Raw genomic sequence first — 72,089 nt, forward strand, 5'->3', positions numbered from 1 at the left:
ATATTGATATTGCAAAAACATGTTAGTAAGAATTGAAAAAAAAAATGATTGACATTTGACAAGTACCTTATGATTCGACTTTGCAATCTCCAAGAATTATCAATGAAGTGTGCAGTGATAGCCATGTATCCCTTCTTTTGATTGGAAGATGTCCACATGTCTGTAGTGATGACAATTCTACTCTTAGTTTTTTTCAACAATTTTATTGTCTTGTCTTGTTCCACATTATAAATTTTGAGAATATATTTCTTTACAGTGTTTCGAGTAATCATTTTGAACAAGGGTTGAAGAGTATTAGAATATTTTCTAAACCCATAATGATCAACCATACTAAGAGGATATTCATGTAGAATAATCATCATAGCAAGATCCCTTCTTCCAGCATCTTGAACAAATTGCCAATTCTCTATTGTTTTTTCGGCATTCACTGTAGCATTGTTTGTAGCCAAAATATATTGCTTCATATTATTATGCTTAAGCCTAGGACAAATCTTAATATGATCATGCAAATGAGTAGTTCCAGCCTTGGCACCATCAGCAAGACATTTATGACAATGATTGCACTCTGACTTATCCTTTCCACCAATCTTTTTCCTAGTGAAATGTTTCCATACAATTGATTTATGCCTACTTGTCTGTTCAAGTGCAAATCTACCTGAATCAGTTGATTGATTTCCATTATCTTCCATTGAAACATGGTTGCTATCAACTGGTGTAACCAGAGCTTGAGACATACTATGTGAACTGGAAGGTTGAGAACTTAATTTATTGGTTAATGGTTCTTCCTCTTCCATATCAAATTACTGGCCACCAACTTATAGATCTATAAAACATTCACAAAAAAGTGACTATCAACAAATTTTCAGACTGCTTATCAGATATGAACTTTAATTGATTTCTCCACAATTAAATTTTATACAAAAACAGAAACAACTTGAACCAACCGAAACCAACCAAAATTGAAATGCAAGAAACAAACAGAAACAGTAACAACTTGAACAAATATGACCAATATGGAAAAGAAAATACTCATTTGATAAACCAATATGGCACTGTTAGACATCAATATGGCATTGAATTATATGCATGTCTACTTGCAAAATTAATCCGGTTATACCAACCTGCAGCACACACCCCACCCCCATCCAATTGAAAGAATAGCCTGAACTAAGATTTTGAACAAAGCAATATCATTGATGAAATTGTCATTCAAAAAAAAAGAACAAGAACCATTCTATTCCAGTACGCTCTTTTTTTTTAACTGTCCAAATAGCCAGCACGGCATGCACGCTGGTTTCACCTACAAGATTGCAAGTGCAAAGATTTCCATAGCTACCCAACAACCAACGGATGAAATCACACACAAAAAAAGTACTACTGCAAAATTCTTTGTCTGCAAGGGTAATAAATCTCCTGCTCAAAGCAACCCATTCAAATCGCTTTGAGTCACACCATCGTGACATATGCCATAAATATTATGCACGAAGACAACCAAATACACAACGACAATTATAAACAACGCCATTCTTATCTTTCAAAAGATCACCAACAATCATAAAACAATGGAAATCAGTCGAATTTTCAATCTTAACATAGAATTCCAAGATTGATTCATCCATCCATCAGACAAAAAAATGATAAAATTGACGTGATATTAATCCTTTCCGTGTATCCTTAGTTTCCTTCCCTTGAAATTAACATCAACCAAATACTAACACCCTACAAATGAGCGTAGCAATCAGATCTACGCATGAACCTGAAATTCTGGATCCAGCGACCAGAATATCGTAACATCAACAGGAATCACACCGATACCAGCAGAAAATCCACAGCAAACGACTTCAGAAATAAAAAAAATGCATGGAGAATCGAGTTGCAACCAAATCACGTAGTCAACACAAATCTACTGTACACAACAGATACAAAACTCAACCACAGACCCGTAACAAGACGATACAAAACCGATAAACGATATTTTAAAAACCCTAATTCTGCTATAAGAGTTCCAGCACAGATCGGCTTAGAAAGAACGAAACGATATCACAAGCCTAAGAGAAGTGAAGCAAAGAAACATGAAGACGGTGAGGAGAGGGGTCGGCGACGACGCTGCTTCGACGATGCAAGGCCACAGACGGGGAAAGGAAAAAGAAAAGAGGGAGGAGATGGCACCACAGAGGAGGCTCACGACAGTGGCACAAGGCAGCGGCAGAGATAGAAGAAGGGAGAGATCGTGTCGGCCAACGGTGGTCGGTGTCGGCAAACGGTGGTCGGTGTCGGCCAACAGTGGTCGACGACAGCCAACGGTGGTCGGCGACGGCCCGACTCCAATGATAATGCGGATGAGGAAGGGGAAGAGGCGACGGCCCGACTCGGCGGCTCCAGGGTTAGGAAATTAGGGAAGGGAGTTAGGGTTAGTAAACAGTAAGAAAAATATAAAGGGATGGGGCGGGGATGGGCCGGGGATGGGGGCGGGGATGGGGCGGGGCCGGGACGGGGATGGGCCGGGGGCGGGGCGGGGGAATGTGCCAGTCCATCCCCGCCTCCACCCCCGGACGGGGATGGATTTTAACCTTCGTCCCCGCCTCCATCCTCGTTTCATACCCTCCACCCCCGGACGGGGATGGATTTTAACCTTCGTCCCCGCCTCCATCCCCATTTCATACCCTCCATCCCCAGTCCAAACGGGGCGAGGCGGGGCGGGGCCCCGCTTTCCCCCGGTCCATCATTCGTCTGTGTGATGGGTTCATGTGTGGTCGGTTTCTCAATTCATGTTTTATATGCAGCAGCCTTTGGAGATCATTACCCTAGTTTGAATGTGGAAAGATCAAGAGGAGTTTGGGTTTTGATGTTAATGATGATACTCGTTTGAATTCAATTAATTTTTACCTGGCACCCGTATATACCTGTGTGATTTATTCTTTATATCATTTTTTCCCTCTTTAATGTGGTGTTGGTTTTATTATGTTCACCAATATTTGGACGGTACAAGGGTTGATTGTTTAAGATGAACATATTTGAGTTATGAACTAAATTAACCCCAAATAGGGTTAGCGTTGATGAGGGAAGTTTTCTCTCTAGTCTGCTTTGCTTCAACTACGAAACAAAGATTCGATATGTAAGTGGTACATATCCAAAAGGGGTTTGGCGTAGTGGGATGGGGCCTAATCTGCTAGGCAACCCGGTCTAGGTTCAAATCTTATGTGTGTCATTCCTTGTGCAAACGACTCTTTGAGAGCAAGCAAGGACTACCCCCAGTAGTTTTATTATGCCAGGATAGTGATTGTAAGTATGATAGACAGAGCCAGCACTGCTGGGTCTATGATCCTGGAGGCGGTTTCTCTGTGCAAATATCAAAAAAAAAAAAGTGATACGGATTCATCTGTCATAAAAGCTCCCTCCCTAACTTATAGCAGGCTGGCTCACCAGAAATGAATCTAGGTCGAGTCACGGGTTTGTCTGTCCGGTAACAACTCCCTAGCAGATGGGTAATAAGCCTTATCACCATCCGCTGGTGACAAGGTACGATCAACGCCTTCCATTACAATCACCTCTACCGTATCAGCCTCCCAAAGCAGTGGGGTCCGGTAACAACTCCCTAGCTGATTGCTTCGAAATCGTGATACTTCAAAAAATGGGAGATCCGTAAGGCTTGCGAATCTAAATCACGTGCTAATGCAAGGTGACTTGGGATCGACTTATAATCATGATCCCGTCGTGGAACCAAATCCAACAGGTGACCAAACCATTGACTCGATCCAAGAATACTTAATAATAAGTGATTCTCTGAGGTCTCCTTCATCTATATTTCCCAAGGGTCCATCTCCGTTTGTTTTCGTATGGGCAAAGCCGAATCCGTAGCTAGAATCAAAAACTTTGCTTTCGACTCTACATATCCAAGCTGATTATTTTATTTTATTTTATTTTATTTTATTTTTTGACAGAGAAAGCTGGGTTAGGCAGACCCCTACCAGTTATATAACCATACCATTTGGGGTTCGAACTTGAAACATTCCAACACAAGGTAACGTGCAATAACTGCTCTTGCCAGACAAGCTGGAAATTCTTAACAAATACATAAAGTTTTCTCTCTCTTTCTCCCTCTCAATATTCTTTAAGAGTTAAGAGTGTTGTAATTGTAAAAGGTTTTAGGATTCTTTTTTATGACAAAAAAACCTCACCGGGAAAATCCCAAGTGGGGCCTCACGACCACCCTGCCTTACGTGGCTCACCTCTGAAAGCTAATTCCGGGTCTTCAACTCAATACCTTCACAACCCTTTTTTATTGTATTTGTTTTATTTTATTTGTTCAAGTTTTCTATTCATATAAGTCTCAAAATCTTAACAAATGGTATAAGAGCTGCGAGTTTGAAGGAGGATCGGAGGTGGCCTCAAAGAGTATTTCAGTTTGAGGTAGAGCAATTTGATAGCAAAGGGATTATTGACTCATGTCAAAAAAAGAATAAAGAATTTATTGATTCATCATGGCTTTGCATAAGGCGTTAGTCATTATATCGAATAAATCGACTATGGGTAAAAAAAAAAAAACAAGATAAAAGGCATGAAGTTTAGAGTTTGTTTGAACTTGGTGAGCTAGACTATTCGGACGCAAAGGAGGTGTTGATTGAGAGCTAGTCCAAGAGCATCAAAGTCAAAGTGAAGAATGTTGGTTTTTGTAGCTTAAACAGATCATTAAGTGAGACCTGATTGTGATATATTAAGACTTGGTTCACCTTTTGGTAATGATATGGTTTGTAAACGAAAAAATATGAAAATTCCTTCAGTGTTAAAGGAAAAGGAAAAAAGAAGAAGAAGAAGAGTGAGTTGCTCTCTTTTGGAACATTAAATGAAGAGAGAGGAAGGTTCTAATTCTTGGAAGAGAAGGTAGCACTTATGCTTCTGTTGGGGCTTTAAGGGATGAGAGAGAGAGAGGGGGTGTAGCTCTCTTGGGTATGGATACCCAATGGTAACTGGTATGACAGATTGATAGGCGCATTGGTGTGACTTTGGGAGATCAAGGACGAAGGTTCAGGGTGTAGTTGGTTTGATACTCTCTTGTTTATTTTAGCTTTCTCTTGTATGTGTGTGCCACTTGACATTGGTAATAAAAACTCTTAGTACTCTTCTCATAGATATATGCAGTGCCGAACCACGTTAAAAATGCGTTTGATGTTCATGGTTTACTTCTTTGCTGTATTTATTATATTTGTTCGAGTTCTTGATTCATATTGGTTTGGGTTCTAACCTAGTATGATCTTGCTTACAAGCCCTGAATTCTCAACACATTTAACTTGGGCTGTCATTAACCAAGTTGAGTTAATAAGTCAAATTTTACCAATTTACACTCAAAAAACATATTTTTCCTTTCCATGTCCATTCTTTGTTGCCCATCATTCTTTCATTACTACCCAACCTCTGTTATCAAAACTTACAGTAGCTTGCTATGTGAAGGCTAAAAGAAACAACAGATGACTCATGCAAATGTGAGAATGAGTGATGAGAAATGGACTCTCATTTGCCTTTCCAAATGAGAGTTGCTTTCTCATTTATGTGAGAATCAAAATCACATGAGGCCTCCTGTGATTCTGATTCATATGGCTCTAAATCAAATGTGATTTAGGATCATATGTAGCCCAACAAACAGAACTTATACTCATGTTTTTGTACCAAAGAAATGGCAGAAAAGAAAAAACATCTGCCATCAAAGCCAATATTATTGATGACGAGAAAAAAATACTGAAAAGAGGAGATACCTTGTTTTGTTCATAGCTTATGTTGCTATGACCACCAACGATCTCATGATCATGATGCAGAGACTCACAAGAGGGTAAAAAGCTATGGTTATTAGTGAATAATACAATCCTCAAAAAAGTTTGTTTTTGTTTTTTGTTGGTGCTGCTCCAATGGAAAGGCTTTCAACTTTCTTATTTAGTGATGATGCATGAATGCGGCATATTTGAGTCATTAATCACATGCATCCAAGTGCAATTTCATGATTTAAATCCATGATTAGGTCGTTGTAAGGTTCAAAGAGCTACGTTTCAAATTTGAGAGAAAACAAAGTTAAAATAATTAAAGAAGTTAGAGACATTTTAATGTTTTGGAGCGAAATCAACACTGGATCGGATCCAAATCCGACCCAAATTTAGCATTGTGGGTTTTGGATCAAACAAGATTCTAATATCCATTCCTAAACTCAAATCCATCTAACTTCATATTTTACAAATTTCAAAATAAAGGAGCGTTTTTAGGCCAAATGCATTTTACAGGGGTTTTTTAGTGAAAACGAAATTCTTTGAAAAAGGAGATGAAATTTCCAAAAATTAGTTTTCTAAGCCTCCTCATATGGGATGTGTTCTCCATGGAGAGGTTTTTGTCCATGGCTGAAAGAAAAATCCTACTTTGTTCTTGCACTTACTCTAAATCTTTTTCGTCGGAATCCAGCTAGATTCTTCTTTCTATCACTCTATCCTTTTTTGGCCTCTCATTTTTATTTGCTCTATATTTCTTGTTTCATTTTTCTTCATAGGTTGCTGCTGTGTTTTTGCAAAGATTTAGCAGAAGAACGGCGTGATTCGTGCTTGAGTAATCAAGCACTAACGAAGATTCAGTCGACCTTCTTACATCTAACAGTCGGATCTTTTTCTTACGAGTGTTTCGCTTTTCTTTCCTCTACCCAGCCACCGGGAACCTTGCTGGATTTTTGCAGACATTGAAACATCCATTGAAGGACGTCCTTGGAGTGTTCCAGAGGCCATGGTCCGCTCTTCTTGCACCTACACTCGTCGGGCTTCCGAAAGGTAAGCCTTCTTGCATCTCTTTCATAGTTAAAAAAAAAGTATGTAGTGTTTGCTTTTATTTATTTATTTTCTCTGTCAAAGTTCTGCAAATTCATTGCAAATCTGATGAGAATACACCATGGGAGATACGTCGATAGTTGAAATTTGATTTACCTTAAGTGGCTGCAAAATATTGCATTGGATTGAAGTTTTGCATGATTTTTTTAAAGAAATCGGTAAAACTAGTTTTTAAATTCCTGGCGTGCACTATAGAATTTTCAGCACAATAGCCATAAATTCCAGCCAGTTCAATTTGTATTCAGTGGTAGTCACATGTGTAAAGATGTTTTCAGTCATTGACCCTTTGACCATGGGCATTTTTGGTAGTTGCATTTAGTGAGTCATTTTTAACAATTGTTGACTAGGTTTTGATTTTCAAAATTTATTTTTTTTTAGTCTTCAAGGAGGTCGACCTCCTTGAAGTGTGCTGATTAGGGTTAGCCTCAGATTGTTTTAGTCAAAGTTTGAAAAAAAAAGAAAAAAAAATTATTGTGTTTCTTATCTAGTAGGGGCGTGAGTTAGTTGCCAAAATTGTAGGGGATTTGAAATTCAATTATGTGAGTCTTTTGTTTTTAAGTAAAGATTAGTGTTGGCATTAACGGTTAGGTAGGTAATTAAATTAGAATTACCTTAGTAAATCAGATTGACCTAGCACTAATTAAGAAAATAAAAACCGTGAGTTGATTAGTTGTTATTTTTAGATGATTTTGAATTTCAAAAGCCTTAATTGTAGGGGCACATTTTATGGACTTTTCATTGTAACTACCATCTAAGCAACTAATCTAGATTTACCTTAGGCAAAATATGGTAACTTTGGACTGAATTAAAAAGGTTGAAATTCGTGAGTCAAGGGTTACCTAATTCGTAGGGTGTCAAGGTTGTTATTTCAAAAAGTATCTTTTAATTAGTTGTTACTTTTTCTAATGTGTAGCTAGGATTTTATTTAAAGTAGTTTCTTTTGTTTACATGAATTAGATTACCTTAGATTAGGTAAACTTAATTGTGAAAATGTGTGGGCCCTTGCTTAGGTGTCACCCACTCTCTTTTCTCTCTTTCACATGCCAATTTCTCTCTCTCTCTCTCTCTCTCTCTCTCTCTCTCTCTCTCTCTCTCTTCCAAATCCTCTCTCTTAGGTGTCACTTGGTAGGCCCCACATTAGCTTAATTAGGTAATGTGTCATTAACTTTTAAGATTTCTTTCTGATTGGTAGACTTAATTAGGATTAGTTAGCAAGATTTGATTTTATTCTTTCTTTTTGTTGTCTTTATTTTCCTAATTTTTATGATAGTTAATAGGTAATCTTTGAGGACCCACATCAGCCATGTGTCATTCATCCTTGATTGACCCTTATCTTGAGTGGACCCTATTAGAGACGGGTTATCATCTAGGAGGTCTGACCCTATACGTTCTACTTTCACTTAATAGCATCTAGAATTAATTCAAATTAGACTTAGGTATTAATTTGCATTTAACAATTTTCATTAATTATTTTATTTTCTTTGAGTTTTGGTTATGCATGTGATTAGAGTAGGTCTGATATAACTAAGAGCAGCATCCATTTAGTTAGATAGCATGTTTAAATATTAGGAGTTGCATTGAGAAACATAGTGTAGTCATTGGTATGTCAAGTTCCATTTCTTTATTTACAATATGTTTTTGTTCTTAGTTTTGATTCATATTTAGTTAATATACTAACATTTGTTTCTTGAGTGGCTGCAGGGTATGCACAATCTTCAAGTCAAGATCAGCATCTTAGATGTGAAGGCAAATCTCTTAAATAGAAGGCAAAACTGATTTGAAATTGCCAAGTGCTCCTGCCGACCATCTAGAATTTTTATTTCTTTTCTTATACTTTTATTTTGTAATATGAATGCTTGTATGCAGTGTAATTTTCTGTAACATTGTATTTGCATATTAATAAAGTGTGAGTGTATTAAAGAAATTGAAATGTTCTCGTTCCCTATGGATCGACCCGACACACTACAACAGTGAAAGTTCGTTTTTATATTTTTGATGGACGATTTTCGCTTTCTTTGAAAATCTTTTTCTAAAGTTTCCAAACGATAAAAAGTACCATCATTTACCTTTCTCTTTTTAAATAAGTATACTCAAAGAGCAAAAATCCCATGCATCAGTTAACTACTATGACAAGCAACACAACGTCGAGTATACATATATAGTAGTGCATAAGTGCATGATCACTTTTGAAGAAGACCAAAATGAACTTTCGTTGAGCATCTATCGCGCCTGATGGACGTTCAGCGATGACCTTTAGCGTTTTTTCACTGCTAAAAGTGTTATTTGGTGGAACCTTGCACAGAGTGTTCATCGCACACCGTGCAAGTTCGTTCTGGTCATGTTCGAAAGTGATCATACACCTACACATTTTTAGAATATATATATATATATATATATATATATATATATATATATATATATATATATATATATATATATATATATATATATATATATATGAGAACCAAAAATATAAAAACCAATATGTGAACCACAATTTTCATGAATTTTTTGTTCTTTTCTCTTGAATCTAACCATACAGATGTGATCTGCATGCTTGGTTATCTAAGAACCTATTGGGAACCGACCTTGTACGGAGCTGAATTTGCAGCGGGATGAAGGCTTCGCACTTACGCTCGAAATCGTCAGGGAGTCCGAACTCTCAACCATCTCCTTCTTTTATGCTAGGATTTTTTATGAATGTATGTATAAGCATGTTCATGATGAATGAATGGTTATAAAAGTTGGTTAATATTGAATGCAAAAAATAAATGTATGTATGAGCATGTTCATTTTGAATGAATATATGAACTGGTTCATTTTTAAATGAATGAATGAATGTACATATGAACATGCTTATTTTTGAATGAATGATCAAATGTATATATGAGCATGTTTATTTTAGAATAAATGAATGAATATACGTATGAGCAGGTTTATTAATGAATGTCTATATAAGCATGTTCATTTAGTAATGAATGAATGGGTGATTGTAAGAGTTGATTCATATTGAATGTAGAAAATGAATGTATGTATGAGCAAGTTCATTTAGTAATGAATGAATGGGTGATTGTAAGAGTTTATTCATATTGAATGTAGAAAATGAATGTATGTATGAGCAAGTTCATTTTAGAATGAATAAAATGCATGAGCAAGTTTATTTCGGATAAATAAAATGAATGAGAATGTCATTTCAAATAAATGAAATGAATGAATGAATGTATGAACTAATTCATTTTTAAATGAATGAATATAAAAGTTGGTTCATATTGAATGCAAAAAATGAATGTATACATAAGCAAATTCATTTTTGAATGAATGAAATAAATAAGTAGATTCATTTTAAATGAATAAAATGATGGGAGAGCGTCGTCTGAAGCAGCTGAGGACTGGATCCAAGAAATAGAGCGTATTTTCCGCGTACTGCAAGTCGGTGATGATCGTAAAGTGGACTTTGGGACATACCGTCTTAGAAAGGACGCAGAAAGGTGGTGGACGACCACCTGGGAGATAAAGTTTGACAACCAGCCGATTATGATGTTGTTCTTCACCACCTCGCAAAAGTGTTGAACCCGTTTTATGGGGATGCAGGTCACGAATAGATATAGCGGCAATTTGCAGGCACACAGTGGAGGCTTGGGGACCCACACTTATTTGCTGATTCTGCTCCTGTTCGGTTTTGGGTTTTGAGGGGATAATCCCCTTGTTTTGAGAGACTGATAGATTATCGTACTCTTGTCTCATTTTGTAATTAAATGTTGGGTTGTATATTTCAAAACTTGTTGGATATGCTTACTTACCTGTGTCTGCTCAGACTTACGGCCTTGTTACTTAGTTACCCCTTTTTTCTTGCTTTCCGTTGTTTATCATAAAACCATTTCAAAAAAAAAATCCTCAAAAATTCAAAGGATTTTTCCAAGGTCGGGGTTTGGGGCGCCACAACTTGCCTACTGCTGATGCCATCTCCAACCCATAATCATCCAAGTGCTCTGAGAAAGACTGCTCCCCAGTCGGAGTGCGAACCTCCAACGGGAAATTCAAAGACTCGACTGCCAACGGTAAAGTACGAGCAAATATAGCAGCTATGAAAGAATGAGTAGCACCACAATCAAACAAAGTAAAAGCTTCATGTCCGGCTACTGAGATAGTACCTTGGACCAACTCTGCCTTGGTCACTTGCTCAACCGTTGTCGTGTATGCTCGATCGACAATAACTTTCTGGTTGGTTGGCTGGCTTTAGTGGATACAATTGTTGCTGCTACTGCTGATGCTGATATTGATGCTGATGCGTCTGGGGCTGTCTCTATTGCGCCTGCTGGGAAGTGCTCGACATGTTCCTCCGTTGATCATCTGCATGTTTCTTTCTATAATCCTTAATATAATGTCTCATCTTCCCACAATATAGGCAATCGCCTGTGTCTCGCGGGCAGGGTCGCCCTGGATGGTCGGTGGTGCACTTCAAACAACTGGCCACAATAATCTACTTCTGCGGCTGCTGGTGCTGCTGATGTTGAGGCCTTCTGTTCTGGTACTGTAATTGGTTGTTGTTGTTGTTGTTGTTGCAATTCTTCTTCGATGAAGGATGAAACTTCCTTCCACCCTGGTTTTTCTGGAATTGTCTCTTCCTCGTCCAACTCTTTTGGTCGAGATGCTGCTGCTGTCGAGATGCCGGAGTCTTCTGAGATTCGATCCAATCATGCTCTAGTAAGGAGGTCGTCTCCAAAGCCTCATCAACCATCGTCGGTGCACGGGTGTACACCTTCGTTCGTAGTGCCGGCTTCAGACCTCGAGCAAATTTAAGTGTTCGCTCCTTCTCCGTCGTGTACAGGTTCGGACAAAATCTCTCCAAGCTGCGGAAATGAGTGACGTACTCCGCAAGAGAAGAACTACCCTGCTGCAGGTCAAGGAACTCCTACATCTTTCGGCTCCTCTCGTGAGCTGGAAAGTAAGCAGCGTAACACTTTTTGAGTTTTTCTTTTTTTTTTTACTCATTTATCACTTAGACATATTTGAGTCCCATCTGACTTACATGTCTAGTGAAAACATCCTCAGTGACTGTCTTGGTTAGCGGGTCTGCTACCATGTCACTTGAAGGAACATAGTCCACTGCTATTTCATTTTTCATAAGCATATCATGAATATATTGATATTTAACTTCAATATGCTTACTTTTAGAGCTATCAACTCATGTTTGTATTAGTTTTATAGCAACTTTCTTGTCACAATATAGTTGAACTGGATCTTTTAGAATGTTCAATCTCAATTCATTTAAGAAACAATTTATCCACACACCAAATGTGGCTGCCATGTTACAGGCTATATACTCAGTTTCCTGGGTATGTTGTGCCATACACCCTTGTTTCCTGCATGACCATGCAATTGCCCCACCTCCTAACATAAATCTATAACCAGAGGTGGATTTTGCTTCATCTCTATCACCAGCAAAGTCAGCATCTGAGTATCCTACAAACTTTAAACTATCTGACTGATAGCATTGCTTAAGTTCCTTAGTTCCCTTTAGATATCGAAAAATTCTCTTTACTGCTTTCCAGTGAGAGAGCCCAGGGTTACTTTGATATCTACTTACTAGACTTATAGCAAAGCTTAAGTCAGGTCTAATATAAAACATTGCATATATCAGGCTTCTAATTGCCTGAGCATAGGGAATATTCAACTTTTCTTGTCCATCCTTTGGAAATTCATTCTTACTTAGCTTTTGTCCATTTACTATAGGAGTACATTTTGCCTTGATACTTTTCATTCTAAATTTTTTAGAATGTAGTCAAAATATTTTTCTTGACTCAGACATAGCAATTTCGATTTTCTATCTCTGTGAATTTTAATTCTAAGGATATATGAAGCATCACCCATATCCTTCATTTCAAATCAAGAACTTAACCATGATTTAGTCATATTTATTATGTGTATGTCATTCTCTGCAATTAATATATCATCAACATAGAGGGATAACACAGTAAACATACTCTCACTTTTCTTGGCATATACACAGTGATCCAGACTATTTGCAATTTGGTTATAGCATTATGAAAAGTCAAATACCAGTGTCTTGGTGACTGCTTAAGTCCATACAAGGATTTATTTAACTTGTATACTTTATCTTCTTGACCTTTAATTTCAAAAACTTCTGGTTGTTGTATGAAAATAATTTCATTTAATTCACCATTTAAGAAGGTTGTTTTCACATCTATTTGATATAGGTCAAGATCAAAATAAGCTACCAATACCAAAATAATACGAATAGATGCCAGTTTAGCTATAGAAGAGTAAGTTTCTTCATAATCAATCCCTTCTCGTTGAGTATAGCCTTTTGCTACTAATCTAGCCTTGAATCTATCAATAGATTCATTTGCCTTGAGTTTTTTCTTGAGAACCCATTTGCTACCAATTGCCCTATATCCATTAGGCAAGGTAGCTAGTTCCCAAACTCCATTATTTTTTAAGGATTTCAACTCATCTTTCATTGCTTCCTTCTAGAGTTCAGACTCATTAGAAACAATTGCATCTTCAAAACTTAAGTTATCAAGAGTTTCATCCAAATTCATGGAGTAACATAATTCTTCACCCAAGAATGTATAATAATCATTCAAATACGATAGAGGAGTTCTTGTTTCTGTCTAGTTACTGGTTATGAAGTTTGTTCATTATTCACAACTAGATCGTTATGCTCTAAATCTTGAATGGGTATCCCAGGATCATTTATGATATCCAGAAAGACATCATCATCTTCAAGATCGAAAACGCTTTCTTGAGTTTTTAAGAATTCTACCTCTCTACTCTCTATAAATCTTTTTTCATGATTATATGGTCGATATCCCTTTAGGTATCTCATGAAAATGTATTTGATAGTTTTACTATCTAACTTGTCTCTCATTTGACTAGGAATCAACACATGAGCAGGTGACCCCCACTTTCGTAAATGACTCAAGTCTGGCTTCCTACTAGTCCATAATTCATGGAAAGTAAGCTCTACAACATTAGAAGAAACCTTATTCAGGATATATATGATAGTGCAAATTGCTTCTCCCTAGAATTTCTTGGGAAGATTTGCATGTGCCAACATGGATCTTGCCATATCTATTAAGGTTTTATTCCTTCGTTCTGCTACACCATTCTGTTGTGACGTAGAAAGCATCGTTGTATGATGAGTTATATTATTATTAGTGCAGAAGGTCTTAAACTCCTCGGAGTTATATTCACCTCCTATATCAGATATGATAATCTGGATTTTTCTTCCTAGTAATCCTTCAACTTCATGTTTGTATGCCTTAAACTTTTTTAGAGATTTTAATTTCTTAGAAATTAGGTATATGTATCCATACCTAGAGTAATCATCTATAAATGTGATGAAATATGATTTTCTTTCATGTGTTTTTATAGTTAAAGGTCCACAAATATCTGTGTGTACCAGAACTAACAAATCACATGACCTACTTCTCTTAAGGAAAGGTTTTCTTGTCATTTTCTTTGATATGCATGGTTCATATTTTTCATATTCTATATTTGTAAGAGAAGGTAATAATCTCATGCAAATTATTCTTTTTATTTTATTAACATTTACATGCCCTAACCTTAAATGCCATAAATATGTATCTACATTAAATACACAATCAACATAATCAGAAATATTCATTGCATTACTTGTAAAAGGAGTTACATTAAGACAAAAAAGACCATTGTCAGCATCATAGCGACCCCTGAGCTTCATGTTTCCATCTTTCCCAACAGTGACCTTGTCACTCTGAAAGCGAATTTTGAAGCCTTTTTTAGCAAAATTTCTCACTGCTAAAAGATTTCTTCGTATGGAAGGTACATAAAGTACATTTGTTAGTAGGAGACTGGTCCCTTCTACCTGAAGCCTATAGGTCCTTATCCCGATTACATCAGTATAGGTGTTATTTTTCATATACACCTTATGACCTTCAGGCTTCAACTCTTTTATTTCTATAAGTCATTTCTTTGTCTTGGACACATATCGCGTCACCCCTGAATCTATCCACCACCCTGGGAGATCACTATCTGAAATCAATGATTCAGATATAGTGCACACTAATTCTCGTTCTCAATTTACTTGCTTTCCTGGAGTCTCTTTGTTGGTTCTATTTGGGCAATTATTCTTGAAATGCTTAACTTTTCTACAATAGAAACATGCTCCCCTGATTGCAGTCTTGGAGTTCTTGGTTTGCACTAGACGTTTCTTGTTGAATTTATTCTTCTTAAATTTTTTGAAGAACGTGCTTTTAGGCTTGAACTTATGAGAATTTGCTGATAAGGATTCTTGAGTATTCATAACTTCTCCCTTTTTGTCTTTTGACATGTGCTCTTGCTCAAGAGCTAATTGTAGAGGGAGCTCTGTTAGAGTAAGGCTTTTCTGGTTTAACCTCATGGCAATCGACACCATCTTCCATATTAGAGGAAGACTATTTAATATGGTGGAGATTTTCATGCGCTCAGGAATATCATTTTCTGCTATGGCTAAGTCCTTAGCCATTACCATTATTCGATTCACATGATCAACTACGTTATCTGACTCTTTCATCCAGCAAGAGTTGTACTGCTCTAGAAAAAGTTGAATGTGGGTTTCTGAAGTCATATCATATTTTTTCTTAACTTCTTCCATCATTCTCTTTGCAGTGTCAAAATCTTCAAATACTCGGATGAGGTCATCTTGTATAAATGTTAGAAGATCAGTTGCTCAAGCAAGTTGATCGTCTTCAATAAACTTATTATAAGTTTTCTTCTCTTTTTCAGTTGATTTATCAGTTAATGAAGATTTTGCATTATTCAATACGTATAGGGTCTTGTCATGTTTCAATAGATATTCTATTTTTCTTCTCCACGTTCTAAAATTTGTCACATTGAGTTTTTTGATTTTGGACAACTCAGCCATGACTATTCGATTTGCCATTTTTCTAATTATAAACAAATATAAGAATTAATAAAATATATTCCAACTAATATTTATAAATATAACTAGTTTTAATCCTTCTAAACTAGTTTATCATGCAATACGATCTTTAAGTATGCAAGAAACTCACAAAAATTGCTAAATTTAAGCACTTTTTGACAAAGATAAGTAACAGGTGGTTTTCTGAAACTCATAACCACTTTTCTGCACTTTTAGAAAGTATTTAAGAGATGTTTTATATAAACAAAATCAAAGAAACCTATTTCTGCAACTTTCTGAGTTTATCAAAAAGATAAACCTCTTTTCTGCAATTTTCAGAAAAGCATAAGCCTTTTTAAGCAAAAACGAAAACATAAACATCAAAAAGAAAAATTTTGAGTTAAACAGAAAGGTTTAACCCTCTTTTGTAATTTTAGAAAAGTTCATATATGGGTTTTTCTATTTTTTAAGAAAAGTAACCCCTTTTTTGAATTTGCAATAATTTAAGGTTTAATCTAAAATTTCATTTTTTTATGTAAAAGGGTTATACGGTATAACAAAAAGGGAAAAAACATATTAGGGTTTCCCCTTTTCATTTTCTCTTAACTTGCTTTGAGAAAACTGTCATTGGGTAGCGTCGAGCGACGTCGATTTTCCGACGACTCCATCTGACCTATCCAGAGATGCCCCGGTAAGCTGACCCTCTTCTTCCTCTTTTTTCTGATTTTTTGTTTTATTTGTCACTGTCGACGGACTAAGACGTTGGTCAGGCGGCATCTCACGGCATCCACCTCCAGCGACTGCACAAGGCACCCGACTTCCTGTCGGTGCCGGAGTGGACGTCACTTGCATAGTGATGACCCAACGAAGTAGCATGTACCAGCGTTGAACCGACATTCTTCTGCCAGCCATGAAGTTTTGGGTTTTTCGGCAGTGACCCTATAGAATGGAGGAAACCATTAAAACCCGATTTGGGCGTGCGCGGTTTCAACGCAGGCCAGAGTCGGTCCGACGCTAAATTTTTTTTTCACTAATCAAACACTGTGGGCTTGTGTTGCCGAATACGGCTCCACTGATTTCTGGTGATGGGTCTTAACAATCGCCATTTACCAGAATATATTATATATATTATTTGGAAAAAAACTTACCCTGATAAACCGGGTTTTCTCAAACAAAAAAATCTCACTGACCTTAATCACTTATTTTTCCTGTTTGAATTGTTTGTTTTTCTTTTCTCGATGATGCAAAAGATACCGGCATGCACACTTTCATCGATAGGGATCTGTCAAACCCGCACAACCTAGCTCTGATACCAATATTGGGAACCGACCTTGTATGGGGATGAAGGCTTCGTAGTTACGCTTGAAATCGCCAGGGAGTCCAAACTCTCAACCCTCTTCTTCTTTTATGTTATGATTTCTTGTGTATTTACTATACACCGTTTTACTTGCATTTTATAGACTATGAAGAGGGTTCAAGCTTTGGAACACAACCCCTAAGAGAAATCCCTTCATCCCTCAAGAGATACTTCTCTTGAAATGTGACTGTTGAAATGACCTCCAACCTCAAGAGACACTTCTCTTGGAATGTGATTGTTGGAATAGCTACTCGAACGACCACTTATGGTCATATGTCCTTACAGAACCCACTTTAGAATTGTTCGATTTTGATGCATAAACGAGATTTTTTTAAGGCTTTAAAATCAATGGCTTATAATCTTCATAAATATTCAAGCATTCAAAATCATATTTTTCATCAAAAATACATGATCCAATGGTTGATTCCTAGCAAATTCACCATGCCAAGAACATCCACTTGGTTGGATTTACAAGAAAAGTGTTGAAAATGCCCGTATTTTTAGTTCTTATATTCTAGTTACTCATATATATATATATATATATATATATATATATATATATATATATATATATATATATGAGAACTGAACATATTAGGCCCAATTTTCCATTCTGCCCCATAGATTTTAAGTGTTTTATTATAGATTTGAACTATTAGATGTGTTTAGCATGCTCAATTTAGTGAAAATCGACTATATATGAGAACTGAACCCTTTTTTTTTTGTAAATCCAACCATATGGATGTGCTTGGCATGGTGAATTTGCTACGAATCAGCCATTGGATCATGTATTTTTTTCCATGAAGAAATGTAATTTTTGAATATCGGATCATTCTAGAGCTCACATCCGTACAATCAGATTCAAGATTAAAATGAAACTCCGATCCTTATGAGTTGACCGTAAAAAAAAGGTTAAAGAGAGCGTCATTTTTGTTCCCATGGTGAGCCCGGTGAAAAAAGGAGAGCAGATCAAGATTTTGCATCCTGACCGATTCACAGAGACCATAAGGTCTGGTCTTTGTGGGTGGGATGAACCAATGAACGATGAAGATGTCAAATCACTTTCTTAAAGTGATTAGACAGATCACCTGATCAGCTCTCGTTAAAACGGTTTGTGAGGACCGTTACTGTGAGCAACAATTTCAACGGTGATGCCTATAGTGTTTTTTTTTTCCTCCTATTTGATAGCTAAGCTAGGCGTACTTCCCATGGAATTTGTTGCAACCTAACCATCCAACTATCTAAATGATACCCATAGTTATCGAATGCTTCTTACAACCTTGGAAACTCAATTTTAAAAAATCTTGTTTCCAATCATGAAAATAGACTTCCATGCGATGCTTTGAGAGAAGCATGCATGCTTGTGGAGCATAAAAACTGTTTACTTCTTCAATATGAAAATTGATTTTTGGTGTGGAAATTGCACTTTTTTTCCTTTTTTTTTTTTGCTAGAGGAAAAGTGTACTCCTTAAGAAAACACAGATTTTGGTTCGAACTTCGAAGACCCAAATCCGAGAAAAAAAAAGTTATCGGATTCAGTTCGAAGATCCTATCGAACCCGACCCGTTATCACCCTTGAGTCCGGTCCGCAAACAAGAGCCAGCCGAACTGGACGATATCCGATCGCTTCGCCAAACGAGACCACCACCACCGGCTATGGCGTTCCGGTTGGATTCCGTCACCGTCTCCTCACACCCTCGCCCCCAAACTCTTCCTCTCCTTATTCCCTTCTCCACGGCTGCAACGGCTCGCCGTCGGGCCGTTCTTCCGCCACCCCTTTCGAGAAAACTCCGTTGCCGGAGTCTCCCCGGAATTCCTTCCCGGAAAAACAGGCTCCGACTCTCGCGATGCTTGGAGACGGTAGTGCTCTCCCTCGCGTTCGCCGCAGCCGTTTCTGGCCACGCCTCGGCTTCCGGATTGCCCGTCCTCCTGGATCCGTCCGTAATCTCTCAGGAGCCCTCCAACGCGCTCTCCCTTACCACCTGAGCCATCCACGTCTCGAGCGTCGCAGAGTGGTGAATCTTCTTTCCCCATTATCACTTGGAGAACCTCTGTTCCTGATTTTATTACATATACCACTTTTCCGGAAAAACTGGATAAGTCGGGACGCTGATATCCCAACTTATTCTGTTTTCTTTTTTCTTTTTTTTTTTTTTGGGGGGGGGGGATAAATGGGGTGTGCCCAAATACCTACCAAGTCTTTGCGTTTAAACAAGTATTGTATTGATGCTGCTAGGGTTGCTGCCATGGCTTTGGTTTGGGAATATGGAGAGAAATCGGGGTTTGAATTGTGGAAGGGGCTTTCTTGGGCCATGGTGAGAGGGAATCTTCATCTTCTATTGCTTTCTCTTTGTCCACTTTTTTTTGGTTTAATTACCTATGCAAATTAATCCATAATGGAAAGAGGTGGTACTGAACGAAATTGAGCAAGTTGATTCAAGGAATTGGTCAGTAGAAATTAATAGAACTGAATAATGTAAAAATACTTCTACTGATTGGAAACTACCAGGAGTGCAATTGGGATTCTCTTTTATTTTTGCTTGTTTGTGTTGTCCATGATCAGTATGATGGTATGATATTATGATAATTTGGAAGCAATGCCTATTTCCAGGATTGAAACTCTGCCATTTCTTCTATCACTTTCTCCGACTTGCTATGGGACTGTTTCCTTTACCCTGGTTCAAGTTTCAGCCATTCAATTGGCTTGTTTTATATAAACAAGTTTTACTTCAATCTTTGTCTTTATCAGCTTTGCCTGTAGCAATAAACGTGGGATTTCAAGCTTCAAAAGCCAGATTATGCACATGTATTTCTTTTAAGTTTTCATTCTGAGCAGCCACCTTATCAATTAACCTTTACCAGGTGAGTTGTTGAATTTCAAGCTTTGAATACCACCCCTTATGTCATCAAACTACTCTTGCTTTCCTGCATTGACCGTGTTTATATTTGGTTCTTCCAACAATATCTGCGCCTCTCTCTCTCTCTCTCTCTCTCTCTCTCTCTCTCTCTCTCTCTCAACATCCCATTCTTTCTCAAATGTTCATCTCCAAGTCTACATGTGCAACTCCTGTCCTGCTTTGTTGGAGGTGCATAGGTCAGTTGATGTTAGTTTGTGAAGCATGCATCTGTGATTGCATTGAGATGTACAAATGAATGCTGTTGCAGAACTGCCTTGCAGGGTGATGCTTTCTTGGTTAGAATTTAATTGGTAATTCTCTAACCTTCGATCTGATAAAACGCAGGTTCCTCTTCTTGGTGGAGCGATGTGTGCATGCACCTGGCATTTCTTTTATAATTCCGAGTCGCTTGATGTAAGTCATATTTACATTCTTTGTTGTATTGAGACTTTAGTAATTTAGATCCTGATATTTATTGGAAAACTTCCATCGTCAAGCGTTTTCAGATGAACAAATATGGCATAACAGTCTCCAGGTTTGGCCCTATGTTGGTACGCATAATGCTCATGAAGATCATTTGCAAATCAAATGTGTTCCACTGTACCAAGTTACTTGTGAAAAGGGCTCAATATAAATTCCATCTTCAAGTGCACACACACACACAAGTACCGATTTGACTGCAATAACATCTCAGTGCAAATTATTTCATTGCATCAAGAAGGCAAATAGGAGGTGTGAACTGTACCTACTGTATAAAATGCAGTGATCACAATCTTTTATTAAAATGACCTGCATGAAAGTTAAAATTGAGGTTTCACATAGAAGCATAATGGCTTACTACATGGCCATATCAGCTGTTTTCATTGAACTGGAAATGTGGTGTGTAGGTACTTGTGGCACTGCAAGCGGCATTGACAGTTATTGGTAACTTGACAATGTGCATAGCTGCATTTCGTATTTATAGGTCTACTCAAGGAGGGCCAGGGGCACCATGAGTTTTCCTCAAAAGGATAGAGACAATTTTAGTCATCCTGGTCTATAATGTATGGATGCAAATGATAAACAGATTGTCGTAATTGAGGATAGGTGAACTTTCAATGATCTCTAACAGCACCTGGACAGGCCAGTGCAACACCTGCTATATGTTGGAAATGATTTAGCATGAAGCACAGTTCGCACCACCTTTCTGATGTGCATCTGTATTGTCTGTCTTGGTCCTGATTATTCCTTTTAGAGAGTAGTACCTTTTCGTTTTTAGTCCTAGAGTGCTCTCTATTTGCATGTAAAACATGAAACATATTGGCACTGTAAAATCCTTTTTCAGAGATAAACCAACTTGGTCAGACTGGTTAAGATATTTTTCTTGTTTCTTTTTCCTATTACACCACATTTTCGTAAATGAGAGAGAGAGAGAGAGAGAGATTTTCACATTACAGAGAAAAGTAAAGATTTGCTTTTTTCTTTTGTACACAATGCCACCATGCTGACGAATTCTGCAAGGTAGTCTTCAACTGCAAATTGAATATGATGGTTACTTGCACCTTGTACATTAGCCAGTTTAGCAGTCAACCACTTTCACCAGAGCCTTCGCCATCTGTTCCAACTTCATCATCACCGCTGCTCTGGCTGTAATCCTGTGTATCCTCATCTGATAATTGGGTTTCATTTATCTGTTCAGTATCTTGAAACTTCCTAAAACCAGGATCCACAATGTCAATCATCGCACTTAGAGCTAGATGCTCTTGACTGTTTCTAATGGCACTGTCCTGAACAGGGGCATTCTGACTACCTGCAGCAGGCAACAGAATCTCTGTGTCCTCCTCCCTCAGTGCAGTTGATGGTTTTACATCCTGCTTTAGTTGCAAGCAGTCACTGGTTGCCACCTGACTTGCACACCGATTCTTCTGAAGAGTTTCATTTTCACCAGCCAGAGCAGCGACTTCAGCACCAGCTTGCCCCTCGCTACATGGAGACTCGTTCTCTCCATGGAAAGAAGGAGCAGTGCTTCCTGCCCAGCTGCCAACAGGTTCTGATGCCAGTAAATCAGCTGTTGCAATGGTAGGGACATCCTCTTTGCTACCTGCTTCAGTATCTTCCTGAATGGTTTCTGCAACCTCAAGACAGCCATGTTTTTCAGAGCCTTGACCTTCTCTTTGCTCATGGTTAGCCTCACCATCTAATACCTGTCCAGTGGATGATTGGATATTCAAACAACCTACTTGAATTCTCTCTTCCTGTTCTTCATCTATCTCCATCGTTTCCCCTGCTACACATTCACTTTTATGAGAAGCAATTTGTGGAATGATTAGGCCAGCGGCAGTAGCTTGTGTCTCTGTTCCCACAACCTGCTCTGTGTCAACTGGATTTTCTACAGCTGGGTTTTCTATATTTGGTATAGTGTCAGCAAGATCGATGTCAGAACCAAATCCTTGCTTCTCATGTGCTCTGCTGGTGTATTCCTCACCTTGGCTGTTCTCTTCTTCACCACATTCATGGTTTTTGTGTCCACAGTAGTATTTCTCAGTGCTGCTCGCATCACTGGCAGTATCCTTCAAACTCCTGGCATTTTTTGGAGTCGAGGCAGTAGAAGCTTCACCTGTAAAATTTTTGGGACCACTTGTTTCTCTGCCACTCTTTAAGATTTCATGTGTGTTCCCTCTACTTGTATGATTATCATTGTCACCTGCAGTAACCTGACAGTGATCTTCATCCTCCAGGGTTCTTTGCATTGCCTTAATCTGTGCTTGCTGCTTTGCAAGAAGAGAAGAAATCTCTTCCGTTGTGGAATAAAATGCACGTAGCTGTGTCTCCCTGGCCAGCACCAACACATGAAGGAAGCATTAGGCAGAATTAATAGCCAGGTTGTTGGAAAATCATCACCAGGTTCACACAGGCTGCAGACGCACATATAGGATATAAATTTGCTACAGACGTTTGTACATGCAATAGAAAACACTATTTTTTCCACTTCTTTTGTAGATCTAACCTTATAGACATTATCTACATGGTTTCTTTAGTGGAAAACATGTTTTGGACCATGTTTTTGCAACATGTAAATTGGTTTTTCAAGGACTTCAAAGATCAATGGCCTACAATGTACCAAACTTATGACTCAAAAGGTCATATTTTTATGAACCATGATGAACACATCTATGAGGTCAGATTGAGTGGATACAACTTGCACTTACTACAGTATATATATATATATATATATATATATAGAGAGAGAGAGAGAGAGAGAGAGAGAGAGAGAATCCAGGGTTCTCTTTTTCCCTTCTTGGTGTTTGACAAAAATTAAAACAGTTTGATCCATGACTCAAATCACATTATCTTGTTGCTTTTACTTATTGATGGCTCATTTCATATGATGTCATGTTTTCAATTTTATTTTGGATGTTCATTACTTTGTGTAGTCTTTAATACTTTTTAATAAGTAAACACATTTGTACAACTGTATTAGTAGTTAGATACATAAAATGATAACCTTCAAATAGTCAAATATAAATATTATTTTCATGTATATATAATAAATCAGAAGTCCATAGTTGTCGTTCTTTTTAATTGCTTTAATTTTCCACATAATTCTTTTATTTGTTACTCTTTTTGTTTTAAAATTCTTGGCAATGCAAGGGTGAGCCAAACAATCAGGTGAAACCTGGCACTTTTGGGGGCAGTGTGCAAATATGAACCAAGAAATCAAACAAGCATAAGAAAGATCAATGTAGGAACCCATGGAATTAGACTAATGACATGGGGAGCCTCCATGAATACCGACCGAAGAATGATTCTTTCTCTAGCACCCTGAAACCTTTGTTTTTCAATTGAAAGATCCCGAATGGCAGCAGCCATTTCAAGCTCAAGGGCAGACACTTTAGCCCATGCATCCTCTCGAGCTACCTGCTAACAACAGCATCAAAGGCTCTCAGCAAAAACATAAAGGCACCCCAAAAGTCTTTTTCTTAAGGTTTTCAGTAGTTTGTCCTTAAAAGACAGTATCAGCATGATCTATCAAAAAAAAGGACCAGCAGATGTGCAAATGAAGAAAACTTGAACCAACAAAATTTATTGAAAACAAACATAAATACATAATGTATAAACCAACGAGCAATTTGTCGAGCTCCTAAATCGTGATAAACATTTGGATGTATCATTAGCATAGCAACTACATGCGTTCATAAAATCTTAAAGATAAAAAGATGCAGCGATGGAAAACCCTTTGAAATGAATATCCATGCACACAAAGTTACAAGAGTATGTGTATACCACTGAGTTATTGAGACAAAGTGCAGACACAAAAATAAACATGCAACTTCACTAAAGAGATGAACATTTTGAAGAACTCCATCTCTACCTTTTCCATTTCAAGCTCCTTCCTTAATTTTGTTATTTCTGCCTCCATAGTTTCAGCTTTCTGTACAAATAAACATCAACACCAAAAAATAACATCAGCATACAAGCTTCAGAGAGCATTTAAGAACATAAAAATGCCTTTTGTGTATTCTTATGCGCATGATAGGCAGAAAATACACAAGCACAGGCATCATAATTAAATTCATTTGTGGAGATATTTTTGGTGAAGGAACATATGAAAGATATTTGAGAGAAACTGGCTTTCTCCAGAAGTTTTGGCAATTTTAAGAAAGAAAGGGGGGGGGGGGGGGGGGGGGCTGCAGGGATTGTGACCAATCACCTACTCAACAGTATATTGCTAAAAAAATCATGAAAACTTGTATCTGGATTTCTCATTTATTAAATTGAAAGGAACTCAATCTACATCCATGACAGAAAAATATGAGGCAGTGTTATGGGTCATCAACAACTTCTCAAGAACTGACAAAACAAGGGTTTGTGGCTACCTTTTTCAAAACCACATTTTTCAGCTAGCCATGGCAGGAAACATGCCATTGTTGTGGGGTCACCATATATCCATATGGATGTGTCTTATGGCATAGTGTCATGGAGAACTAGGATTCATTTTGCTTTTTTCTCTTCTCTAAGAAGAAATTACTAACGTTTTTTTTCAAGGAAATGACTGGATAGACCAATCAATCAAAAAGCAAACATGTCATGTAGAAAGGAAGTTTTCCTGAGGAAAGTGATCAGCAATGACAGACAAGAGTTAGATGATGCAAACTTGTACATGTGGGTCATACTTTTTTGGCGCCTGCAGAGGCAACTTGTTCAACATGAAGAAGAGCTTCTAATTGCCGAACCTTCTTCTCAGATTTAACAAAACTTTCACGGGCATCCTCCTACAACAGTATAAGACCATAAAAATAATATAATAGTAACAACCATAAATTGCCTTAGATGTAGCAATATATCAAAATATCCCATAAGAAATTTCACATGGACTTCAGAAGAAGGGAACAGTAAAGCAGACCAGTTTTCTTCTTAATGATTCCACAAGCACACGGCTTTCTTTGTCTGATTCCTGAAAATGTGGACACTTTCATTAACCCTCGAACCAAATAGATTAAACAAGCAATTTATCACAAATATAGAGCTCTCAAAATAAATACAACGACGTAACTTAAATACCTGAAGCTTATTAATAACTTCCCGTAGTTCTTTTTGTTGTCTTAAGGCAGAATCACTTTGCCTCTTTATTTCTTCCTGAGCCTCTAACCGAGCTCTCTCCAAAGAAACCTTCAGATCTCCTGCAGCCTTTTCTCTTTCCACCCTTCGTTGATTACGTTCTTCCTCTAATTGAGATTCCAGTTCTGATATAGTTGCCTTCTGACTACAGATAAGAACCAAGGTGTTCAGACATGGCATAATTGTGTTTTCAAACATTTCTCAACAATGGAATAACACAAATTTCAAAAAGAAAAGCAAGATTCTCAAGATGGAGTCACTGGAAAGGAAGAAAAAACTAGGAATGGAATTTCAAATCTTCCATCTTTATCCAAGTTTGATCAGAATGCTGGCAAAATACTGCAATAATACCATGAATACAGTGCAACAGATTCAGGTTGGAAGCATGTTGAACATGAGATTCACAAATTTAGGATATATCCATTTGAAAAATCTAACAAAGACATTGTGATGTTTCAAAATGGCAGAAACTCTCTCCGGTTTGTTGATTTTTTACTGTGATTTTAACCTGTAGATCTTAGAAAAGAAAATAAAAGTGTAATAATAATCATGTAAATTCATGCAAATATTTTGAATGCAAGCATTCAACCAATATTATGCAGCTAGGAGAAGGTAACATTTCCAAATGACCTGTGCTTTATCAAAATAACTTTACCAACTAATGATTCCATCTGCATCAGTCCTTGACTGTATAGAAGCTGCAAGCCGTTCATTGAGATCATCAATCGAGTTCTTCCTTTCTGTTGATGTTGCACTAACCTCGTCTAGTTCCGTTTGTTTAGCCTCCAACATACAGCGAATGCCTTTAATTTGATCAAGATATGAAAGAGCAACTGATTCTTTCATCTCTTTCAATTCCTACACAAGATTACATACAAACAAGAGGATTGCCTAAATTCATGTCCATCGCAGGCAAAACAAGGTGAATCTTTGACATTCATCTGTTAATGCAAGAAGACACTTGACTGAGAGAAACTCCAGGGCAAAAATGTTCAGATGTCAGAAGGCACAAAAGCTCAAATAAATTCCTTTAGTACTTATTCGTCATCAAAAGCTAAAAACTAGATATAAACTACAACCGTTGACAAAACAATAAAACTGGTATTATACTATGTCACACGGACTCGGCTAAGGAGGTGCCGCACCCGAGTCGACACGCCCCGACACGGGTGCGGACTCGGGTGCGGCTTCGGACTCGGCCCGGACTCGGTCAACGCCGAGTCGGACTCGGTCAACGAGTCCAGGCCGAGTCCGTCCACATTTTGGACTCGGTCAACTTTGACCGAGTCCAAAAATGTCCCTAAAAAACCATTTTTTTATTTTTTTTTGCTTAAAAATATATATAAAAAAAGGCACAGTGCAGACTGTGACTGTGCTGCCTGACTGTGACTGTGCACAGTCTGTGCAGTGTGCACAGTCACAGCCTGTGCACAGTCTGTGCCTGTGCACAGTGCACAGTCTATGCCTGTGCCTGTGCACAGTGCTGTGCAGTGTGCACAGTCACAGCCTGTGCACAGTGCTGTGCCTGTGCCTGTGCACAGTGCTGTGCCTGTGCACAGTGCTGTGCCTGTGCACAGACACACAGACTATGCTGTCAGCTGTGGCATTTTAAAAATAAAATAAAATTATATATATATATATATATGTTTTTTTTTTTTTTTTTTTTTTTGCCGAGTCCCCGTGTCCAAAAATTTTAAAATTGTGCCGCACCCGTGTCGCACCCGCACCCGCACCCGCACCCGCACCCATGTGACATAGGTATTATATTAGGCATTTTTTTCAGAAGCCTGCCATGCTGGAGGGATCGGGACCAGTAGCTGTATCACATTTCATTTTCATTGTTAACCAGGTTTTCATCATCATCACCATCATCACTTTGAAATATCTCTTTAATTTTTTACAGTTTTTAGTCACATACTTGTTTTGGTTCAATCATGAGGTTACAACAAATTAAAATATCATTTATGGAAAATCTGCCAAAGTTCCCAATAGACACTGAAAAAAACAAACAGAAATTCATGCATCTATGAAGTCAGCATACACAGCATCTTCCACATTAAGCAGTTGCATTTGTAAGTTCCATAACTTCTTAATTGCATCCAAAACAAATAAATCAGTGAGGCCTCTTCAGATATCCAAAAAGCATACATTTTCGTGACAAGCAGCAGCAGCCCGAGCTTCACTACGCAAGGTCTCGATGGTAAGCACATGAGATTGCAGCTGCTTCCTCAAGTCCTTTGTCCAATGAAAACAGCTTAGATAATTACCCAATTTGGGGAAAAAAAGAACAAGAGTGAACAGGAGGCCAGGGGGGTCAATAACTTCAATATTTGAATGCAAAAAAGTTCATAATATACCTCATTTGATCGTTGCAATATTCTAACATCATCAAGTGATATAGGACCATCAGGTGCACCAATACCAATACCTTTTGGTTTCTTGCTGTCAGGACCACCATTAGGTGCGCCAATGCCGAGACCTTTTGGTTTCTTGCTGTCAGGCCCAAAGTCCATCGAATCTTCATGAGAGTTAGAAAAAAGTGAGGAAGAAAATCCATTGAAGGTTAAGGCCACTACATGAATCAGCAATAAAACTTAACCATTCTGCAGGCAGGCTATGAACCTTCATTTTCTAGGTAGTAGTTGTCCTGATTTGTATTTTCTTAATAGAAACTTCTATTAAATTGCTGTTTTCCTCATAAAAAGTTTCTAAACCTTAAATAAGCTAACTGCTTTGTAAATACCTTATAGCATGTTATTCTTGTAAGGAAATAGGCGGAAGTGTAACCCAAGAATGCACAAGCATCCACAAAGTCCAATAATGAACAAGCACTATCGCATTCAAACAAGAAGTCCACAAAGAGACGATATGAAAACCTAAAAAGGCTATACAAGCATAAAAATAATGAAATATTTATTGGATTGAGCCTTGAAAGGCATAACATTTACAAGGGATGAAGTCTCCTACTAATACATAAAAGAGAATATGAGAGGCCATTGGGGGCTCCCACATGGAGTTGTTGGGAGCCCCCAACGACTCTATGTTGGGGGCCCCAACGACTCTATGTTGGGACCCCCAATGCATAATACAAAAAAAAGGGAAAAAAGAAAAAAATACAAAAATAAAACAAAAATAATCTACCTAATTTAAAATAGTTGTTTCTAGAAACAACTATATAAAGACTAAAATACCCCTCTCAAGTATATTGACGAAACTACCTCTATCGGGTATATATATATTAACACCCTTCCTCAAACTTTACGGGAAAAATTATCCCAAAAGTTTGGAAATACAAAAAGAATCTTGGAAAGAAGTCCAAGTCTTCAAGGGAAATCTTCATCCTTATGACATCTCCGAAAATTCTTGCAAATATAAGTCTTCAAAATGCCTTTATTGGTGATCATCCCCAAGCATCTTCATTGGTTATCACCACGATGTATCGAAGGTATCACATCTTAAAGATCCTGCATAGAAATAACAAACCAAAAGAAGACTTCAAGTACACAAAAAATATTTTAGCCCAAGAATTGCAGAAGTTTCAACAACAATATATTGTAAAGCAAGAATAAAATGGTTTAAACAAAATAGTAATAACTTTTTGAATCATTAAATATTAAGAAAGACAAGAATAACATCCCTCAAAGATGAAAATAAATCACAATCAACTTAATTTTTCAAGAAACTATAACACTGATCATAAGAAAATTTGATTATTTAAAGGACATATGATTCATTAAGAAGAGATAAACAATTATGCATAAAAATTATCTTAAATGAAATGGTGTTCTTCCAAAAAGCATACGAATCTCTCAAAAGAATGTCTATGAAATGGTGGTCTTTCACAAAAGCACTTGAATCCACCAAAAGAGTGTCTATAAAGACACTTCAAGCAAAACCCATAAAAGGGTATAAGAGGAAGAACACAACAATGAAATAATAAATCTTTATTAATAACAAAAATGCTTAAGAAGCATTGGATTTACACCATGTAACTTCAAGACTAAAAAAATCAAGTTTGAAAAATGACTTTAATGTGAAAATATCTTCGATAAGATCAAGTCCAAAGATGACTTGATTAACTCACAAGAATCACAAAGAAGCTAAGTGCACAAAGGCACAATGAAATACTCACAAATGAGTACAAATGTACAAAGGCATGAAAAGAAATCTTTATTTAGAGAACTCAAAATCTTTAGAAAGAGCTAATTAACTTTATTCATGCGATTATGTGATCCATACAAATATAAACATATATGCATCATGTTGTTAAAGCATATTTAGGGTACATGAAACAACCATGAAAAGATAACGAAAAAATGAATTAATTAAATTTATGCATGCCACGGTGTGGACACGATAATCAAAAAACATAATTCACTCACCCATCCTAGAGTGATTTTAAGTATAGAGGACCAAATATACATATATATATATATATATGTGTGTGTGTGTGTGTTATCAATGAAATGCATGAATTTTTTATCGATAAATATTTTTTTTCATACAAGGAACAAGTAGTAAAGATTTTTAAGAGATTTATTAAAGAATTAAGAGATCCCACATGACAAAGGGAATGATATAAGCAAGTCAAAACCAATTTGCAGAAGACGACAAATTTAAAAAATCCCATAAATATCAAGAAATGGTATTTTGCAATGAAATTTGTAAATCAACACTAATCTGTGAAAAATTACATTCTCACAAATATCAAGGAGTGATATTTTGCAATCTTTAATAATGCAATGCAAGATGAATGAAAGTATTTCAATCAATCATTTCTCATAGAAGAGAAGATGAGTTACACAATTTTGAATAGATTAAAAAAATTCTCAAACATTTGAATAAGTAAATTAGAGCATCGGTTTAACCATCACAAGTAATCACCACCTAGTCCTCCACACCTCAAATATTAAGTATATCAACAACTAGACCAAGATCAGAAACTACATGCCACTAAAGGGCCAAAGACACACACGAAGGTGTATAGAAACACTTGTCTACATATAATGACACTTGAAACGAGTGTATCAGCGACTAGAACAAGAGTACAAAACCAACAATAGACTAAAAATTACACATGAAAGTGTGAATAAATATCTCTTGTCTACATATAGTGACACTCAAAATCAAGTGTATCAGCTACTAGAACAAGGGTACAAAGCCAACAATGAGCTAAAAATCACACACGAATGTGTGAATCAACATCTCCTGTCTACATATAATGACACTTAAAACAAGTGTATCAGCTACTAGAGCAAGTACAAAGCCAACAATGGACTAAAAATCACACACAAGGGTGTGAATAAACATCTCTTGTCTACATATAATGACACTTACATAAGAGACATAAAAAGGAAAAGACAACTGAGGTAAGAAAGCTTGTAATGGAAACACATTATCAATTTTAACCACATTTTGAAACACCATGGTTTCAAAAAAATAGATAGTCATCACAGATACACATAATTAAAAACATTCATAATAAAGTCAATGGCCAAAGAACATATGAGTGATACAACACACTCACATTCAGAGATCACGTAACTGTCAGTTAGAGTCAAATCACACGTTGACAATCTAAAATGACATAAAACATGGTGCACACAACTCACCCCAACAAATATCTCTGATACAATAATAATAAAGCCAAGAAGATCGATGCATCATATAAAAATTTATGATGAACAAAAACAATGCCACAAGAAGGCAATAAATACTCACGAAAATCATTTTTCAAATAAGTGAGTTCATAAAGGGAACCGATTTGAAAATTCAAATCAAAGATCCAATAATGGAAGATGATCAAGCTTAGAAAAAGTGCAATCATATGCACAACAATGAAATTTTTTTGCAATTTTGCATAAACACGGATCATGCTTAACATAATCAATTCTTCAAAATAAAGTCATTCAAAAAGGCTACCATGAAACAAACATGTAATATTAAGGAAATAATGCATATAAAGTTTTTAGAAGGACCTTTTACAATCCCAAAAGTAAACATAATTACTACCAATCATGAATACTTGAAGCAAAAATAATCTAATAACTCATAGTTATATAGAGGCCATGAAATCATACCAATCGTCATTCATAATGCAATCTATTTTATGTGACTATGACACATTTTTAGAGAAAAATGTGTTAACATTATAAAATGCATTCAAAGCATCCAATGCAAGATTTATTTTCTATATAAAAGTCAAAATAGAGATAAACACAAATATCATTCTCAAGCATAAATGTTTTTCAAAGAATTAGTTTTGCATAACGAGGAAAATATCTTAAAGTTAACCATTATAATGAGATATGCGGAAATATAAATTACAAGAGATAACACAAGAGGGTTCAATAAAGAACCAAATATCATAAGCACATAAAGTGCAAAATACACAAAACCCACTAAAGAGTAAATGCCAAAAAGCAAAATAAGAATATTATCGAGGGAAAAAAATAAAAGAACTATTGAAATCACATAAAATATGAATATGCAAAAATAGACATGATATTACCAAAGAGTTAAGGAAAAACATGATGACATACTATGTCACATGGGTGTGGGTGCGGGTGCGGCAGGGGCAAAAATCTTTATATATATATATATATATATATATATATATATATATATATATATATATATATATATAGAGAGAGAGAGAGAGAGAAGGGGGTCCGGGGGTTCCCCCAGCGCGGGTCCCGCTGTGCGGTCAGCGGTCCAGGGGGGCCGCCCCTGGCGGGGGGCAGCGCCCCCCCCCCCGAACTTTTTTTTAAATTCCACAGCCTATTTCATAGGGCAAAATTAAAAAAAAAAAAACAAAAAATGGACCAAAATGACCCTGGGTGCGGTCAACGCACCCAGGGTCGGGTTGACCGCACCCACGTCGAGTCACGTCGACGCGGGTGCGGCACCCTGCTAGCCAAGTCCCTGTGACATAGATGACATAAGATGTTGATCATACAAGTTTCTAAAACTTTAAAGAACTCATAAAATTCATATAATATACCTAAAAATCATATTTTAACATATGCCTAGAAGTATCAATAATCATTATGATAAGAACAAAATGCATACAACAAAGGAATTAGCCATATGAAAACCACAATATTTAAGATTTTTAAAGAAAATCATCTATTCTTATAAAATATGATTTTTATGATGATATGCATAATTAAAACAAATATTTTATGAAAATATGCTTACACACAAGATTTAATAATTACTTTTAAAAAAAACTATTCATTTTTAAAATATTTAGCAAAAGGTTACTATTTAAAAATAGAAATACATATACGTAAATGAGATATATAAATACACAATACCTGAGATACAAACCGGGCAAGAGCTTTTCTTGAATCTAAGCCACACAACATTGAGTGGCACGTTTTTCAAGATGAGCACGCGATCTATTCTCCTAGAGACCTTGCTCTGATACCATGTAAGAAAATAGGCAGAAGTGTAACCCAATAACGCACAAGCATTCACAAAGTCCAATAATGAACAAGCACTATGGCATTCAAACAAGAAGTCCACAAAGGGACAATATGAAAGCCTAAAAAGGCTATACAAGCATAAAAATAATGAAATATTTATTGGATTAAGCCTTGAAAGGTATAACATTTACAAGGAGTGAAGTTCCCTATTTATACATAAAAGAGAGCATATGAGAGGCCATTGGGGGCTCCCACATGGAGTATTTGGGAGCCCCCAACGGTCATATTTATGACCGTTGGGGCCCCCAACAACTCTATGTTGGGACCCCCAATGCATAATACAAAAAAAGGGGGGAAAAGAAAAAAATACAAAAATAATCTGCCTAATTTAAAATAGTTGTTTCTAGAAACAACTATATAAAAAGACTAAAATACCCCTCTCAGGTATATTGACAAAACTACCCTTATCGGGTATATATATATATACATATTTTAACAATTCTAGCATAGCATGTGAAACAAACTCTCTCTCATTTTCAAAATACTAAAAAAGAAAAAAAAGAAACAAACTCTTTCTCTATATCTTTCCCATATCTTCATAAGAATATCAAAACACATCAAATAGGAGATAAGCCAAGTAGAAGAGCCCAGTTGATGTTGGTGCTAGATGGAGGATGAAGAATCTGCATAAGTACTGAAATCCATAGCTAGCAAAACTCCATTTGAAACATGTTTCTTTCAATAAAACTTTGAAAATGAAAAAAAATTGAAACTTCATCTTTTTCAAAAAATCGGCTAAAAAGCATTCTTTTGAGAGATGTGTTTAGAACACAAAAACTTATATTTAAGTAAAATACTTTTCAAAAAAACTCAATTACGGATCAAATTGATCGGATCTTGGGTTTGGATCATAATGATTCTTGAATTTGAATCTCATTGTTCCTTATCCTAAGTTGTTTCTCATAGGAAAATCTCATACATGTCTGTTTTTTTTTACTTTGTTTTGTAAAATCAAAACCTAATTAAAGCCGTATGTATTGTTTACCGATTTTTTTCTGACTTGTTCTTTTAAGACGTTTTTTCAGCTATCTTTTTGAATGTGAGACCTTTCAAAAAACATATTCAGTATTTAACGATTTTTTTTCTTTTGCATATTGCTAACTATGCTGAAAACCAAACCCAAGTTGTTAACTTAATAGAGCACATCGACTTTTCAATTTTAGACACCTGTCATGAATTAAATTACTTCAAGTTGTAACCTTCGTTATGCTAGTGTTCTATTGAAGTTGCATAGAATATAATGCAAAGACTGGAGAGGACAACTGAACAAGTTCCTGGATGCTTGTTAAATTAACTGCAACTACCATTGGCAGCTTTAGTAAACTTTGGAAAAGAATATTGACATTTAACCAAAGCAACTAACAAATCTTCCTTTTTCCCTAGCCAAAAAAAGAAAAGAAAAAGAAAACCATACAACCAACCTCGTTTTTTCAAAATTCACAAGGGGCAAAAAGTAATCATTTTCTAAAAATTGCCTCACACAAGCAATACACAAAGTTCAGGTAGATCGTTTATGGTAATTTCAATCATTAACATTTGAATCAGCCTGAACGGTGCTGCTTCCAAGTACAGACAACAATTGCTCCTTCATTAAGGCATGGTCCTACTTCCCAATCAAATCAAGAAGCCAGGCAACAGGATCTTTGTGAAGCTACGCCTTTGGTCTGGTATGAATACAATCCAATACTATAATCCTATGCACTGAAAGCCATGGAGCAGGATAACAAGCAAACATGGATCAAATAAAATAATATCCATCCAATGTCAGGTTTTATACTTTCCATGATTTAATATGACTATATCACAGCAAAAGATACACCATTGACACTTTTAAACCAGGCATATAAAGCATATCATAGAATATACCTGTTTTCCTTTTGGAAAGTGCAGGTCCAGGTGAATTCGAGGAGACAACTGATTTTGCCACTTCTCGATAGACAAATGCAAATGAATTTTCTGAAAATGTTGATGAAAAGAAAGATATAAAGAAATTGGTAAATTCCTTCTCATAAACTTGAAAAATAAGGAAAACGAGATGATGAAAAGAAATAGCCAAATATGCATCAATCAGGAACCCACTGCCAATATACAAAGTATGTGTACAATTCTACTCACAAATTTATCTTTAAAAAGGGCAAAAAAAAATACTATAACCAGGTGTGCTCCAGTAGTGCCCCCTCTAAAGCATCACTATGGACAACAAAAGTGTGATACACCTTCAATATCAACAGCTTTCCTGATTGCGTCAAAGGAGATAGCTGGATGGTGTGGTCACACTACCATAACTGAGGGACCTTGGTTCGAATCCTAGGGGGGTTACCCCATAGCCCATTCAGTTAAAAAAAAAAAAGGAGTTTTCTCAACACAAAGGGTGTTCAGCCTATAACTACCATTTACTTTGACGCTAGCATCAGATGGACTACAGTACGATGATAATAAACATATTTATCAGTGTGTTAAGCGTACAGGTGTCTGCTATTATTCTGTTAAGCCTTACAGGGGCATTTTGTAGATAACTTTTTTTTCTTTTCCAACCAAACAAGTTTAAAACACAGGAAGGTTAGCAAATGGCATGCTAAAGTTACACATAAGAAATACCATAGCATCACAAAAAGAGTATATGAACAAGCATTTAAATCCTTCAAGTAGGGTAAGCCATAAAAAGATAGCCCCTTCTGAAAAAGAAAAAGGAAAAAATAGGAACTTAAGTTAATTGTTAAAACAAGAAAAATAGATTGATTGTTTTCTTCTTGTTACATCTCATCAAGCATACACTAGTGCTCAATGATCCTGCTACTGAAGCAAACAGTTCAGATTACCACCATCAATACTAGTAGGCAAGCTTTTACAAGTGATCTGGATTAGCCTTTAGCGCAATCGGCAGTCACTTCTTATAAAAAAAGAAAGAAACTTTGTGTTCATTTTGAGTGGGTAGGATTTGAAGCCACCACATCTTGAATTAAAGACAGAGGACCTACCTCTAAGAGTAGGCCTTGTTTTTTATGTTTAGTAAACTGCACTTAACAAGCTTAATCAGGCTTGTTTACTTGTTCAAATTCGGATCATTTATATAACCGAGCCTGGGATTGGCGCCCGAGCCCAGCACCTGGATGAGCCTCGGCTGGGCTTAAACAAGCCGAGCCCTGGCCTGAGCCAAGCATTGTGCAGTAGTAGCTTTTAGTCCGAATGAATAAGGCACGCCAATTAAATCATGTAGAATAGACAGTACAACCTGTTTGTAAAGCGAGAAGGGGTTTGCTTGTTGGAATCGTTGGCCAAACAAAACATAGAGGATCCATGTACAATAATTACAGTGCACAGAGAACAGTAATCAAGAGGACAAAGATAAAGAGGCAAATGCTTATTACCAAACTCAGGAAGATAAGCAAGAGATATGACATCTCCATGATGGAGTTCAACATCTGGAGAATCCTTCTTCAGCAACTCCCAGTTAAGATATGTTCCATTGGTGCTACAAACAGCTCTAAAGATCAGAAATTCATACAATGTAGGAAATACTAGATTAAAACATTAAACATGATTGTAAACCTCATATCCTTTATATATACTGCAAGGGAGGGGCTTGTTGCCTCTGTATCATTAATTTCCACTTTCTTGTTATCCTTCACACATACTGAAAGGGAGGGATTGCTTGTTGCGTCTGTCTCATTAATTGCCACTTTCTTATAGATTTTGCAATGCCTTCCACTGATTGTGGGCGACTCACACTGGAAGCATGTTCCATTTGCTGAACGACCAAGGATGTGTTCATCATTTTTCAAAATTATGTTATTTCCCTGATTTGGAAAGATAAGTGGAAGCATACAATCACTACACATAAATAAATAAACAAATAAAGAAAATGCTTGCATTGTTTATCTATCTATTTATATCAGTCATCAATATCAACCTCTGCAAGGCAATTTGTCAGAGTAGTGTTTTATCTATAATTCCCAAGAAAATCTCAGTGAAAAGGGAATCCGAGAAAAATAGAAAAACCAAGAAACTTTTATCAGTGTTCTCCCAGTAACAATATTAAAGAAAGAAAAATAGGGAAGATACCAAAAGCATAAAGAAAATATAAAATCAAACAATAACGTATTTTTGTGATATGATATTCTAGAGATGCCAATAGTTACAAAATATTGAGAAAAAATAGAAAAAAATCACATATATATATACATGCATGTGTACACATATGCAAAGGAGAGAGAGAGAGAGAGATGCACACGTGAACACATTCATGCATGCATGCATAAACACGTGCAAATGCTTTCTCCAAGTGTGTGATAGTGCATATGTCATGCTTCCAAGATAAAACTGAAAAGATGGAACCAAATTTAGAGGGAGTATAATTAGGGCAGAGAAAAACATCCAGAAGCATATGGCAGAGATGAGTAATTATGATTGACTAGCCAACAATGAAATACCAATAGCATCCCATGCTTTCCATAACCAACTTTGCTATAAGCATTTGTCCCCTCCATCAATCTAGTAAAAACCAATAGCTTTGTTGTACTGGAGTTTCACTTTACACTTTTTCAGCGAAGCCTTTTCCCATGGAAAATAGCTGCTACAAAATACTCATCGATTAAATGCAATTTGCTGTTTGTTCACATACGGCTTCCATTTTTTTTATTTATAGTCACTCATTCCATTTATCTTATTTTCAATTTGTTTCAGATGTTAGCCTTTCCTTGTAGAAGTATTGTACTATTTATAAGTAGGACTAGGAAACGAGATGAGTAGTTCATGGCTCAATTCAGCTTGGCTGGTTCAGGCTCATAAAATAGGCTTGGTGAGCTGAGCTACACGCTGCAGATGAAGTTTACAGAACAGAGCATGAACAGAGGTGCTCAGCTTATCTCATGTGTGTGTGTAGTTGGTTGGAGTACATGACCTTGAAACAAGTGGCCAACTGTTCCATTCTTGATGTTATCAACATATGATAATTTGTCACTAACCTCCCTCTTTCCCCGAAGAAATCTTGGGCCAATATCGTGGAGGGCTTCGTCTCTGCTCCCTCTCAGGTTCAGAGCCTTAGAATCATTAAGGAAGATGGTGAGGAATGTTGAGAAGTGTAATATGCTAATGTATCATATGTATTACTATTTGTATGTGCTCTTTTGTGCTACCCTCTCAATGTTGTACATGTATTATTTAATGAGTATGTCACAGGGATTCAGCTAGCAGGGTGCGGTCAACCCGTTCCTGGGTGCGTTGACCGCACCCAGGGTCATTTCGGTCCATTTTTTGGATTTTTTTTTAAATTGCCCTATGAAATGGGCTGTGGAATTTAAAAAAAAAAATAAATAATAATCGCTCTTGAAAGCATTAACGATAAAATCGTGATATGCTGAAAATATCGCTTTCTACTTGTTATGTAGCAGAAAATTGCTGTGTCCAATATGGAATTAAACTTTTTAGAAATCAAAGTTAATTAATATGAATTAAGTAATGTGCATCATTTTAGGCTAATTAATTGTTGGTTTAGATGGTTTTCCATAAAACAAACTTTGGAAAGTAGTAACTCATTAAGAAAAGAAAAAACGTTCAAAATTCGAAGCCTTCGGGAAGTGGAACTCAATTACTTTGATTGAGTGTTTTCGAGTAAAGCCTTTAATATGGTATATAGCTTGGTTTTTTCTTTTCCAATTTAGCCTTTTATGTTTTAAGTATTAGTTTAATTACTGCTGGTGGTGATTTTGACTAAAAGAACGTGAGATTAAAAAAATTATTCAAAATTCACCAGGAAAACACGTGCAATAATTTCTCGTTTTAAACTTTTGTCACTATGATGTACACCTAAATTTATTTCTCGATTAATTTCAATTTTTTGTTATGATCAAAGTTTAAATTCCAACCTCGTTTATCCAAAGCCTAGCCATATGATTATGGACGAGCCATTGTCTACTTATGATGATTATACCAGGTATAGATCCGGGTTCAATTGACTTACATGAACCAAACCCGAATTATACCCGGTAAAATAATATGTCAGCCAAATTTTGACCAATGAGAGGCTTGAGGTGTTTCTTTTCTTCCCAATCGGGTTAGGTGTTCGATCGACTTGAATCCATTTAATTAGTTTTGGTAGAAAGTTTCAGATCCGATTCTCGTTAGCAGGTACATCTGTGTTGCATGGGACTTGTCACTTTTTTTCCAAACGAGTTCTTGAGAATTGTGGTGAAAAATAAAGGCCGTGATGAGTTAGGAAGTTGGAATCGCTAGATTCGTGAAAGTAGAAAATTCATGTTTGCCATTTTCTCCATTTTTTTTAAAGTCTGACTCATGGCTATATATATATATATATATATATATATATATATATATATATATATATATATATATATATTATTTTTTGCCGCACCCCCGCACCCGGGTTTTTTGGAAGTGACGCATCCCCGCACCCGCACCCATGTGACATATATGAGGGGCATTTTTGTATTTGTATAGGAGGTTAGAGGGTCAACAGTTTTTGGCTTCTAGTGTAACAAAAAAGGGGGTTGTCCCTTTTATGGAGTGTAGCTCTTTATTCCAAACCTAATGAAGTTTCTCCTCATCTTCTTTGCTATCTCTCTCATGGTTGGAACTCTATTGCTTTGATATGGTATCATAGTCATTCCCAACCTTAGAGAGAAGCCTTTGGTGGGAAAGAGGAAGAAGAAACTTCATTCTGGTGCATCGGGTGTGTGTCTCGTTTTGCATGCCCCAAGAAGGACCTTCGTACATTTGTCGCAGTTTGGTTCAATTGAGTTGAGGCTTCGGTAGATCTTGATTTTAGATGATTTCTAAATCAAAAATTATTTTGATCGGAGGTATACTCGATTTTATATGGAATTTTTTCTGATTTTATTAATAGTGACCAGATTTGGATTTCCGGCTGTTCTTATCAGATCAATAGTTTTTGGTGGCCTTAGTTTGATGTAATATGGTCGTTTTTATGTGGGAAAGCTTTTAGAAGTATTATTTTGACTAATTTTGGTGGTGTGCTTGAGATTTGATGGTTCTTTGGGTATGCATATGAGACGTCACCTGCATATGTGATTGTCGACTTTCATTTTGGTGGTTGTAGTTTTGTTTTTCAGCAAAGTTTGGCTTTTGTTTTATACCAGAGGCCTGTTTTTTACTGCATAGTCTCAAATATTGTTGTTCTTTTCCTTTCTTGGTGTGAATCTTACAATATTTGACTGTTGGTTGTTGTTGTTGCTTTTGTTTTTGTGCAGCCTCTTATTGTGTAGTTGGGGGTTGAAGTGAAGTATGAAGAAAGAAAACATTCAGATTACCCCTGTAAATTTTGACGGGTCTAATTTCACATACTAGGCAAAGTTTATGTGAACCCTTATTAAGGGGTATGGATACATTGGGTTCATAGATGACATCAAAGCCAAGCCCAAACAAGGAGATGATAACTATGAGACGAATATTGTAGATTGTGAGAGGAACAATGCCAAAGTGAAGTCAAGGCTTTTGGGCGCTTGAGAGCATAATATTTCAGTGAATATTATGAAATATGAAAATGTCAAGAATGCATGGCCATATTTGAAGGTCTATGAGCAATCTAATTGGGCGAAGAGATAACAATTAGAGCAGGAGTCAAAGTCCTTGAGGCAGGGAAATGAGTCCATTCAGGACCTTTATGCTCATTTTCAGCAGGCATTAGATACCTTGACCTCTATGACAGCTATTTCAAAGTGTGATAAATGTAGTGAATGTGTGGAATGTAAGAATCGAGATATAGAGGCCAGGGACCAGAAGCAAGTGATAGCTTTTCTCATGGCTGTGCGTCCTGAATTTGATAGTGTACACAACAATATCCTGCATCGGTCCTTTCTTCCTACATTGGTCTAGACCTTGGGTGAGCTTCTTACAGAAGAGACCAACCTCAAATCTCTTGGCAGTCAAACCTAGGGCTGGTAAACGTGTCGAACTTGGGTTGTTCGGGCTCGACTCACTAAGGCACACCCAAACTCGAGCTCGCTCATGAGCTCATCACGAGCCGATCACAAGCTGGCTCGTTTTCTTTAAAAAAATATTTTTATGTATCTTTTAAGCTTGATAGTATATAAAATATATATAATACATATAGTATATGTATAAAATATATAATATGTAAAATGAGCCTATACGAGCAGATCTTGCCATGTTCGTGCTTGGCTCATTTACCTAAACAAGTTGGCTCGCAGAGCTCAATTTCTAAGCTGAGCTTCTCATGAGCCGAATGACGAGCTGCTCGTCTCATTTCCCAGCCCTAGTCAAACCCAATCAGAGAGTGTGCTAGTTGTGATTCGCTAGTTTAGGGGTAGAGGTAGCCGATCTAGTGGAAGTCGTGGAGACATGAGCTCCATCTAGTGCCACTACTGCAAAAGTTTTAGGCACACGAAGAATTCTTTCCATGTGCTTAAGAAGAAGAAAGGTGTAGTAGTGGCTATCTCTACTGAGGAAGAGAGCTTCAAAACTAAGATTGGCCCATCGGATGTGAGCAACACTGGTTCTCAAATTGAAGTATCTTCTATGCAGAGTTCTATTGAACTTGGGAGTAGGTGTAGCAGATGAAGCAGCAGATTCAACAGTTTCAGCTTCGGCCCCCCTACCTTTGGCCCTTCTTCTTCTGGTACTGCCTATGTAGGTATTCTTCGTAGTTCTCATGGTTGGTTTATACATTCAGGGGCATCTTGTCATATGACAGCCCATGAATCCATCATAATCGATTGTCATCCCTGCAATGGTATTTTGCACTGTTGACGAGTCTTCTATGAAAATTTCTAAAGTTGGTAGTGTCTCTTCTAGTTCTTTTTTTTTTTAAGCAAACTTAATGTCTTTCAAGCTTATCATATTTTATCCATATCCATTTACTCTGTCGATTGTGTTGTGCAGGATCAGCTATTAGGGAGGAGGATTGGATTTGACCATAGGAAGGGAGATTTATGCTATTTGGATTGGTCGGATATGAACAAACATAGGAGATATGAAGTTGGTTTGGGAGCAGCTAGTCTAGACGAGTTCTTTTTATGGCACCAAAAACTAGAACATATCTCCAGATCTAGGTTACAATAATTAGTTACTTCAAGATGCTTAGGATAGTTGAAGTTTGTTGTTTCTTATCATGTTTAGAATTGCAAAAGTAGTAGATTGGCAAAGGATCGTGCTTTGTCATTTGATTTAAGAGACAATAAAAAAATCCATTTGATCTTGTACACTCAGATCGGACCAGGATCATCCTTTGTCTTGTCTAAGGGTAGTTCATCATATTTTGTTACATTTATACACGATTGTACAAGATTCACTTGGGTTTACTTCATGACAAATAAAAATAAACTGTTTGACATTTTTAAAAAATTGTGTGTGATGCTTTTCGTCAAAGTCACAAAGAATTCAGATGGAAATCTCATGCACCTACTTTTTCATACAAGTATGATAAACACGAAATTGCATTGTTGAGTAACGAAAAGTACGCTAACACCCACTTATTATGCCTAAAAAGTATGCTAAACACCCACTAACGACTCAACTTTCCCATGTATCTCTTCTGTAAAAGTGGGTGCAACCGAAAGCCCCCCTATGCATTTCATGTAAGAGGGTTCTAACTTCTAATAGAATCAACGAGCACCCATCATCTCCAAATAAAAGAAGAGTGAAAAATCAGCAAGTTTTTCGAAACGATAAGGACTTATTGATTTGAATAAGCTTCAATATGCATTATATGGGTACAGTTTCTACAATCAGATTATGCATTGAAAGGGGTAAGAGTGAAAATTTTGGCAATGGCGAAGAGAAAAATCGTACCTGGAAGAAGCAAAGGGCCTTGGAGGAGAGAGGGGTGAGGATGCCCCAAAAGGCGTCGGGTTCCGATGCTTGGAGCGGCCGAGCGGCGAGCCTCCGAGCCGCTTCCTGCAACAACTTCTTCGCGAGCTCGCGACCGCTCGGCTTCACCGTAGGGGTCAGGACGGCTGATTCCTTCACGATCTGCCCCCCCGAGCCCTGCATCATCTCTCTCTCTCTCTCTCTCTCTCTCTCTCTCTGCGCTAAACGATCGCCATCTGAAACAGGATACGAGCAAACCTGGGAAAAGAAAAAGAGAGAGACGGAGAGAGTCATCGGAACGCAGTTCGAAACCCACCGGCGTTGCGTCTTTTTGCCCCGACAAGGCACAGCCTGGGTCCTCTCCTTGGTGAGCAAGGAGACCTATGGGTTTACGCCGATGAACTCAACGAGCGGCATTTTTTTTTTTTGATTATTAACAGAAAAAATAAATTTGCAACCAAACCAAGGTGTCCTAAGTAAGGCTGTCAACGGATCGGGTCAAGGTTGACCGGAACCCATCCATATAACTAATAACCGGGTTCGTGTTCAGGTTTTGTCGGGTCATGACAATAGGATCTCAAACCCAAACCCATATAATTTAAAAATTTTATTTTTATTAAAACTATATATAAAATACTTGGGGTGGGTTAGTGTGATCATGCAAAATTTTTCCTCCCGTTCCTCTTTTTCCTTTCTCTTCGTCTTTCTAGCCTCTATTCTCTTTTTGAAAGGGAATAAAAAGAAGAGAGAATGGGAAAAGAAAGAAGAGAGATGAACTCTTTTGCAGGGTCTCATCTGACCAAAATTTTGAAAATATTTTTTTAAAATCACTCGCCTCCGTTTTGAAAATTTACGAAAAAACAGAGAAACGGGATTCGCTCGTCCGTACGAGGTTCGACCGTTCCTGGCGCCTTTACCAGGGGTAATCGAACCAAGGATCGAATTTATGCCTTTTTACTTTGCTAAAATATCATCTAAGAATTTATTTCAAGTCTAAAATGCACAAAGAATCATGCTTGTGTGAATGCAAAGATGTATGCTCTTTCGAGAAAATGATTTGAAAATTTCCAAGTCTTTCTGAGATGAACTTGATAATGGAGTGAAGAAATGGTTTTTTTGAAAGTTGAATCTAACTTAGAACTTTGAAATAGATTTTGAAAAGATATTTGAAGTTCTAAGTCTTGAAATAATCAGAGTTGGAAAAATAAAGCTTTGAATTGAAAGGAATGAAGAGAAAGAGGAATTTTGAAGTAGAGATAGAAAAAAGAAAATGAAGTTTCAAAGTCAAAATGGACTTTGAATTCGAATTTTGGAGTATGAATTTCGAAGTAGAGATGAAAATGGAATTGAATTTCAAATTTAAAGTTTGAAATCAGGATGGAATTTTGGATTTAAGAAATCCAAAACGGAACTTGAAAGTAGAACTGGATTTAAGAAGTTCAGATGGGATCTGAAAATGGAATTGAATTTGAACTTAGCCATGAGGAACAGATTTGAAACCATCTTTTAAAATGAGAATTGTAAATGGTACTAGGTCGTAAATCTGGAATAGAATTTGATCTGGAATCTGAAATAAAATTTTTGATTTGAAACCTGATATCCAGGATGGAACTGAATCCGGAATCTGGAATCCTAAATGGGCTTTTGGATCTGAAGTCTAGAATCTAAAATTGGAGTTGGATCCGAAATCCTAAATGGAATTGGATCCGAAGTCTGGAATCCAAAAATGGAGTTAAATCCGAAATCTGGAATCCTAAATTGAATTGGATCCGAAGTCTGGAATCCTAAAATGGAATTAGGATGCGAAGTCTGGAATCCAAAATTGGAATTGGATCCAAAATCTGGAATCCTAAGTGGAATTGGGTTTCTAATTTGGATTTTGAAAGTCTAAATGGGACTTTTAAAGATGGATCTGGATTTTGAAAACCCAAACTGAATTTAAAATTTAGGAAAAAAAATCGATTTTTGAGATTCAGAATCAATCTCAAAACACTACAAGAAAATACGTTGTTAGCGACGGATGGTAGCGACGGATTAACGAGCGAAAAACATCCGTCGCTATAATCCATGAAGCATACGAAACCAGCGACGGAATATAGTCCGTCGCCCCATCCGTCGCTATTTTGCGACGGATTTTGCGACATACTATTTTGTCATTACGTCCGCACGATTTACCGACGACTCTTGCGACAAACTTTAGTCCGTCGCTAACTAGCGATGGACTTGGCGACGGCGTATCGTCCGTCGCTGGTTTCGTAAATTTGATTTACGTGGGCTTAGCGACGGATTAAATCGGTCGCTAAGTTTCGAATAACCCTAATCCCAGACAACTTTTTATTTTCTTTTTTCGCTGCTCCCGCCGTTCGCCGGTCCCACCCCCGTCGTTCGCCGGTCCCACCGTCTGCCGGAGAAAGGTAAAGGACCCCCCCCCCCCCCCCCCCGCGCGCATTTTCCGGCAGAGGGTCGACCCCTTGCCGCAGGGGGTTAACCCCCTCCTGTTTCCGGCAGGGGGTTAACCCCCTGCGTTTTCCGGCAAGGGGTTAACCCCCTGCTGTTCCGGCATGGGGTTAACCCCCTGCGTTTCTGACAGGGGGTTAACCCCCTGCGTTTCCGACAGGGGGTTAACCCTTTGCGTTTTCCGGCAGGGGGTTGACCCGGGCAGGGGGTCAACCCGGGCAGGAGGTCGACCCCGACAGGGGGTTTAACCACCTGCCCGGGTCGACTCACTGGCAAAAAGGCTGGGGGTCGACCCCCTGCCCGAACAGGGGGTCAGTTAACTCCCTACGTTTCGTAAGGGGGTTAACCCCCTATGTTCTGTAAGGGGGTCAACCCCCTACCGGAACAACAGGGGAGTCGACCCCTTACCAGAACAGTTTTTTTTTCGTGGTGACTTCATTTTAAAACAGTGTTTTTTGTGCAGATTTTTCAACGGAACCAGCTCGTGTTCAGCCACCTGTGGTAAGTAAGTGTCAAAAATAATGCAAATCAGGTAAATACCTGTGGTGAGTAAGTGATGCAAGTGTATCACATGTTATTTAATTTATTAGATGTAACACTTTATTGTTCACACACTCACTTAGTTGTTGATATTTAGGGTTGCTTCGTTAGAGTTCAGAGATCATGCTGAGCATGATTTTAATGTATGAATATTGAAGTATTCTTATTTTTGGAGTACGGAGTCCATGCTAGGCATGGTAGTAGTTAGTGAGATATTGAAGTGTGTTTGTTGCATGTACATGTTTGTCATTTGTTTGATATGAATTATTACAATGTATTGCAATGTTTGATGTAATTGTATCCATGCTTGCATATAACTTTCAATTTGATTATGACTTCCATGTGAAATTGTATAATGAAAGCATGTTTCAAATGATTGTATCGTGTCATTAATAGTTTGCACATGAAAATATTAAGTTATTAATGCATGCATCAAAATTCTTGTTATTGTATGACATCATATATTGCATGATAAATTTGATATGTTCTTCATCGTAGCATTCTGATTGTTCTCTTTTAATTCGTTAGGCTATTATTCGTAACATCATAAAAAAATGACTGCAAACCGTGAATGGATGTACCGTAGGATAGTGGACAATGAGTTATCGCATGAATATATGGATGATGTTGACAGTTTTATTGAATTTGCAACTGCAAGTGTCAGTACAGTGGATCCCACAGGTCAGATTAAGTGTTCCTGCAAGATTTATAAGAATAATCGATTTGTAGAACCCCATAGCGTTAGACATCACCTATACAGGAAGGGTTTTGTGAGTGATTATCAGAACTGAACGTTTCATGGAGAAGAATTTAGAATCAATTTTGATGCACGGGTGAATGTGGTGCACGATAATCCATATACAGATTTGATATTTGATGCCGCAGGAACAGAACTGGGTTCTGCTATGAGTTCTAGTGATGTAAGAACTGTCGTAGATGAAGAATCACCAAACGATGCAGCTAGTAGATTTTATGATTTACTTAGAGATGCTGATGAGCCACTTTGGAACGGTTGTGAGAGTCACACTATCTTGTCTGCAGTTCTTCAACTAATGAATTTGAAGTCCGAGTATAATTTGAGTCAATCATGTTTTGACCGTTTGTGCATGATTGTGAAGAGTATGTTGCCCAAAGATGAGAAATTGCCACAAAATTTTTATCGTGCGAAAGTTATGGTCAACGCTCTAGGTATGGGTTACAAAAAGATTGATGCTTGTCCAAATCACTGCATGTTGTATTTCAAGGAGCAGAAAAACAACATATCATGCCTGTCATGTGGGCATCCTCGGTTCAAGCCAAAGACAAGAGGCAATGGTAGCACGAGATCAAAGGAAGTTTCATACAAGTCGCTCTGCTACTTTCCTATCACTCCTAGATTGCAGCGATTGTATATGTCTTCAAGGACAACTAAACACATGAGATGACATGCAAATAAAGTTCGACATGATAAAAACAAGATCACGCATCCTGTTGACGCTGAAGCTTGGAAGCACTTTGATCGTACTCATCAAAACTTCGCAATAGAAGTGCGAAATGTTAGACTCGGTCTATGTACAGATGAATTTAATCCATTTGGGGGTAGATCAACTTCATACTCATGCTGACCAGTATTTGTAACTCCATACAACCTTCCACCAAGCTTGTGTATGAAACATCCAAATCTTTTCTTGTCTCTGTTGATCCCTGGTCCGACCTCACCTGGCCAAAATCTTGATGTATATCTAAGATCATTGATTGATGAACTAAAAGTATTGTGGGATGAAGGTGTTACCACGTATGATGCCCACAAAAAACAAAATTTCAACATAAAAGCTGTTGTTCTATGGACAATCAGTGACTTCCCTGCATATGGTATGCTATCTGGTTGGAGCACACAAGGGAGGTTGGCTTGTCCGTACTGCATGGAGGATTTCAAAGCTTTTAGATTGAGGCATGGAAGGAAGCCTTGCTGGTTTGAGTACCATCGTCGATTTCTACCCAGCGACCATCCATTCCGACGACAAAAGAATACGTTTAAAGCGGGCACAACTGAAACATAAGGTTCATCTTCAAGATTGTCTGGCATAGAGATTCTAAGAAGATTGCGATATTTTCCAGATGTATTAACAGATGCCCGATGTCCTACACCCTTCCGTGGATTTGGGAAGGATCATAATTGGACGAAGAAATCTATTTTTTGGGAACTACCTTATTGGCCGACCCTATTGATACGACATAATTTGGATGTGATGCATGTGGAGAAAAATGTGTTTGATAATGTATTCAATACAGTAATGAATGTTAAAGGAAAAACAAAGGATAATCCGAAGGTCCGTATGGATTTAAAATTAATATGTAAAAGACTAGAATTAGAACTCAAAGAGTATAATGGCAAAGTACTGAAACCAATGGCAAAGTACGTGCTAGGACCCGATCAAATAAAACATGTATGTCAATGGTTGAGACAACTGAGATTTCCAGATGGATATGTCTCTAACATTGCTCGGGCTATGAAGATTGACGATGGACAGTTATATGGGTTGAAGAGCCATGATTGTCATATCTTTATGCAACGATTGATACCCCTAGCATTCCATGATATGTTAGACAAACCTATATGGGGGGTATTGTCTGAGTTGAGCGGATTTTTCAGAACATTGTGCGCATTGGAGGTTGTAGTATCAGATGTAAAGAATCTCGAGGACTCTGTCATCACCACTGTTTGTCTGCTAGAAAAGATATTTCCGCCAGCATTTTTCGATGTTATGGAACATTTGATCATACATCTGCCATATGAACTAAGGGTTGGTGGCCCTGTTCAATATCGATGAATGTACCCATTTGAAAGGTATATGTTTTTTTTATATTTGTCTCTTTAATGACAGATATTTAAAATTTGAAATGTATATTCTTGTCAGATGCATGTTCGACCTAAAAAAAAAGGTTCGTAATAAAGCAAGAGTAGAAGGCTCTATTTGTGAGGCGTACACTTTAGAAGAGATTTCAAATTTCTCATCTATGTACTTCAAACCTCATATTCCAACACGTTACACATGTCTGCCCCGTAACGATGATGGAGAACAAGTAACTGTAGTTGACAAGCTGTCAATATTTCAACCACTTGGGCATGCATTTGGTGGTTGCCGATCAAGGCTATTGACAGATCGAGAGCAAGACGCAGCACATATCTATATTCTTTTTAATTGCTCAGCGATCGACCCATACATCGAGTAAGTATATGTAGATGCAACACAATTATAAATCCTTTTATGTTCTATATGTGGATACATGACTCGGTAATATAAGTATTTGTGGTTTGCAAACGATTTGATCTGGAGTTGCAAAGAGAAGTTTCATATCTCACTGATGCAGAAGTATAAAAAGAACGTGAAACTAAGTTTGTGGAGTGGTTGAAACAGTTGGTAAAGAAGCTAACATAAATTTTGTACTTATAAACAACACTAAGTTACTTAATTGATCGTGATCACAATCATTGTTTATGTCTGTGCGTAGGTCCGCCATGGTGATGTTAAAGATCAAGGAATATGTGATTTAGAAAATGGTCCGACCAAAGTTGTGCAATGCTACAACGGGTACAACGTAAATGGTTATCGATTCCATACAAAAGATTACGGTATAAACAAATCAACGATAAATAGTGGCATGTGTGTCAAGGGTAGCAGCTATGGTGAAAATGAACATGATTACTACGGTGTTATAGAGGAAATAATGGAGTTGACTTACTTAGGAATAAATAACAGGGTAACTTTATTCAAGTGTCATTGGTTTGATCCAACTGCAACAAGACTCGACAAAGCTTCAGGCATTGTGGAGGTGAATCATAAATCCAGGTTTGGAACATATGAATCATTCATATTAGCCTCGCAAGCTCAACAAGTTTATTATACTTCATATCCGAGTATAAAAAAGTCAGATATAAATGAATGGTGGGCAGTTTGTAAGGTGAAGTCTAAACTATACCCCGAGTATGATTAGTTACAGGAAGATGAGTCAGCTGAAAACAACGATTACTATCAATCAGATGATGTCTATGACTTCGCTTATGGTCACGATGTTGCGCATGATATGCATGTCATATCTCCATTGGCCGATAAAACATTCATAAAGGAATGTGATCCAAATGATGTACCAAGTGGATGGGCAAACAATGAAGAAGAAGAAGAAGAAGAAGAAGAAGAAAGTCAAACTGGTAACGAGGAAGAATTCTCAAGCTAGTGAGCAAAATCTTGTACTACAAACCTCTATTTAAATGCATTGCAGTACTTGATGTGAATAATTTGAATGTATTGTAATACTTGATGCGAATGAATGAGTTGTATTGCAATACTTGGTGTGAATGATTAAAAATTTTATTTGAATGTATTGTAATACTTGATACGAATGATTCAAATGCATTGCAATACTTGATGTGAATGTTTTGAATTATTTGAATATATTGTAATACTTGATATGAATGCATGAGTTGTATTGCACCACTTGATGTAAATGATTAAAAGTTTTATTTGAATGTATTGTAATACTTGATACGAATTATTTGAATGCATTGTAATACTTGATGTGAATGATTTGAATTATTTGAATGTATTGTAATACTTGATACGAATGATTCAAATGCATTGCAATACTTGATGTGAATGATTTAAATTATTTGAATGTATTGTAATTTATGCAACGAATGATTTGAATTATTGCAATACTTGATGTGAATGATTTGAATTATTTGAATGCATTGTAATACTTGATGCGAATGATTTGAATGCATTGCAATGCTTGATGTGAATTACTTGAATGCATTGCAGTACCTGATATGAATGATTTAAATTATTGTAATACTTGATGCGAATGACTTGAATGTATTGTAATACTTGATGTGAATTATTTGATTGTATTGTATGACATATGTTATTTGTTAGAATATGGTTCATGGAGGTTACAGTGGTCGCTCATCCAGTAGTAACCAGGCCCAACCTTCATCTTCACGGGCTACTGTGATAGGTATATTGATTAACTAATTGGATGCTTGATTAGTTCAAATGCGCATTCTGAGAACTTCTAACGTATTTTTTTACAGATGATGTTTCGCATATACACGACCCACCTACACCAGTTGATCACACAAGTCAAGAGCCAACACAGAAAGCAGGGTCTTCTCAGTCTGACACAAGAAGACTCATTCGAATAGTGTATATCGATAATCGACCGTAAGTATTTCGTTTTCAATTATTGCATATCTTATAAATATTTTATATTGATATTTACTGTGTAACAATTCATATGCAGCATGAAGTTTGAGCCACAAGAAGTAGTACGGGAGATTAGGAATTCACTTCTTCAACATCTACCAGGACCGGTTGCTCAATGGAAAGAGTACCCAAAGGAGGTGTTAGACAGATTGTGGTCCTCATTCACAGTATATAGTTGTTCCTAATAGTTAATGTGTTTCATATTTAATTTTTTTAAGTAATGTCTACTAACTTTCTGAAAATATTTGTAGGTTTCGAATCACTTCGCAACTACGGTAGAAGAAAATGATGCAAGGAAGGTGTGGCAGAAGGTGGCTGCCAATCGATTTGCAGACATGCTGCACACTATGAAGACTGCGGCAAAAAAAGCATCTGGCGTAGTAGATGATCCACTACAGTGGAAGGGCCATGGCCCTATTACTATCAGGAGAGATTACTGGAATGAAATTTGCGATAAGTGGGCGGGAGATGCATTTAGAAATTGCTCTGCGAAGGCTGTACAAAATTGAGCGAAAATGCCTGAAGCCCATCTACACACAGGTGGATCTAAGACATTTGGGAGCCACCTGAAGAAAATGGTAACTCATCAATATATAATATTAATTTTATAAGTATTGTTGCAAACTTGTGTACTAAATCTTGTCCTTTAACTTCACAGGAAGCAGAAAAAGGAGGCATTGTACCATATAAGGATGTGTTTGTTGAAACACATAAACGGAAGACCACGGGAGTCTTCGTATCAGAAAAGACGAGAACGACAACGGTATGTATTTATTCTATTAATAATCATTGCAATATGCAAGTTATCATAATGTTATCATTAATTATTAATGCATACTTTAAACATTATTTTGTAGGAGGCATATGAGTAACAGATGGTAGAGCGATATGACGATGACGCTACTCAGCATCCATCATTTGATCCTGCAGCATGGGTGACTACAGCAGGTGAACCCAAAAAAGGTCGCGTGTTCGGGTTTGGGAGTAATCTGAACACTTCACCAGTTATTGCTTCTTCCAGTTACGGCTCGCAGGCTACTTTCGCCGACATAAGCTCCAAGCAGCAGCCTATTCTTTCTGGTGATAATGTACGCCAGATCATTAAGGACACAATGAATGACTACTTCCATGACACTGTCGCCCCCTTTCTCTAAGATGAGATCACCAGTATTGTGCTGAATAGAGGATATTTGATTGCAGGTCCCTCTCAGGTATAATCACATATTCAGGTTTTTGACTGCCTTAGCACACATATGAGCATGATAGAATCACATATATAACTTTTTGCCTGCCTTAGAGCACATATGAGCATGATAGAATCACATATAGAGTTTTTTTATTGCCTTAGAGCACATATGAGCATGCTATAATCACATATAAAGTTTTTTTATTGCCTTAGAGCACATATGAGCATGCTATAATCACATATAAAGTTTTTTGCCTGCCTTAGAGCACATATGAGCATGCTATAATCACATATTCAGTTTTTTGACTGCCTAAGAACACATATGAGCATGATAGAATCACATATAAAGTTTTTTTGACTGCCTTAGAACACATATGAGCATGTTATAATCACATATTCAGTTTTTTGACTGCCTAAGAACACATATGAGCATGTTATAATCACATATTCAGTTTTTTGACTACCTTAAAACACATATGAGCATGCCAAAATCACATATAGAGTTTTTTTACTGTCTTAGAACATATATCATTTATGATAGAATCACATATAATTTTTTTTGCTTTGCCTGCCTTAGAGCACATATAAGCATGCTATAATCACATATTCAATTTTTTGACTGCCTTAGCACACATACGAGCATGATCGAATCACATATATAGCTTTTTGCTTGCCTTAAAGCACATCTGAGCATGGTAGAATCACATATAGAGTTTTTGTAGCTGCCTTAGAACACATATGAACATGCTATAATCACATATTCAATTTTTTGACTGCCTTAGCACACATATGAGCATGATAGAATCACATATATAACTTTTTGTCTGCATTAGAGCACATATGAGCATGATAGAATCACATATAGAGTTTTTTTATTGCCTTATAACACACATGAGCACATGATAGAATCACATATAGTGTGTAATTTATTTTATTATATTTTGTTTATCAATACTGACTGTTCTTTTCTTGTGTAGGCTGCTAGCGATAATCAGCATAGCGGAGCTAAAGGGACAGATAAAGGCAATGAACAAGAAGACGCACAAAATCTTGGCAATGATTAAAGAACTGTGTTGAAGAAGTTCTATTTTTTTATGTTTCCTAATTATAATTGTTGAATTGTAAATAATTAAACTTGTTAATTTTAAGGTGGAACGATTAATTGTTGTAGATTCCTTTTATATGGAATTTTTTAGTGTAGTTTGTTTTTTATTTATAGGAAATATAAATTGTACCGTTCTCGGTATTTAATTTCCAAATAATTTTTTTTATTTTTTTTTATTTTTGCGACGGATTAGCGATGGAAACATCTGTCGGTATGTATATATATCTAGCGACGTCTTAGCGATGAACATAAATCCGTCGCCAAGCCGAGGTCGTCGTTTAGTACCGGCGGATTGGCGACGGAATAAAGCGCTCGTTAGTTTGTCGCAATTAGCGACGGACCTGGTGACAGATTTCTTCCATCGTCAGTTAGCGTCGAAAAATTTGCGACATAAGCATACTGTCGCCTCGTCGTCGCTAATCCGTCACTACGCCTGTTAGCGATGGAATGTGGTCGTCGCTAATCTACTGCTTTGTTGTGGTGAAACTTTGATTTTGAATTTTGAGAATTAAGACTCAATCTTTAGATAGCACTTTGAAGATAAAGAATAATTTTGATTTTAAAGTTTGAATTTGAAATCATAAGATGAATCAAGAAATTTCAAAGTTTAAATTGAACTTTGAATTTTGATCTGAGTTTTGAATATAAAATGAATTTGAAATTTCAAAGTCAAATTGGACTTTGCAATCGGATTTTTGAACTTTTGAAATGAGATATAATTGATGAATTGAAATAAAATTTGAAGATGGATTTGAGAAGTGAAGAAGATACTTGAAGAATTATCTTCAGAATCACTTGAATTTTGGAAAAGAATTTTGAAAATATGATGTAATTCTATCCTAAATGATGAATGGAAAAGGAATTTGAAATTGAGTTTTGATAGGAATATTTTATTCTTTAAATGAATTGAAATAAGATTGGAGATATAATACATCCCTGACTATGGTCATTGAATGCATTATATAATAATCATATTTGAATTCAGATGAAGAATAAAACATATTTTAGTGCTTTTATAGAGTTTAAAATGAAATTAACTCTCAATATATCCTGACTACGACCATTGATATATATTTTGAGTTAATTTTAAGTTAAACTTTGATAAAAGAAAAATATTTAGAAAACATGATGATTTTTTGAAAAGGGTCCAGCATGGATCTAGTGTTATTCCATCAAAGATGAAAATCCTAAGTTTTGTTCACACCTTGACTATGGTCATTGATGCAAATCATCAACTTAGGATTTAATCACCTTTTATTAGAATGGTGCACGTGCCATTCGTGTTCCCATTTATGAATTTTTGAAATAAAAGGTAAAATGACATGAAAACAAGCAATTCATGATATTTACAATGCTCATTCATTATATTCTAATACTGAAAATGTAAATATTCTCATTATATTTAGCTATTACAAGTTTTGGAATAAAAAGAAATGATAAAATCCTAAATCTAAAGAAATTCAACAATTTCTGAATATTTCCTGCAAAAACAAGGTTAGCATAAACAAAAATGCAGAATAGTGGAAAATGTTATGTCAAGAATCCATAGGCCTATGGCTAGATGAGATATCTACATTGATGAGAGACATATATGTGCAAATTACTACACTTATACTAACATGGAAATTGCATGTATATGTATATCTAAGTATAATTAATGAGAGAATGCATGTATAATAGAGGCATATGCAAATTTATATGTACTTGCCTAAGGCATTATGTTTTATGCAGATGAAGGATGCTTATGAGGAAGATACCATGGTATGGTGGAAAGATATAGGAGCACAAATGCTGGTGGTGAGGTGTTGTGCACAACGTAATTGTGGATAGTGAATAGTGCAGGGGATATTATGCAGTGCTGAGTGAATAATGCAGGGGATAGTAAGTGCCTATGGAGCTATAGTAGTGAGATGGTGCAGCTGGAGACAAGTGCAAAGTAACAGACTGATCCTAGTGTGACTGTCAAGCAACAAATATACAGTAACAACATACCACTTTCATATCAACTACCAAACCTAGCAAATGGCGTTCATATAGTGGTTTGTAAAAGACAACATCAATGGGTTATTTTGACAAAGCAAGTGAAGATCATCAGTGTGTAATGATTTGATAACCACAAGTGTACTAGAAGATGAAATAAAATATAAATGAGATGTTGTGGGATGACAATGATGAATTTCAAGATATAAAATGCAACATATACTAACCTATATACAGGATATGAAGAAGACACAAGAAAAAATCTTTACAGTAAGCATGCTGTGCAGTGATGGTGAATGGGCTGATGCAAAAGTGGAAGTATAATGAAGTGTGGTGTGTGAGTGTAAACACCCCAAATTTTCACTCTTATCCAGTGCTTATATTTCATGTGTCATTGCATATCACTGCATGAATTCAGCATACCATTTCATTTGCATTGCATAGCATTGCATGTCATTACATCTCATTTTCGAGATCCAGCACTCCTGTTTTCAAAACATTCAATCCAAATTTGAGTTTTAAAGCTTTCTTTCAAAATCAATTTTAAAACCTGGGTTTTTAATGAACATTATGTCATTTGCCAACCCCCAGGACCTTATATTTTGAAATATTTTCTCAGAAAACAATCTGGATTCATTTCAAACTCAATTTCAATTGATTTTAATTCTCAGATGAGGCCCATTTAGGTGGTGTCGCTTCTGGATTCTTTCATTTATCAAAAATCTCAAAAATTTTAGAGTCCTAGTTGGATCAGAACTCTGTATTTTCATCAGTTTGAATCTTTTTGAACCTTTTTAAAACATCATTCTGATTTTGAACCAGTTATAGTTCTATCCCTTGTCCATTTCCTCCATTTTAGCCAAAATCTTAGTCCTAGATGGATCAGGACTCTTTTTCCAGAGTCCTAATCGGATCAAAACTCTATTTTTCACTACCTTTTTACCTGTTTTCGGAGAAAACCTTTTAAAATCTTCTGTTTTGGCCAAAATTTTAGAGTTCTAGTTGGATTAGGACTCTCCTTCAAGAGTCCAGTCGGATCAGGACTCTTCTTCAGGGTTTTAATCGGATTAGAACTCTAATCTTTTGCAGCTATTTTATCTATTTTCAATCAAATCTTTCAAAATCTTTCAAAAAGAGTCAGAAACTCAAAGTTTCAGTCAAAATTGGACTCTGTTCAGAGAGTCCTAGTTGGATCAGGACTCTGATCCTGATTTCAATTTTGAGAGAATCTTTCAGAAATCTTTCAATCTACCAAAACTATTACACTTTTATCAAAGAATTTCAAAATTCTGAAGTTTTATCCCAGAGTCCTGATCGAAGTAAGACTCTATCCAAAATTGATTTTTTATACTTCATTTTCACTAGTTTTCAAAAGCTTTGCCCAAATTTCATCATTTGCTTATCAGAAAGCCAAAATTCTAAGAGTTCTGATCGAATCAAGACTCTTTCTCAGAGTCCTAATCAGATCAGGACTCTGAACCAAAACTTCAATTTCATCCTGCTTTAACTGTTTTTCAAAATCCTCCCATTTGTTTTCTCAAGAAAATCCAAAAATCTGAGAGTCCTAGTTCAATTAGGACTCTGTCCTCAGAGTCTCAGTTGAATCAAAACTCTATTTTATTCCAGTATTCGTTATTGTTTTCACTGTTTTGACAAGTTGTTTCATCTGTTTTTCAGAAAATACCAAAAAAAATCTAGAGTTTCAGTCCGATCAGAACTCTGTCCCAGAGTCCTAGTCCAGTCAGGAGTCTGTTTTTATTTCATTTTTATTGTTTTCAAAATTTAGGTCATTTTACAGAGTCCAGTTAATTCAGGACTCTATTTTAGAGGTCGGTCGAGTTAGGAGTCTACCCCTGACTGTGTTTTTTTGACTTATTTCGTCAGTTTTTGATAAAATCTTTCGAAAACTCTTCCATTTGGATTCTAAAATCTAAAATCTCAGAATCCTAAGAGTTCAGGACTCTAACTCGGAGTTCCAGTTCGCTTGATACCCTATTTTCAAAGATCTTGAATTTCAAATACTGATTTTAACCCCTTTTCAAAACCATTTTCAGTGTTTATTTCAAAATTCTTCAAAACTCGATGTGGGCCCACTCAGTTGGCACCATATCCAGAGGAGTTATGACTTGGTTAGAACCCTATGCCATTTCAAAAATTCTAATTTTAAGATTGCTTTTGAAAATCCTTTTGAAAACTCCTTCAATTTCAAGTTTTAAAATCGCTTTTTGAAAAACTCAAGTAGGGCCCACTCGGTGTGGCGCCGTATTCGAGTAAGTCAGGGCTAGACTAGGGTTAGTCAGTGTCTTGGTTAGTGTTAGGGGTTTAGAAGAGTTAATATCTTTTTGAAAACCCATTTTGAAGTTTAGTTTTTAAAACTAGTGTTTTTAAAGGTTTTTAAAAAACCAAATGTGGAAGATGCCAAGTGGCATCACATTTGGGGGTTTTCTAGGTTTAGTTAGGGGCTAATTAGGGATTAATTAGAGTCCCACCTAGGCTATAATTCTCCAAAAAATCGTTGCCCCCTTTATTGGATTTATTAGAAAGAGTTCTAAAAAAATAAAACTTCTTAATTAACCCTAATTAAGGAGGTTTTGAAAACCTATAAATAGGGGAATTCAAGAGGTCAAAAAGGGCTCTTTTTCTCTCAAATTTTCATGGCCTTTCTCTCCTCTCTAGCACCTCCACCTTCCTCCATTGCAGCTGCAGCCCCAAGTTTTTATGATTTTTCAATAGATTTCACCATGGAAACTCTTGTGTTCATGGATTTAACCATGGATTTCATCCAAGAACCCCAAAATCGACCCAAGAAGATGATCTAACTCAGTTTGAGGGTGATTTCAAGGATTCTAATCCATTAGAATCGATGAGAGGTACGTTTTTCATGTTCTTAACCGACGAAACGTGAGATTTACCCGTTAAATGGGTTAAATCCATGATTTCAAAGGTGAAAGCAAATTCCAGCCATGGATTCCCTGTATTTTATTTATTTCTTTGCTTATTCATGTTTATTACACGTTTTCCAGCATAGAAATAATTTTTATTTTACTGTTTTAGTATTTCTTTTATTGTTTTCATTAGTTAATGCATATTTTCTCAAGTTTCTTAGATTTCTGTGTGTTTTTTAGTTTAGAACAGAAAAGAGCATGCTGTTTCGGATTGAAATATGTGCTGTTAATTTCTAATTTTTTTATATGTGATGCATGCATATGTGATTGATCTACTTTAAAAAAATCAGAGATTTGAGATTTCGGGAACCTCGTCAGAAAAATCAGACATCAAGTCGGGTTTTTAAATCTTTAAAATCGTTGTTAAAATCAAGAAGGTAACTTTCTGTGATGATATTTTTCTCATACTATATTCGATTTTAGATCTGTAAAATGCTATGGATTCATGTTGATTAGATCTATCTACTGTGAAAGTTTCAGAATTTTTTATCACTGTTTAATATTTTTCCTTTGTCAGAGACTCTGATTTTCAATTTAAAACTCGTTAGGGTTTACCAAAACCCTAATGAGACTTGTGTTGTTTATAAATCCCAAACTACAGATCCGATTCATGATCCGTAAAAAGTGAGTATTATTATTTTTTTTGTCAAATATTCACTGTTAAAATCTCAGATATTTTGAATGAGTGCTGCTATTTATCCCGGAATTTTCAATTGAAAGTATCAGTTAAGATCAAAGTTAAAATCAATATATTCAAGTCCGAATTGTCGGATGGAGATCTCCCTGGTTTTAAAGGATTTTTCAGATCTGTAAAAAGTAAAAGTTCTGTTTTTCTGTCTATTTGTTCTCTGTAAAATGTCATAGATTTCCATGGAGGTTTGATCCTTGGTTCGAGTCTTGGGCTGAGACTGGTTGGTGGACTAGGTCAAAAATAGCATATTTTTAGGGTTTGATGCTATTTTCGGATTAATTTAATATCAAAAAAATATTTTTATAATTTTAATTTGATATTAAAGTTATATCAAGTGCAGGAATTAATTTTGAGGATTTTTAGAATATGTTTTATGTTTGAATGGCTTGAATTGCAAAACAGGGCACCCGAAGAATTCCAAAACACTGCAAAAATCACAAAATTTGTGATATTCTTGGATTTTCGTGTATAAGCATATATTTTTAGGGTTTAATCATGTTCATAATCATATTAGGATACTTTAGGTTAAATTTGATATTCATTTGATTTCATTTAGTGTATAAAACCTAAGTTTTACCAAAATATTTTCTAAAAACCCTGATTTCAAGGCCATAGTCTTGCTATCAGGGGCAATTTGGTCATTTGACCTCAATTTCGAAATCCCTAACCCTGATTTTCATATTTTTAATCATGTCACATCATATTTAGTTTGATTTATCATTATTTGTATGCCAAAACTTGCATTTTACCAAATATCTTTCTGAAAACCCTAATTTCAAGGCCATAGTTTTGTTATTAGGGGTATTTTGGTCATTTTGACCCCAATTTCGAAATTTCATATCTTATCTTTCTTATTTATTCAATCTTATTTCATATTTTATCAATTTTGATTTAAGGGAATCATGGCAAAAAGGCTTATATCTAGCAAAATCCAGTAATTTCTAGATATTACTGGATAAACCTAGAAAAGCCAACATATTTTTATTAACCAAGTTTTCTAGTTTTGCAGGTACATTGAAGACTTTAATTTCTTGTATTTAAATTCAATAGTGATGTAAATTAAATTTGGAATAAGAATTTAAATTCCTGCATAGATTAGGATTTGCATTTCATATAGTTTAAACTTTGATATATAACTGCCATGTATGCCAATTCATGCAAATTTTATTAATTCACTATGGTATACATGAATGGCACATACACTAGCTTTTATGAAGTTTATAAACTTGGTGGAATTCGTATTTATGGCCATAGTCAGAATATGAATGATACCCAGATTTATGATCTTAACATTAGCCACATTCAGCCTACACTCTTAGGCTAACTTCCAAAATGCACTGCATTTCTCAAAAAAATACAAAAAGTATTTCTCAATTCCTCAAATCCATATTCATTCATTTCATGCATTTGCCAATTCCAATTCGAATCTCAATTCAAAGAAGTTCATTTTCTCAAATTTTTCTAAGTCTTATTCTAAAATCGATTTTCTCAAAACTCTAAGTTTTCAAATGATATTTCAAGTATTTTCCAAGTTCCAAATTCGATTTTCTAAGTTATGTTTTCAATTTCAAAGTTTGAATTCAAAGAAATCAAGTTTTTCAAAGTTATTTCATATTTCTCAAAATCGATTTTCACAAAATCCTTACATTTCTTCAGAAATCGATTTTTACTTTTCTCAGAAGTACATTTCAAATCCCAATTCACGATTTTCCATGTGACATCTATTCTAAGTGTTTCAGTTATTCAAAGCAAACATCATGTTTTCAAACTTGCATTTTCAGAAAATTCATAGCACATGCCTGATTCTATGTGCATTTAGAAATTTGAATATGATTTAGACAAGTTGAATAGAGCAGAGCAGTAGATTGATCCTTGGTTCGATTACCCCTGTTAAAGGTGGCAGGAACGGTCGAACCTCGTACCGACAGGCGAGTCCCATTCTTCGGAATTATCCCGCATTTTAAGACGGAGGCGAGTTATTTTCAAAATCTTTTTCAAAGGTCAGTTTGACTCGCAAAAGTTAAAAATTTTGCGATGATAACAGGTTTGGCAACCGAGATGGGACCTATCTTCGCCTGATCAATCTAATGCTCTACTTAGTTCAAGTTGTCAAAATCGATTTCCATGGAATGTCAGCTTTTAATTTATGCTATCATGTGAACCTAGGAGCCTAGACTTGAACCCAACTGACATGAACTGCATGTAGACTAGGTATGGTTTGGTAGGACCATATTGAGGAGGAAATTTTCATGCTCACATAGACTTAGGTCTAATACAACCCTCCTCAATCTAGGTTTGATTGAAAACAATGCTTGCTTCTTCAAATTTTTCAAAAATCTATCTCTTTAGGACTTAGAGCGTTCTATTTGCTTGCATGTGCTCATGTTTTTCAACCCCCCCCCCCCACCTATATTGTCCCGGTCTTCACGTTGTTGGGCTCTCTTCCAGAACCATAGTTCGGGACAGAGCCTCACAACTGGGCCACCTATTTGGGTGAAACCCCCCCTGCCACGTACCAAGGGTCATAGTCCAACGTATATCGGCAGGTGCTCAAGGATGTTGGAAAACTTGAACCTAGAACCAGAGAAATTGATTTTATGCCACGTACATTGAGCCTTGGCTTGAGTATATAGGCATAACTGGATTGGATACAGTTGATCTGAACCTTAGAGTTAGGATTAAGGTCCTACAGCTATTTCAAAATTTGTGCATCTAGAGTCAGCTTTTAGGGAATGTTGTATGTGCATACTTGTTTGTGCAGAATGTGTTATAATCATGTCCTTTTTATTTTCCATATTTTCCATATTTTTCAAAACACTGGACGATTTTTCAAAAATCCCCAATCCATGTCCATGTACTGTCCATGTTTTAAACCCTAGACGATTTTCAAAATACTTCATTTTATGAAGTACTTCCTTATATTTCATTAAATCCTGGACGATTTTCATAAAATTCCTCCATTTTCCTCAAAACTCCAGGTGATTTCCCATCTTTCCTGTCTTCTGGATCTCGAATTTCTGCTTCATTTTATCCTGCCTGCAATTCTCTTTCAAAATTCCTGTATTTTCCCAAGTCTTATTCCAATTTTCTATGTTTTCTAGTCTGATGGCATCTAGTCAGCTTGATTTAGTCTTCCCTGAGGGTCACATCTCCTACGAGGTACGACAAAGTCTTCCCGAGCATCGAGTCCTCAGCACCAGATCCTTCTTTCCCCGGTGGTACTATTCATGGTTCAAGAACTTCTCTCGTATGTTTCCGGACCATTTGGACGATTGTGGATTGGAACTGGCATCTGCGGTGGGAAAGCAGACAGTCAACGACAATTTGATCCATGCACTAGCAGAACTGTAGAATCCGAGCACTTCTACTTTCTGGTTCCCATGGGGCGAGATGACGTTGTTGATAGATGAATTTTCAGAAATTATGGGATTACCTGAGCCAGCTGGTCAGCCTGGAGATCCATTGGAGAAGCAGTTTTTGATTAATGTCAAGGGTCTGGACCCCCGAGACGCTTTAGCTCGAATGACAGGACACAAGTCTTGGCCATTGATCGAGGAGGATAGAAACGAATATGTGGACCTGCTCGAAATCTACAGACACTATGGGGCATTTGTGGAAGTCAACTCATTGTCCAGGACAACTCGAGAAAAAATTCAGCATGCGATGGTTCTGTGCACGGTGGGATTAGCTTTCTTTCCCGACGGATGAAATTATATGGATAGTTCAGCTTCTAAGGAGATGGGGAAGTCGACAGACCAGCCGCCTCTCCATTGCCATGGCCGCACTCACCTTTCTATACCGAGGGTTGACTCGTTTCGCACTCGGAGAAACAATTTTAGTCGAAGGGTGCACCTATGCGCTGCAGTCTTGGTTCCTCCGGCATGTGCCAGCCCGAGCCAGTTTCTTTAGATACAATAGTAAAAAGCTTCTGCCAGTTGCGCGATACCGATTCTTGATCGACAACCTTCAGGAGAAAGAAGTCGTATGGGACTACTTTGATCGTCAGGAATCACCTCCCAGATATACTTACGCTTATGGCAAGCGGTTCAGGCTACTTGGCCCCTTCTTCTGCGCATACTATCATCCAGAGCGGTGTGTCAGGCAGTTCTCTCAGAGGCAGAAGTGCGTAGAGATTCGCCCACTAGCAGGGGTTCTGCCAGAATTCGACCTCGCATCAGATCAGTGGTCCGGAGCATACCATTCTGCCAGACATGGCTGGGGTTCCTTTGTTAATCTTACTATTTTTCATGGCCCTCGTGTGTCTTCTGATTATCCGGAGTGGTGGAAAATTGTCTGTCCCCCTCCCCTCTGTCAAGTGTATTATTGATAAAATCATGTTTTTCCCCTCAATAGAATTCCTTTATTCTACATTTCACCTTGGTTTGACGACCTCGCCTAGGTAACAAGGCATATTTCCAGTTGTTTATTTTGCAAAGAATAGCAACGCAATTGTCGTAATTCCAGCGACGACTCAATCCCTAGTAATGGGATACTCTTTCAATTGTCTACCAAAATTCTCAATAAATATTTTCCTCCAAACCAAATTTTTTTCAAGAACCAAACCATCAATCCTACCTTGCAGAGAGCATCAGCAATATTCAAGAAAACACTCGTGATACTAGATGGTTTATACAAGATCCGGAAAGAAAACCTCATCAATCGAAGGTGTGGCATACTCGATCGCTTCAAAAGAGGAAATGGACTCACCTCGATCAGCTAGAAGTCAGGGTCAGCAAGCAAAGGATGATGTTGATCCCCAGATATATGCTATGTTCAAAGAGATGATGACCAAAATGTCGACAGAACAAGCTAAAGCTAGTAAAGAAAAGATCCAGGTCAAGCAGAGGGCAAAAGGCCGGTCAGCCAAGAAAGTTTTAAAACTATCCAAGAAACATATCCAACACGAGGATACATCTGATGAATCAGAATCAGTAGTTGGCACTGATGAAGAGTATGAAGTCTGGCAAGCACTTCAAAGATCCTCTCATAGACAAGGGACAACCTATAAATTGAAAGATCAAGCAATGGATGATCCAGTCCAAATACAGCTGAAAGAAATGGCCAAGATGATTAAAGATTTGCAAGCTCATAACAAGGGAAAGAAGGTCTTCAGGAACAAAGATTTCCATGATGGCATCACCTCCGTCAGGAATAATCAAGATTCAGAAAAGAAGACAAAACACATCTTCATCGTTGATGCCAATCGCAGTGATTGCAAAAATAACAAAGGCAATCATACAAGTCAGAAAGAGAAATCTTTAAAGCAGAGTGAAAAATTGAGTCAACAGAAAGAGAAGAAAAAGCATGACGGTTGGGGTTACGATCACGAATTCACTCCTCTAGATCAGCCCCTCGAAGAGGTCCTTGAATACATGCTGAGCAAAGGAATGGTTAAGCTTCCAAGAATTGCTAATCCTTTGGTCGCCCTAGGGAAATGGAAAGACCGCTTCTGCAAATTCCACCAAACAACGGGGCACGATATTGAACATTGTTTCGTCTTTGAGAATATCGTCCAAGATTATATCGACAAGAATTTCTTTGTTAAGGGTGAGAAAGAATACCAGTCGACTGTCTTTGCCAAGTCTGAGCAGAAATCAAGCACTCGGCAAGAGGTACAACATGATGATCGAAATCAGGACCGCAAGATGGCCCCTTTGGATCAAATATTTGAAAGTTTTTTGGAATACATGCTTGCGAAAGATACAGTAAGATCTTCGAAGGCTCACTTCACTCTTTCTGCCAATGATAGCAAAAGCAAAAAGAAGAATCATGATCACTATTCAGAGGGATCCAAGGGCCAAAAAGGAAAGTTCTCCAACAATGATAGGCCTCTTCAATCTAGTCCTCAGCATAAAGAGAAAGATCAAGAAAAGCCAAAGCGCAAGGATTGGAGTACGGATCGAAAGTTCACCCCTCTGGACCAGACACTAGAGAGTGTTTTGGAATACATGCTGGCGAAAGATATGATCCGTTTACCTAAAGCAGCTGATCCCGCAACAATCATGGGCAGATTCAAAGGAAAATTTTACAAATTTCATCGGGCAGTGGGACATGACACTGAGAATTGTTTTGTCCTGAAGAATATCATTCAAGATTGCATCGACAAGAATATCCTTATTGAAGATGAGGAAGATACCAGTCGACCATCCTGAGCAAGTTTTCTAAAAATTGACAATGTCGAGACTATGTCACTTTCATTATTTTGTCATTTTGAAGGAACAATGTAGTCCCAGTTCTTCTATCAATTTGTTATTTCCTTCTTCAATGCATTAATAAAGTTGTCAATCTTTCTTATGGCCTGACGTCATCTTTTATATTCCTCATTTGCAAATGTTTAAATGTCTTCTTATAAGGGGTAACCTTTTTCAAAGTGCCTCTCTGATCAACCAAGAAGCTCATTGTCAGTTTTTACCTCGTTATCCTTAGAGAATTCTCATCAAATATCAACTAATTATCCTTTCATCCAAACTCTCACTCCCCAGTTATACTGGGGCATTATTTTGAAAATTGGCTTCAAAACTTTCTGTATGCAGGCAGGATCAAACAAATCTCTCATTTTGCACACATGTGCACCCATCTACATTCATTTGCATTTGCATGCATTCATTCGCATTCATCTGCATTCATCTACATCAATTTGCATTGAACTCCCCATTCAGGATAAGGAATAAATCCTGAGGCTCCGACAGTCGCCCAAGTTGTCGTAAGGGTGAAGACTGAAAATTTTCCATCAAAATCCATTAGTAATTCTTCAGAATCCAGTGTTCGTGCTGGTAATTTTTCAAAAATCCAATGTTCGTGCTGGTAAACTTTCAAAATCCAGTGTTCGTGCTGGTAAACTTTCAAAACCCAGTACTCGTACTGGTAATCATTTAAAACCCAGTGCTCGTACTGGTAACCATTTAAAATCCAGTGCTCGTACTGGTAATCTTTCAAAATCCAGTGCTCGTACTGGTACTCTTCCAAAATCTGATGCTCGTGCTAGTTGAACTAGTCCCAAATGTCATCTTTATACTTATCAACTTTTCTTTCTTTTAGATGTCTTGAATTGGTCTAGAAGAGTCGAGTTCCGATTCGAATCTTCTTCCAAATCCAATTCAGAATTGGTCTAGAAAATCCAAGTTTCGACTTGAATTTTCTTACAAATCCAATTCGTATAATTTTTTTTCCTCTAGATGTCTTGAATTGGTCTAGAAGAGTCGAGTTCCGATTCGAATCTTCTTCCAAATCCAATTCAGAATTGGTCTAGAAAATTCAAGTTCCGACTTGAATTTTCTTACAAATCCAATTCGTATAATTTTCTTTCCTCTAGATGTCTTGAATTGGTCTAGAAGAGTCGAGTTCCGATTCGAATCTTCTTCCAAATCCAATTCAGAATTGGTCTAGAAAATCCAAGTTCCGACTTGAATTTTCTTACAAATTCAATTCGTATAATTTTCTGTCCTCTAGATTCTAAAATTGGTCTAGAAGAGTCGAGTTCCGATTCGAATCTTCTTCCAAATCCAATTCAGAATTGGTCTAGAAAATCCAAGTCCCGACTTGAATTTTCTTATAAATCCGATTCGTATAATTTTCTTTCCTCTACATTCTAGAATTGGTCTAGAAGAGTCGAGTTCCGATTCGAATCTTCTTCCAAATCCAATTCAGAATTGGTCTAGAAAAATCAAAGTTCCGACTTGAATTTTCTTACAAATCCAATTCGTATAATTTTCTTTCCTCTAAATTCTAGAATTGGTCTAGAAGAGTCGAGTTTCGATTCGAATCTTCTTCCAAATCCAATTCAGAATTGGTCTAGAAAATCTAAGTTCCGACTTGAATTTTCTTTCAAATCCAATTCGCTTAGCTTTCCTTTACAAGTTTGAACTTCTACTCAAACTATCCTGCGAGTTGGTCTAGAAGATCCGAGTTCTGACTCGAATTGTCTTTCAAAATCCAATTCATCTAGTTTTCCTTGAAGAATTGAATTCCGATTCGAATCTTCCCTCAAAAACCCAGTTTAGCACCTGGTCCATTCAAAGCTCACAAGTTGGAATTATTCCTTCTTAAGCTATGATCCTTAGGTTGAATTCCTATGGAATTGATAGTTCGTAGGTCGAACCCCTGCGGGACCAATGTCGTTCTCAATTGAACCAATGTCGTTCTTAGGCTGAATCCCTATTGAACCCATGTTGTTCCCAGTGAACCAATGTTGTTCTTAATTGAACCAATGTCGTTCTCAATCGAACCAATGTCGTTCTCAATCGAACCAATGTCGTTCTCAATTGAACCAATGTCGTTCTTAGGCTGAATCCCTATAGAACCCATGTCATTCTCAGTAAACCAATTCACAATTTCGACCTTCGGGTCAATCAATTTCCAATTTTCAATTATCAATTTCCAAATTTCCAATTTCCAATTTCCAATTATCAATTTCCAATTTCCAATTTCCAATTTCCAATTTCCAATTTCAAATATCAAATTTCAAAATTCCAATTTCCAAAATTTGACCCTTTTGAGTCACCCAATACCCAATTTCAATTATTTTCTCTTGCGAGAGACCCTTTATATAGGGAGAGTTCAAGGGAGCTCGCTCTTTTCGCATGCTATCCAATTCGTTCACTTAGCCCCTTTTCAGGGAGAGTTTGAAGGGACTCGTGTCTTTGTGAACCGTTTGCAAAACAAAATTCCAAATTTCACACAAGGAACCCTTTTTATAGGGAGAGACTCGACGGAGACTTGCTTTCCTTGTGGCCCCATAATTTCAGACTAGGCCATTTCATCATGAAGGACCCTCTTTTCAGGGAGAGTGTGATGAACTCGTTCCTTCAGGACCAATTTACCAACCTCACCAATTCCGGCCCCCTTTCCATAAGAGAAGCCTAATGTTAAGAAGTTTTGACGAAAGCTTAATTTCTCTTAGAAAGTTCATTTTGCAAACACCTCCTCTTCAGGGAAGAGAGGAGTAATTCCCAATTCTAATTTCTGAATCTTCTCCTTTGGGGAAAGGAGAAGAGATTTTTTGTCATGGATGCGTTGCGTTGTGCTTCAAATGCTTGCTTTCACAAAAGGATTTCAAGAAAATTTTGCCAATTTGTCATTAAATATTTGTTGATTTCAAAAATCATTATTGCACAAAATTATTACTTTAGAATACCTCCACTATTACTTCCGAAAGGGCAATGCTTTCACGAAAAAGGATTCCAAGTTCAAAATCTTTTTATTGGCCAACCAAAAGGATGAAGAATAAATCTGCGATATGGCCAGCAAAGAGAATTCAATGTTGTTGCAAAGCCATGAGTGATTGATATTGATCGCAGTCAATGGCACATTTTAAAGACCATTCTTGAAAAATAAAGCAGTCGAAATATCCTGGGTGATACAGAAAAATCCACTCAATTTTCATATCTCCTCAATCACCTAAGCTGCAATTAAATATTTGCAAAAGGGATCTCTCAATTGTCGTCAAGATGAAGGCGAATTAAGCGAGTCGACACCCGGGTCCAAAGAAGATTTGAATCATCTCCAAGATGACGGAGTTTGTGACGGATCCTTTCAGGGAAAGTTTAGATCACCGTCGAGATGAAGGCGAGTGTGATGAGTCTACCGACAAACCCTAAAAGATATTTAATTCCAGCTATCATCAAGAGATTTTCAACCAATGAGCCAATAATCGTCAAGATAATCCCTGAGAGAAAAGAAGGATCAGAACATCTCTGAGATGAAGGAGTTTGTGACGTACCCTTCCCAAAAAGAGAGAAAAGTCAGGACATCTCCAAAATGAAGGATGATGTAATTCCCGAAAAATCCAAGAGAGCTCCAATCTGCTAAAAAAAGAGTGCAGAAAGATCATCATGAGAAAAGAATCCCAGGATATCAGACTGCCGAATCTATCAAGAATCTTCTTTAATTTTGTGAAATTCTTTTATCAATATTCTTTCACCAATAGCTCTCGCAATATCAAGAATACTTTCTTTCCCGTCCATATCAAGGAAATTGATAACTTCCTTGAAAGAAAGCCAATCGCAAGCAATTTGAATTCGAATCTTGATTCTACGGAGTTAAGCCCAGTCGGAGGTAATACTTCAGGTAGAAAAGAAGGAATACTTTCAAAACTATACGCATCACTCTCAATTATTTTGAATCAACAGTAATTTTCAACATTTTGACAATATTTTCTAGCTATCCTGGCATGAAGCGAGAGCTTGAGGTTCATCTTTGGCGCATCCTGACATCAGTTGTTATCCCTTTTAGGACTTGATAACGGGAGTTTTCAAGATTCCTTCCCTTCTTTGGTATAATCTGAACGCACTGGCTCTCAGATTCGCACACTTCCCTGTGTCCCCACTTTCCCACCATAGACAGTCCAATTTTGGCTTGAGGTTAAGCCACCAATTTCAGCAAAAGGCAATTTCAAAAGCTATTTAGACTCAGCAATGACACGCCCAAAATCAAACCCTTTTCAAGCTTTAGGGACCCCAATTTTCTTCCTTTTGCAAAACCCCTATCGGATTCATTGTGCGGAAATCTGAAGGTTCCATCACGGTCTCTTCTTTTTAGGATTCCGTCCATTTTCTGCCCGATCAGGTTAAGGGTACAAACCTGGGCCTCCTTTGATGAGGTATTCCATTTTCTGCCCAATCAGGTTAAGGGTATAAACCTGAGCCTCCTTTGATGAGGTATTCCATTTTCTGCCCAATCAGGTTAAGGGTATAAACCTGGGCCTTCATTCTGATGAGGTATTCCATTTTCCACCCAATCAGGTCAAGGGTACAAACCTGAGCTTTCTTTGATGAGGTATTCCATTTCAACCCGGTCAGGTTAAGGGTTAAGCATGAGCTTCATTCCATACGAGGTATTTCCCATCCCATCCAGGTTAAGGGCAAAACCTGAACCTCATTTCTTTTGAAATAAAATTTTCTCCTTATTCTCCATTTCATATCTACCATCATCATTTGAATAAATCCTTTCATACCCAGTCAGATTTATCTAACTGGGGCATTTTTATAATCCAAATTTGGTGTGTTTTCTTTGCCACTAAGCTCGGCTTTCAACCGGCTTAGCAGCAAAGAGGTGCATCTGTAAACACCCCAAATTTTCACTCTTATCCAGTGCTTATATTTCATGTGTCATTGCATATCACTGCATGAATTCAGCATACCATTTCATTTGCATTGCATAGCATTGCATGTCATTACATCTCATTTTCGAGATCCAGCACTCCTGTTTTCAAAACATTCAATCCAGATTTGAGTTTTAAAGCTTTCTTTCAAAATTAATTTTAAAACCTGGGTTTTTAATGAACATTATGTCATTTGCCAACCCCCAGGACCTTATATTTTGAAATATTTTCTCAGAAAACAATCTGGATTCATTTCAAACTCAATTTCAATTGATTTTAATTCTCAGATGAGGCCCATTTAGGTGGTGTCGCTTCTGGATTCTTTCATTTATCAAAAATCTCAAAAATTTTAGAGTCCTAGTTGGATCAGGACTCTGTATTTTCACCAGTTTGAATCTTTTTGAACCTTTTTAAAACATCATTCTGATTTTGAACTAGTTATAGTCCTATCCCTTGTCCATTTCCTCCATTTTAGCCAAAATCTTAGAGTCCTAGATGGATCAGGACTCTTTTTCCAGAGTCCTAATCGGATCAAAACTCTATTTTTCACTACCTTTTTACCTGTTTTCGGAGAAAACCTTTTAAAATCTTCTGTTTTGGCCAAAATTTTAGAGTCCTAGTTGGATTAGGACTCTCCTTCAAGAGTCTAGTCGGATCAGGACTCTTCTTCAGGGTTTTAATCGGATTAGAACTCTAATCTTTTGCAGCTATTTTATCTATTTTCAATCAAATCTTTCAAAAAGAGTCAGAAACTCAAAGTTTCAGTCAAAATTGGACTCTGTTCAGAGAGTCCTAGTTGGATTAGGACTCTGATCCTGATTTCAATTTTGAGAGAATCTTTCAGAAATCTTTCAATCTACCAAAACTATTACACTTTTATCAAAGAATTTCAAAATTCTGAAGTTTTATCCCACAGTCCTGATCGAAGTAGGACTCTATCCAAAATTGATTTTTTATACTTCATTTTCACTAGTTTTCAAAAGCTTTGCCCAAATTTCATCATTTGCTTATCAGAAAGCCAAAATTCTTAGAGTTTTGATCGAATCAAGACTCTTTCTCAGAGTCCTAATCAGATCAGGACTCTGAACCAAAACTTCAATTTCATCCTGCTTTAACTGTTTTTCAAAATCCTCCCATTTGTTTTCTCAAGAAAATCCAAAAATCTGAGAGTCCTAGTTCAATCAGGACTCTGTCCTCAGAGTCTCAGTTGAATCAGAACTCTATTTTATTCCAGTATTCGTTATTGTTTTCACTATTTTGACAAGTTCTTTCGTCTGTTTTTCAGAAAATACCAAAAAAAATCTAGAGTTTCAGTCCGATCAGAACTCTGTCCCAGAGTCCTAGTCCAGTCAGGAGTCTGTTTTTATTTCATTTTTATTGTTTTCAAAATTTAGGTCATTTTACAGAGTCCAGTTAATTCAGGACTCTATTTTAGAGGTCGGTCGAGTTAGGAGTCTACCCCTGACTGTGTTTTTTTGACTTATTTCGTCAGTTTTTGATAAAATCTTTCGAAAACTCTTCCATTTGGATTCTAAAATCTAAAATCTCAGAATCCTAAGAGTTCAGGACTCTAACTCGGAGTTCCAGTTCGCTTGATACCCTATTTTCAAAGATCTTGAATTTCAAATACTGATTTTAACCCCTTTTCAAAACCATTTTCAGTGTTTATTTCAAAATTCTTCAAAACTCGATGTGGGCCCACTCAGTTGGCACCATATCCAGAGGAGTTATGACTTGGTTAGAACCCTATGCCATTTCAAAAATTCTAATTTTAAGATTGCTTTTGAAAATCCTTTTGAAAACTCCTTCAATTTCAAGTTTTAAAATCGCTTTTTGAAAAACTCAAGTAGGGCCTACTCGGGGTAGCGCCATATTCGAGTAAGTCAGAGCTAGACTAGGGTTAGTCAGTGTCTTGGTTAGTGTTAGGGGTTTAGAAGAG

General features: G+C 36.9%; 1 protein-coding gene and 1 pseudogene across 2 annotated transcripts; one reads left to right on the forward strand and one right to left on the reverse strand.

Annotated features, from left to right (window-relative positions):
- The first annotated feature begins 18,771 nt into the window (after positions 1-18,771).
- Positions 18,772-21,008, forward strand: LOC149840208 (uncharacterized; annotated as a pseudogene). The gene is made up of 4 exons (XR_016431678.1): positions 18,772-19,131; positions 19,353-19,431; positions 20,359-20,427; positions 20,901-21,008. The product of XR_016431678.1 is annotated as an uncharacterized LOC149840208 (transcript).
- A 430-nt stretch (positions 21,009-21,438) lies between these two features.
- On the reverse strand, positions 21,439-43,276 carry LOC149840209 (uncharacterized). The gene is made up of 13 exons (XM_090003070.1): positions 42,888-43,276; positions 36,651-36,898; positions 36,470-36,573; positions 34,968-35,057; positions 27,969-28,129; positions 27,760-27,846; positions 26,267-26,469; positions 25,555-25,756; positions 25,397-25,447; positions 25,167-25,265; positions 24,365-24,424; positions 23,789-23,913; positions 21,439-22,824 (listed from the first exon to the last, which is right to left on the reverse strand). The coding sequence occupies exons 1-13, from the start codon at positions 43,197-43,199 to the stop codon at positions 21,579-21,581; spliced, it is 2,988 nt and encodes a 995-aa protein (XP_089859196.1). The 5' UTR covers positions 43,200-43,276; the 3' UTR covers positions 21,439-21,578.
- Positions 43,277-72,089: the final 28,813 nt, after the last annotated feature.

This window comes from Nuphar pumila, chromosome 4 (assembly GCF_984573655.1).
Source record: "Nuphar pumila chromosome 4, dmNupPumi1.hap1.1, whole genome shotgun sequence".
Taxonomy (NCBI): Eukaryota; Viridiplantae; Streptophyta; class Magnoliopsida; order Nymphaeales; family Nymphaeaceae; genus Nuphar; species Nuphar pumila.

Excerpts from the sequence above, each read along its gene's own strand:
- LOC149840209 (XM_090003070.1), bottom strand. The coding sequence starts at position 43,199 with ATGACTCTCTCCGTCTCTCTCTTTTTCTTTTCCCAGGTTTGCTCGTAT. Across the intron at positions 27,847-27,968 it reads TATTGCAACGATCAAATGAG|GACTTGAGGAAGCAGCTGCA; the intron begins GTATATTATGAA and ends CATTGGACAAAG. Across the intron at positions 22,825-23,788 it reads AGAGAAAGAATCATTCTTCG|GGAGACACAGCTACGTGCAT; the intron begins GTCGGTATTCAT and ends GGTGCTGGCCAG.